Consider the following 67,687-nt stretch of genomic DNA (forward strand, 5'->3'; position numbering starts at 1 on the left):
TATAAATGCAGGAACAGAGCAATTTACCTGTCTGCCCCAGGTTGCAGCAGGAGCTGCAGCAAAAGATGTGATAGCTGCAAGTGGTGTATTCCTATGTTCTTACATTTGGGGCTTGGAGAAATTGGCCTTATTTGGACACTTGGGAGCTCTTGGGTGTCTGTCCCCTCCTCCCCTCCTGGATCAGGCAGGCGGCAAGATTTGTCAACATGGCACTTCAAACCTCTTGTGGGTCATGTTGCCTGCAAAGGGGGAGCTGTGGCGGAGGGGTGTGTGAAGGCAAATAGTAGAGTTTGTTCAGGAATTAGCTGGCATTTGTTGAATAGAGAAGGGAGCAGGCGAGTGGAGTGGAGGGGAAGAGGAGTGTTTGTGTGTCAAACAAGATGACGAGGGAAAACAACTCTTGGAGTGACACAGATCTCAGGCTAAGTGCCCTGGCACTTCCCAGGAGCTGGATTTATGCCCTGGATTGGTGGCAAGGAGCATAGCCTTTTTGCTGTCACAAATCACCTGCCTCTCCCACATATTTTTTCCTCATTGGCCATTTTTTCACACCTCTGGAAATAGTGTTGCTTTTCCACACTCCTTGCGCTCTCTGTTTGTATTCTGGCCTGGTTTCTGCTTTCTTTTGGAATGTACTGGTCCCAAGTGACAGCAGTTTCCTGACTGCTATAAAACTTTTCAAGTTTCTTTCTAGGGTTTCATTTCATTCAGCTTGTTATCCTATTCTTGTTGGAATCTTTGGCTATATTTGCCCCGTTTTTAACCATTTCAACAGCCCTCAAATGGCTTCCCACTCAACCCCTAGACATCTTTATAAGCTGTTCTTAAAAAAATATTACTATAAACTGATATGAATTTGTTTGGATTTTTTGGCCTTTAAGCAAGCAAGCAAGCATGCATACAAGCCAGCAAAATATCTGTGTGTCTAATTATCTAGCAAAATTCTACATTTGGAAAAACTGAATTCTGCAACTGCTTTGACTTACTGTTATGAGAAAGCTGGGAAACCAATTTCAGCAAACAGCAGTAGCAGAATTTGGATGATAACAGAAAGGCCATTACATGTAGGTATATTGTGCAGATGGTTTCATCTTTTAAAGCTTACAGCAGAAATATAAAATCTACCACACAGACACATAGGATATGTGGATTATATAGAGACACTGAAACTACACAGATGCACACAAACGTACACAATCTCTGTGTGATACATATTTATGTTAATTTTAGTGTTGTAATAATTATGATTAATTAATAAATTAATATGTATTAATTATTACTTCCAAGAAATAAGAAGACATTTGTGACACTGTAGTGTCTACGGTAATGAGGACCCAGTCTTTTTTACTTTGTTATGTTAACATACACCAGTATCAGCAAGAAAGACCTGATTCTGACTGAACACAAAACAAATGGTTCCAAATCGTAGTTCAGCAATAGACTTTTTTTTTTTTGCTTGAATAATGGAAGCTCCTGGGGTTTTCTGAGAACTGATAAATATTCTTCCAATTTTTGAATGTAGCCATTTCTAATACCAGGAACAATGCTCATTCATTCCTTTAAATCTCTTTAATGGAGCTTTTAGGGCTTTTTTTCTCATAGAACGTTTTGGATGGAACCTTGTAGGGTAGGCAAGGCAGGTTATATGACATGTGTGAGTTCCGGCACCTTTTTCTTTTACAAAAAAAGCACTGTAAAACTATTGGTTTTATTGTAAGACCTTGGCTGATCTTGAACAGCTCAGGAGTGTATGACCTGGTTAGACCTGGGGCCTTCAAAAAATACCAAAAAATACCAAATCAATGTGCTTAGCAATAGCCTTCATTCTATGTATATGCCTGCTTATTAGGGCTTTCGCCCCCCCCCCCAAGCAGCATTATTACAAAGTCAGCTTATTGCCCCCAACAATCTGGGTCCTCATTTTACCTAACTCGGAAGGATGGAAGGCTGAGTCAACCTTGAGCCTGGTGGGACTCGAACCTGCACTAATTGCAGGCAGCTGGTGTTACTTAAGGAGGCATTAGCCCACTGCTCCACCAAGGCATGGCCAAGCACCAAGGCTTGGCCACCAATCATAACAGCAAACAAGTTGCCATTCATGCCCAATTATATAATAATCTAAGTCAAAGTGATTCCTCCAAATTTATCCAAGGCATCCAATTCATTAAGTTTTTTTCTTCCTATTTCAGCAAGTTCAAGTTCTTTCTGAGAACTTCTTTTATTCCATTCAACTCTATGTCTCTTTGCACTTTTAATACTAGCATTATCTGTGAGCAGACTTTGGTGTGTCTTATAGGTAGCCATGGATGTCCTTCCAGTTCTATTTGTGGAAATTAAATCCTCTTCCTTAATAACCAGAGTCATGTTTTCCAGTGTTTGTCTAAATCTTCCATTCACCTCCCTAAAAGGTTTTGAGAACAATTTGGTGAATGAAGATATTTTGCAAGTGGTTAGATTCTCTTAATATCAAGGAGCACTGAGATGAAACAGAATCCCAAAATAGATCTTTCCTTTCTTCCTTCCTTCCTTCCTTCCTTCCTTCCTTCCTTCCTTCCTTCCTTCCTTCCTCCGTCCCTCCCTCCGTCCGTTCCTTCCCCCTCCTTCAGCCCAATCCAACTTTAAGCTATAAAATTCAAGTCAGGTAGAAGAACCCATGCTATTAATAGGAAAAAAAATCAGGGTACACAAAAATAGTGTAGTTTATAAAACTGTTGGTTAAAGCAAATCATCTTAGCCTGTGGCAGCCTTTGACTGATCTTGGCTGGGCTTGCAAGCTAAGCAGGATCAGGCCAGTTTTATACTCAGATGGGGACCACCAGGAAATAGCAGGGTTGTAAACTACAGCAGGAAATTTTTAAAAATCCCAAAAGGGGGGCAGTGGCAAAGCATTTCCATAGTACCACCAAGAAGTCTACACAGCCACAGCCACAAAGTTGTAAGTTTTTGCACTCAGCTCGAAGGAGAGTTTTAGTTTCAAAGACCAATGGGAAAGGAGCATCAGTCTGGAAGGGTGTGGAGATTAGAAGAAATGACAGAATTGATAAAGCAGGGGTCCGGCTGCATCATGTGGAGTCCGCACCCACCCCAGCTCCGACAATGCAAAAAAAGTTGAGATACATTGCGACACGTCACATGACATGGCGAGTTTGACACTTGTGCCATAAAGGATAGTTAGAAAAATTGGTAGATATGATTTGTGTATGAGGCCAAACATCCAGAAATGACAGTGACTGAAAATGTTCACATATTAAACTGAAATATCAGTCATGTCTGCGAATGCAAGCCTCTATTATTCATTTTTCAAGTGTCTCTTCTTTTAATTTCCTATGTGCTTGATTAGACCATATACACTAAACAATGTTTTCTTTAAATCAAACTTTAAATATAATAGTTATGGCTTTGGGGGGCTTTTTGTAAGTAATAACCATTGCCTTGAGGGTCTCTTAACAAATGTTTTTTGTTGTAACACTCTTAGTTTTCCAAATTTCATTCATCTCAGGGAATATACAAAAAGTTTTAAGGTCGAGAAAAAGGTGAAATATTTGGGGGTTATGTTGACATACAGAAATACAAAACTTTTTCAAAATAATTATGTGCCTCTCTGGAATGATATTAAAAAGGGATTTACAAAGATGGGATAAATTACCGTACATTTATCACTACTGGGTAGAATTTCTGTAATTAAGATGAATGCTTTACCAAAGATGATCTTTATATTTCAGACATTACCAATATTTGCAACTGATATTTCATTTTTAAACAATGGCAGAGGGATATTTCCAAGTTTATATGGCAAGGGAAGAAACCAAAACTTAGATGCAAGATGCTAAGGAAAGAGGGGGTTTGGGTTTACCAGATTTGAAATTGTATTTTGATGCATATTGTTTGGTCTAGCTAAAAGAATGGATGAACCTCCAGAATAAGAGGCTACTCGATTTAGAAGGTCATGAACTAAGGTTTGGATGGCACGGATATTTATGTATGATAAAGTTAAAGTAAATGTTGATTTCAACAATCATTTTATGAGACATGCCATACTAAGAGTTTGGAACAAATGCAAAACACCTCTATGGGTGTCTCCCCAAGAAGCTTTTTTCAGGAAAGAAATGGTGGTGAAGCAGGACTGATGGACTTATGATAAAATAGTATCTTTTAATTTTGGTGACCCTACCCTCAAGTCTAAGGAAGAGTTAGAATCAGAAGGTCATGCCTGCCATTGGTTTACATACTTACAAATGAAAGAAAGATTTAAACTGGATAAAAAAGATTTATGGGTTTGATTTTGCTAAAAACAAATTGGAAAAGTTCTATGAATATATTATGAATATATGAATATATTATTACTGAATATATTATTATATATATTGTTATATATTATTATTATTATATATTATTATTATAATAATATATTATTAATGAATATATTATTACTAAGGTTTATAAAACATTATTGAAATTAAATTTGGAAAGTCAACATATAAAACATTGTATGATTCAGTGAGCAAGGAACTTTGGGTATAATGTGATGCTTGACAAATGGGAGACCATGTGGATGAAAGGCTTAAAATTCACACTAAGTTATAATTTAAAAGAAAACTTTTATAAGATGCATCATTGGTATTTAACACCACACCAGATAGGTTATCTAGAATGTATAAAGGTATCTCAAATGAATGTTGGAAATGTAAATGTAAAGAAGGGACTTTTCATTGGAGTAGGGTTCATATTTTAATACAGAAATTCTTAAAGTGAATATAAAGATAAAACCAGAAACTTTTTTTCTGGGCCTAATGGAAAAAGACTTGGGGAAAAAATTTGGAACTCAGATTTTATATATGTTGACAGCAGCAAGACTACTTTACGCACAAAAATGGAAAGATGTTTTGATTCCCACCATGGATGAATGGCTACAAAAGTTGATGGAGTTAGCAGAGATGGTTAAATAGACTGTTCTGATAAAAGTCAAGAATATAAGTACTTTTGTTTTTATTTGGAAACTGCTTCTGGACTTTGTGCTTGAGATGGGGAAAAATGATACTTTGATTTTGGGTTTTAGTTTTATTGATCAGACTGATTTGTTGTTACAGAAATAGCTACTTTATACTACTACAGAAATGTAAAAAGTTGAGATTCGATGTTAATGCCTTATTTTACTGCAACAGAGGGAGTTGGAAGTCTTTGTTCCCTACTATTTGCTTTTGTATTTTCGTATTTTATATTATAAGCTAATAAAAGCACTGTGATTGTGTGTGTGTGTGTACACCTTTACACACACACACACACACACACACACACACACATATATATATTTTACATTTTACATTACAATTCTACAATCAATAGCCTTTGAGATAAGGCTGAAAACAGGAAATAAAGATTTGCCCCATGTTTGGGGCCTAGCAAGGTAATCTAAATAGTTAACATTTGACTCATATCTCCCATTGCAGAAAACTAACAGAGAGCGAGAGAGAACCTGTGGCTCAAGAGGTAAAAAACTCTATATATTAAATGCTTGTTAACTATTTAGATTACCTTGCTAGGCCCCAAACATGGGACAAATCTTTATTTGCTGTTTCGGCCTAACCGAAGGCCATCGACAGGCAGTAGTCACACCAGTGACAGCTCATATTTGTGTAAATTTTAGATTGCTAACAAAGAATTAACTTTTAATTAACTCCCTTTAACTCTTTGTTAGCAATCTAAAATTTACACACACACACACACACACACACACACACACACACACATATATATATATATATATATATATATATATATATATATATATATGCAAAATCTTTATATATGTGTGTGTGTATGCGTGTGTGTATACACACACACATACATATACATATACATATATACAGAGAGAGACGGAGACAAAAGATGGAAAAAGGATGCTAAATTTTCCAATCCTAATATACTTAGCTACTTAGCTGCTGTAATGGAAGGCCTTATTCATTGTGTGGCCAAACAAATATGCAAAGTCAAAGCAAATACACATTTTCAGTGTTGCTTCTCTGTTGAACTAATCTTGTCAATTGTTCCTCTCACTAACAGATTGTGAGACAATAAGAGCATGCACAGAGGGTTTTTTTGAACAGTGAAAATAATCCTGTTGAACAGCTGTTTTGTAGAAAAGGAGGAATCGGGCAGGGAATATAGTCCCACAAATTTCTTTCTGATTATTTGTCTCTTTTTAAACACAAATAAGTTGTGTCACAGCTGCTGAATTAGAGGGGAAAAAACTTCATGCATTTTTAATTCAACTACACCAGAAAACCTTTCATATTCATATCCCTAACAGAAGTACAGTAGTTAATTCTGTTTGCAGGATGTTACATGTACTGATGAGAGATAAATGGAAAATTGATGCATAAAAGCAAAAGTAATCTATAGCTAAATTTAACAACAGCCTTCTCCTGCTTTGTTATACCATCCAGATGTACTAGAATGAAATTCCTGTCTTGCCTAGTCAGTCTAGCCAAAGGCTACATTGTCTGGCAATTATGGAGGGCACCAGAGTAGGGAATTAGGTGGTAAAGTTACAATTTTATTAACAAGCAGTAGTACAAATAATCTCATAATATTTTCTCCTTGTCTTGCAAAAGTTACATTTTTGCTTATCAGCAGCACAGCAGAAAGCGGACCAGATCACATGAAGCTCATTCCCAACCTGCAAAAAATGTTCGGCCTTCTGTGATTTTCACCAGACATTCCTTACTCGTAAATACTTTTACTTTACACACTAGTAATCCACATTTGACATTTGGCTGTTTGAAAGTAATTAAAAAGAACTGAGATTTTCAGATGCACTTGAAAGTCAGTTCCTGCATTTATTCAATGTTTTCACAGCATCATGTCTGGGAGTTGCCTTTCTTACTGCCTTCTAGATACTTTTACAGCAAAGGATTAAAATGGTAGCTTTATTGTTTGGAACAACCTGCAGTAGTAAGTCTGACAGTGTGTTCTTTTGGGGAATGTTAGTGGCAAGCACTGTGGGTTAGGAGGGAGGTTGAAATGCACCAGAAGGTTTTGGACAGGTGTTTTATGCAGTTTCTCTACTACTTGTGATGATAAAGTGGCACATGTTACTGCAAATTACAAAATTTATACGTAGAGCTAATCCTTGAGCTGAAAATGATTGATCAGGAAAGAGGTTTGGAAGTCATAATGGAAATGTTGGTGTGCAGTTGACGGTGCCCCCTCTGCCCATACAAGTAGTCCTTGATTTATGCCCACAATTGGGATACAAATTTCTATGGCTAAGCAGGACCATTGTTAAGTGAATGGGGGCCCGGTTTTACAATCTTTTCTGCCACAATTTGTAAGCAAATCACTGCAGTTGTTAAGTAGTCATTAAGTGAATCTGGCTTTCTCCACTGAGTTTGTTGGAAATTGGCTGAGAAGGTTGCAGATGGTGAGCCTGGGATGCAGCAGCTGTTGTAAATACATTGCCAGTGTCCAAGCACTCGAATTTTAAACACATGACTGTAGGATGTTGAGACAGTTGTAAGGGCGAAGACCAATTGTAAGTCAATTTTTCTAGTGCAATTGTAATTTCAAAGAGTCAGTAAATGGATGGTTGTAAATTGAAAACTAACTGTACTTGTAAATGCATCTTCTTGGGCAGTGTAAAGAAGGAGGCAAGGGCAAGATCCAGGTAATTTTTTTCCCTCCATCTCTTAAGTCAAGCTCCACTCCTGGTGACAGAATTTATGCAATTTTCTTGACAGAACTACTGTAATGGTTTGCCGCTGTTTCTCTTGAGAGGTGTTTTGACTTTCCAGTCTAGCCAAAAGTTCTGGAATCCCCAGGTGGTCTCTCCTCCAAGTATTAAGTAAGTAGCAGTTTCTGAAATCAGCCAAGGAAATAGATATGTTTAATCCCACACTCTTGGCTATATTGTGTTTCACTGGAAATCATTCCCAATTCGGTGCCAGTAGGAACATTTTTACTGGCTATAATTGCTTCACCCAGGGAGTAATTTTTGAGTAATTGTGGCTATGGAAAAAAGATGAACACCACCACCACCACCACCCTAACAGACAGACAAAGAGAAAGAGGGAGGGAGAGGGAGAGGGAGAGAGGGGGGGGGTGTTGCAGCTCCAATCTGGGTTTCCTCCTCTCTACACTTACTTTCAAGTGAAACGAAATACCCAGAGAGCTGCACACTACAGATTGAATGTAATCTGTAATTTGTCAACAGGTGTCAGCCACCAGACTTAAATGGTTTCCACATTAAACCAAACCTCCATGTTATATGGCTGTCTAGCTCAGGGGTAGACAGCCTGAGGGAAAAGGGAGAGGTTTCCAAGCTGAGCCATGCTGGCTCAGGAATTCTGGGAGTTGAAGTCCACAAGTCATAAAAGAGCCAAGGTTGCCTACCCCTGGGAAGGTAATTGCTTTCTTGCCTGAACTTATCAACTCCTTAGAAGCATTTAGTTTGCTGGATTTGGCAACAGGATGTTGGATTGCCCTTGATTTAATCCGGCTGGACTCTGATCATTATGCTATTTCATAAAGTGTGTGTGTGTGTGTGTGTGCATGTGTGCTTTTTTAAAACTCTGTGTGTGTGTGTGTGTGTGTGTATTCTGTAAACCCCCTCAAGAATGTTCTGCCCAGCCCTCAGCTCGGCCCGCCTTTTTGGGGCAGGAGCAAGGACAGCGTCCCTTCCTTTGCCCTTCTTCCTGTATCTGCTTCGCTGCCTTGTGCTCCCGACCCTTCCCAGCACCCTCTGAGCCCCCTCTTGCCCCCCCCCAGGCCCCCTCCATGTATTCTTCCTTAGTGACATCCCAACAATGGGAAAGAGATGAGCTCTGAAAGGAGGAACTCAAGCGGAAGGTCCCGGCCCTTCGTACCGGCAATGAATCCCATTTCTCCCAGCGGGGCAAAGGGTTCTGTCTATTCGCCCCCCCTCTTCCCTCCCTTCAAGGAGTATGTGGTGGTGGGGGGGGTTCCTCTCTGTCTCATTCCCCTTTGGAAGAAGTGACGGGAAGGAGGGAGGGAGGGAAGGAGACACTCCCAAATGCCACACACAGGCAAGCCTCCCCCCTCGCTTCATCCTTCTTAGTCAGCCGGTTCTCATTTCCCCATCTCACCTTTCTTCCCCTCTAGTTTTCTACCCCCCCCCCTTTTTTAACCACCAGACAAGGGAGCTCTCATTCCAGCCACAGCCCCTCTCATTACCCTTCCCTGCTGCAGCTAGGCTGGCCTGCATCATGGCACCCTTTGGATATCCATAGTGACTCCAGCAAGACCCTCTCCTATTGCGGCCCATACGAACAGCACGTTTTGTTTTCAGCTTGCCTAGCCCAAGACTGGAACTAACAGCCTTTGGGTTGGGGGCTAATGGCCTTCTGGGTGGCATTTCACCTATTCAGGGATCCTCTGGCCTGATGATGATCGGTGACACAAATCTCCTCAGAGATTTCTCAGATCCCGAGAGGAGCTTAACTTGCTTGGAGAGTGCTGTGGTGCAGCTCCCCAGGGTGAGGTCTTTTGGCATTTAGTGCTAAGCGAAATGAAATCCCTGCATAAGACCATGGTGGGCTTGAAATCGGAAGGGACACGAAAGCAACATGTGTCTATGGGCACATGGTTGGCTAGGTCTGTTGGGGAATATTGGCTTGTGAGTAACTTCACAATGTTTCCAGCATGCATGCGTGAGGGAGACTGGAAGGCACATGTGTACAATCTATCACCATTTAAAGAGGAATGGAGGACAAACACAGGAATTTTGCATTCTGAGTGTGCATGCATCTTTGCAATCTGGTCACAATTGTGTAGGTGAGTGTTCTTCCCCAACAAGCATTTTCTACAGTAAAATTAGCAGTGTATACTTGGCTGTGTGTACCTGTACTTGCTAACTCTTGCTCATAAACATTTTTACTCTTTAACAGTGCACGTGGCCACATCAATCCATTTAGGGAAGCAAGACCAGCACTCTGCAGTTCTGTTAAAGGCAGCAACTGCCATTCAGTGTTCAGATATATGGGATTAGGCCCATTAAAATGTGAAAGAATCTTGGGCTTGGAATACAAAATGAAATTGGCTGGTGTCCTCAAATCCACTTGGCATGTTGCCAGAAGCCAACACTCAGCTGTTTTCAACAAGGATAGCCAACAGGTATAGTTCCCTGGATCAGGAAATCTTATTCTGACAATACTAAAATGCTAAAAATAGCAGGGGTGCCTTTTGCTTTTTATAAAATGAGAGCCAGTTTGGTCTAGTACAGGGGTCCTCAACCTTGGCAACTTTTAAGACTTGTGGACTTCAACTCCCAGAATTCCTCAGCCAGCTCTGGGAGTTGAAATCCACAAGTCTTAAAGTTGCCAAGGTTGAGGACCCCTGGTCTAGTGGTTAAGGCACTAAGCTAGAAAGCAGGAGTCTGAGAGTTCTAGTCCTGACTTAGGCATAAAAGCCAGCTGGGTGACTGGGCCAGTCACTGTCTCAGCCCAAGCCATCTCACAGGGTTGTTGTTGTGTGAAAAATAGGAGGAGTATTAAGTACATTCCCTGCCCTTGAGTTATTTATAAAAAGAAGGAAGGAAGGAAATCTCCTTTTGAATCAAGCTTGACTCCTAGTGGCATCATGGATCCATCCAGACAATTTCCTTGGCCATGTTATAGAAGTGGTTTGCATTGCCTGCTGGGATCTTTCTTCAACTTTTCCATCCAGCCCATAGCTCTAGTGATTTCCTATTCAAGTACTAATCAATGCAACCCTGCTTAGCTTTCTGAGATGGACTAAAGTCCACTTTGTGCCCCCACTTACTGCAAGTGAGAGAACAATTCCAAGTGTGATGCTTGCTTCAAGTTCAGTAAACCTCCAGATATAAGTGACCAAGTGAGAACGCTCATAGTAGAATGAGGTAGTGCCAGCAATAATAATAATAATAATAATAATAATAATAATAATAATAATAATAATAATAATAATAATAATAATAATAATAATGTTGGAAGGGACCTTGGAGGTCATCTAGTCCAACCCCCTGCTCAGGCAGGAAACCTTATACCATTTCAGGCAAATGGCTGTCCAGTCTCTTCTTAAAAACCTCCAGTGTTGGAGCATTCACCACTTCTGCAGGCAGGTTGTTCCACTGGTTAGTTGTTCCAACTGTCAGGAAGTTTCTCCTTAGTTCTAGGTTGCTTCTCTCCTTGACTAGTTTCCATCTGTTGCTTCTTGTCCTGCCTTCAGGTGCTTTGGAGAATAGCTTGACTCCCTCTTCTTTGTGGCGGCCCCTGAGATATTGGAACACTGCTATCATGTCACCCCTCACCCTTCTCTTCATTAAACTACACATACCCAATTCCAGCAACCGTTCCCTATATGTTTTAGCCTCCAGCCCCCTAATCATCTTTGTAGCTCTTCTCTGTACCCTTTCTAGAGTCTCAACATCTTTTTTACATCGTGGTGACCAAAACTGGATGCAGTATTCCAGGTGTGGCCTTACCAAAGCATTGTAAAGTGGTATTAGTACTTCACTTGATCTTGATTCTATCCCTCTGTTAGGACAGATGCACTCATTTGTTACCTGAGATGGAGGGGAAAATCTAGCTAGAAAGCCACACCATCATCTGCAGTCCCCACGATCTAGCTATGGATATAGGCAGTGTGTAGAGAGCGCTGCACGACAACTTTGGAAACAGAGGGATTTGCAGCCATTATATGTTCATCACAGCTCTCCCACATTCCTTTTTTTACGCCTCCTACAGATGAATAGCTGAAAACAAGAGATGGGGTTGTCAACGCTTTTTTCTAGCAGAGCTCTGATGCTTTCAGCTGCTTTCAGATGAGCGGAAAGTCTTGTCACGCAGCTGCAAAGCGTTACAGGAACCTTGCCAGCAAAATTGTAGGCAACCAGCAGGGCTTGCCCAAGGCCACCCAGTAAGTCTAAGCAATGAGAACTCAAGAGAATGAGATCATCATATGTTTCCTATCTACTGTTGGTAAACTCTCTTGATGGAATGGGAAATCTGAACCCAGATCTCCAGTCGCACTTTGCACACTGGCTTGGCCATTAAAGAAGAACGCAGGAAAGGTGTCATTGGATCGCATTTTTCCTCCAGTGGTGGCTAAAGTTCTTTACTGATTGTGCTGCAGTGAAACATCTTCTCTTAATCAGACAGCTGCTTTTACCCCAGTCTCAGTCGCTATTTCTCGATTCCCTCAAAAGAGAATATTTATATATTCACTTCCAGATTCAGCCTCCCCCCCCAATTATTGTTTGCAGTTTCCATCTTGATGCATATATGAGTACAATAATATAGGTTTCATTGCAGGTCAGGCTCTAATTTTGGGAAAGGGACAATTGGAAGTAAGGGCGAAGGTTGATGGTAAACACTTTAAATCTGAAACCTGTAGCAGTTTGGTCTGTGAATTTTTTTGTGATTGTGTTGGAAAATGGGCTAGGGCCAGATTTGGCCCAGAGGACTGCAATTGCTAAAAATTGCTGAAAATATTATGCACATCTTAAACTTGTTTTACAATGATGCTGAGTTCCTTTAAAAAAAATTCATTATACACTATCATGGAAATGTGGTCCACTGTCATGACCACTTATACTGCACATACAGGCCACTGTTTTGATGCAATGACTATATGGCAGGCTGAAATTCAAAAAATGTAACTTCCTCATACTCCAGATACTTTCTTGAAAATCTGCCCTAAAGATTTGGAGCTCCTGACATGGAAAAGGATAGCAGTGGTGTGCTAATTTCCAATTTACTATCTTCCATCACTGTAACCTTGGTTTATAGTATTGTAGTTTTGTGTAGTAGTCCCCTACTACTCCCATTTTACAGCTGGAAAATTAAAATGACTTTCATTAAGATCATATAGCAGGTCCTTAGTTGAAGTGAAACATGATCCCAAATGTCACAGATCTCATTCCCTTATTCACTAGCCTTCATCCTTGGATGGGCCACCTCACACAAATATGTCCGTGTGGTTAGTGGATTTTCCTTCCTGAGATCTAGCTCTATTAAGTGAGATCAGATCACCTTCTGTAATCGGTTATCACAAAAAGAATCTACAATTTGGACTGCCAAGGCTTGTCAAGGCATGCAAGTTTGTTGGAGAAGAGGCCATCACTTCAAAGTCTCAATACTTTGTTTCTGTTTCACTCACTGGCACTTTTTGACTCAATGGTTGTCAAAATTCCAGATTAAACCTGTCTTGGACAGAACAGATATTAGTGTGAACTGGATAAACCAATAGACTATTACTATATTTTTTAATAGATTGATGTTCTATATCCAGATAAGTTATGAACCTATTTAGGTATAGGAAAGAGAAATGCTGCTAAACGTAGCAGTTAAAAGAAGTGAATTTCAACAGTAAGGCACATTCTTTCTATGCAAGAACAAATCACTATCTTTATTCATTCAGAAAAACACAAATACAATAAATAAACCAGCATACCAGAATGGTTGATTGGAGGTGAGAGGTTGTTTTTTTTAATAGACTATTTAAGCCTATCTCACTCTGCTGCTCTGTGACTATGATAAAGATTTGATCTGAGTCTACATCATGACTATTTAAAAATATCTAGTTAGGATTTTGAGATCCAGTTGATGCAAATGAGCCCTTGTTGCTTGAAGTCATAGGAACCCATTGCTTGTCAGAACAAACTAGGCTACCTAATTAGGTCTATTTTAGACATTTTAAAATGTCTTGAACAAACCCTGAACTCAGATGCATCTTCTTTCTCAGCTGGTTGAAAGTAAGCAGAGTTTCTTGTGACATTTAAATTCTGAAAGGGAGTATATCTTCAGGGCATGGTGACTCCTCCTAACTTCAGTATTATTACTAATAGTGGTAATATTCAGTAGGTATGTTTTTATACATATAAAACGGTGGGATAAAAGAATAACATTTAAAACTGTTTTATCATCTTATTTACTCACAGGTCTATCTCTCTTTGTTGATGCGTGGCTATAATAAAGATTTGATTTGATCTACCTCATGAGTTGCAATAAAAACTAATAGAGACAATCATAATCGGTTACATTCAGGGAGGAGAGTCTGATTATAGAAGTACACATTGCCAAGATTAAGAAGACTTAATGTTAGGGTTAAAAAGCTTTGTCTTTCATGTCTGCTCAAATCTTGTCTGCTGTTCAGTTGCACACATAAATTAATTTGGGGTGTCAAAGGCTAAAGTGAGGCAATCACATCTGTATGGCCATTAAAGGACAACAAAGAATTTTTTTAAATCTCTTTGCTGCCATGAAGAAGATTTTTGCAGCTCGGATCCGGACGTTCTATGGCAAATCAGACTGACCTATCAGAAGTACAGAACTGCAGTTCTAAATCCTGGCTACAAAGTGTAATCTGGGGTTAAAGACCACATTATTTTGTGGCTTACCTGTCACCTCAGTCTGAATGGACTCTTAACCTATTCACCACCATTGCCCTGACTGTTTGTGTTTCGAGATTTGAAAGGTAAAGTAAGGACGTGCTCTCTTAAGGTCATACTACGCCATTCCAACATGACCTTCACAGTACCCTAGATGGCCCTCTCACAGAAAATTCTCTAGGTTTCTTTGGGTTTCAGTTTCACCTTACTGCCTTCTGGATAACACATGCAGGAAAGCACAAATATGCCCTCCTTCATTATTTGAGTTTAGATCAATGCTGGGCAAGATACTTTCCAGATGTTTTGTTCTTCAGCTTATTTAATTCTCAGTCTCTCACGATTTAGTCCCAAACACCTGTAATCCATGAATCTGCTGAAATCCATCTTAAACCCAGGTCTTTAAGAAGTGCCATTTAGATTAGAAATAGGAAAATGCTTTGGAGCATTTCTAATTTTTTTCACATTGGGAGAAGTGGAGAGCAAGATTAAGGCCTTCTGTCTATTGAGCTTAGAATGGCCAGTTCCTTCTCCCTGGATGACCTCAACTTCAAGCTGGCCTAAGGCTGTCCTTAACCAGCCTGTCTCTGTCCCAGCTATTTCAGAAACAGAGAGGTTAACAAAGGCCAAAAAAAGAGGATATTTGCATTCTATTCTATTCTATTCTAGCTATGCTATGCTATGCTATGCTATACTATGCTATGCTATTCTTCTATTAATTTCAGTCAGGAACAGCCCTGCTTTTCTTGCATCCTATCTTACTGCAAGCATGGAAAGAGGGATAGGGAAAGATTTGGAGTCAGTATTACTTATCTGTTACTTGTTTTGGTGAGCTTTCCCTTTTAAAAAAAAGATATTCAAAAGAATGTGGTTATTCTTCATTTTCCCAAAATAAAAAAATCTGGCTGATCCTATGGACTTTGAAGCTCAATAAATGAAATAAACTTTTTTTAAAAGCATACCCATTTAATATCAGCGTCTTGCATCTTTGCTACACTTTTGCTTCTTTACCCAAAGCAACATTTCTATACCATCAATGAACACGTAGCGTTTACTCTTCCCTGCAGGGCAACTGCCCTCCATATTAAAGGAACAAGACTTCCCTTTCAAACAGACGGCAGGCCGGAACCTGCCGGATCATTTAAATATCAATCCCAAACCTGGCCTACTCACTCCAGCAACCTCTCTAGGCCCCATTTGGAAAATTCTGTCCAACTTTTTTTTTTTAAAAAAAAGGGAAAAAGAAAAGGAAGAGTGTGGATGCTTGTGATGCTATATTTTCTGTACCCGTTCAATCTGACCATAGGCCTGGCTGCATAAGCAAGGGCTTGGCATTCTTTAACTGGAGAGGGATGGTGGAGATATGCTCTTCTGAAGTCACACCACAACATTCCTTTGCACCTTTCAAAGGATCCTGGGATGCCCTCCTGAGTGAAGACTGGTGAATTGAAAAACAGGAACGTGTGGAAAAACAGGAGTGTGCCAAGTCGGTCTATTTGGATACCTTAACCCAGCAGTCTCCGCTCTGGCTGGGATTGTCAGCTGCAGTGTCTCAAGAAGAGAGAAAGTCTATTCCATCACCTGCTGCCTGATCTTTTGAATTGAAAACGCCGGAGTTTGCCCCACAGAGCCAAGGTTCCTCCCCGAAGCTACGCCGCGATGGGGGACGAGCCTGAATTACAGCAATCAAGAAGCTCTGCTTAGGTCTAGTTTGTCTTTTCCAACATGGGAGTGATCCTAATGATCTGTCTTCCAGCCTGGTGAAGAGTCCTAAAGCAGCATTTGTTTTTTAAAGTGTTGCCATTGCTACACAATTATTATGTTTGGAGTGTCTTCCATGACCGCACTTCCTTTTCTGACAGGCGTCTCTCAACTTCCCTCTTTAGGTATCCAAGCTGGCTGTGCGGTGGTTTGCTTACTGCCCCAAACTGAACGTCTTCTGCCTAGGGAAGGGGTCTTCAAACTCAGCCCTTTTATGACTTGTGGACTTCAACTCCCAGAGCCTGGCTGAGGAATTCTGGGAGTTGAAGTCCACAAGTCATAAAAGGGTCAAGTTTGAAGACTCCTGGCCTAGGGGCTCAGAAACCCTGCTACATTCCCCGAGGCAGTCTCTTTTGTGCAGGGGCTCAGGGGTGGGAAGAAATCTCGTTTCTTGAAAAAGCACTTCGATGCACCTCGATTCAAATTCAGCAGGGTGGGTGGGTGGGTAGGCGCGCCCTGCTTGCATCCCTCCTAAAAGTCTTCACCACTTCGCCGTCTGGGAACTTTAGTAGCTAGGGGGTGTGGGCGTACAGTAGTATCCTCCTTAACTTCTCTCCCATTTTGGGGTTTGCACATTGCAACAGCCAGCAGCAGCGCTTTCCAGGATTCATGGTCCCCGACCACCGGCCGAGCATTCACGCTCCGGCGCTGAGTCCAAGCTTCCGGCTTCTCGTCGTCCCAGGTGCCAAGTTAGCTTTGTCGGGTTTGATAGCGGCGGGGGGGGGGGAGAGAGAGAGTCAAAGCCCCCCCCCGCCCCTCGAGTCCGAGGCGGGCGGGCGCGCGCAACTCCTCTCCGACGAAGCCGCGCGGCGGGAGGAACGGAGCTGTCTGTAAGATCTGCCATTATCGGCTTCCAAGTCATAACAAACGCGCGGAGAACACCCACCTCGCTGGGAAGGGCTTCGGCTGACGGGAAAAAACGGAGCCCGGATTTGGCGGAACGGCAGGCAAAATTTCCGAGCCGCGCTTTCAAGCGAAGCAAGAAAGGAAAGGGGGGGAGGGGGTGGGGGTGGGGTGTTCCTGCCGATTCGTAGACGTGTTGGTTCTTAGACTTTTTACACGTTTGTCCTTCCCTCTATTTTTCTCTGCTTCTCCTTCAAAAGATCACGAAACAGGCGCCGTGGAGGGAGAAAGGAGCTACGTGTGGAATCATTAGCGTGTGAAGTATTAGCGCCACTTTATAAAGCCCTTAGTAAGACCACACTTGGAATACCGCGTCCAGTTGTGGTCACCACAAAAAAGAGGTCGAAACTCTGGAAAACAGCAACAAAGTTGTTTAGAGGGCTGCAGGCTAAAACCTGAAGAACGGCTGCAGGAATTGGCTACGTCTAGTCTAGTGAAAAGGGACGCGGTGGCTCAGTGGGTTAGGACGCTCAGTGGGTTGTCGATCAGAAGGTCGGCAGTTTGGCGGGTCGAATCCCGAGTGCCGCGTAGCAGAGTGAGCGCCTGTTACTCGTCCCAGCTTCTGCCAACCTAGCAGTTTGAAAGCACGTAAAAATGCAAGTAGAAAAATAGGGACCACTGCGGTGGGAAGGTAACAGTGTTCTGTGCGCCTTTGGTGTCTAGTCATGCCAGCCACATGACCACGGAGACGTCCTCGGACAAGCGCTGGCTCTTTGGCTTTGAAACGGAGATGAGCACGGTCCCCTAGAGTCGGAAATGACTAGCATGCATGTGCGGGGGAACCTTTACCTTTACTTTAGTCTAGTGAAAAGAAGGACTAGGGGTGACATGATAGCAATGTTCCAATATTTGAGAGGCTGCCACAAAGAAGAGGGAGTCAACCTATTTTCTAGAGCACTAGAAAGAAACAAGACAAGAAACAACGGATGGAAAGTAATCAAGGAGAGAAGCAACCTAGAACTAAGGAGAAATTTTCTAATGGTGAGAACAATCAACTAGTGGAACCGCTTGCCTCCAGGTGTTGCAGGTGCCTCATCATTGGAGGCTTTCAAGAAGAGATTGGACAGTCATTCCTCTGAAATTGTATAGAGTCTCCTGCTCGAACACGGGGTTGGACTAGGTGACCTCCAAGGACCCTTCCAACTGTTGTTCTATGTTCAACTTAACACAATAATCCATCTGGTTTCAACTTTCCAGTTTCTTCCTTAGAAATCCAGCTCAGTCAGAGGACAGATCTGAAATGTAAAAACAGGACTGCTCTGTACTGTGTAGGCTTATGATGTAGATGCTTCAACATCCACATAATAAACATTATTGTAAACTGTTAGCAACCACATAAATAAGCCCCCAACCTTGTCTTTCAATCTTCCAATGGTGCCTCCATTGCCAATGGAACTGAGTCCATCCACATTGCTACTAGTTGCCTCTTTTCTTTCCTTCCACCATTCCCAGCATCGGAGCCCTATCCAAAGAACTGGCTCTTCACATAATGGGCCTGAAGTAAGATAATTTGTGCCTTGGGTGAGAACACTGGGCTGATTCTCATAAAGATCCTGTTTGTGCAAAGGAAACTAATGCATTGTAGTCACATAGGACAAGTAGGGGTTACTCCAAACCGTTCAAAAGCTAAGAGAGCTCCATTAGCCCTAGGAGGTAAACCTTTTACAGACCAAGTACCCAAACTGCAACCCAAAACCCACTTATGTATCATCGGGTGCTGGGTGGGCGTGGCCCTTTGGGTGGGTGTGACCAATTGGGTGGGTGTGGCTGCAGTGGTAACGGCAGACTGGGTGGGACTAAAAAGTTCAACCAATCAATTCCAACTTTGCGAGAACTGTTTTTTTTTTCCTGCGAGAAGTTGAAATTGATTGATTTAACCTTTTTTTTTTACACGGCGGTGGAGGCCTAAAGTGAAAAGGTTTTATAAAGCCCAGCTGCAGGCCTAGGACTGGGGCGATGGCGCACGTGCCCACAGAGAGGGCTTGACATGCCACCTGTGGCACCCGTGCCATAGGTTTGCCACCAAAATCCAAAATCCACTTCTAATTTTATTGGGACAAAATCAGATGGCACAAAATGACATTCAAGGTTTTGAGTTGTCTGCAGTTCTTAATTAGCAAAGCCATTAAGAGTATGAGATGGGCGAAGAAGGAAAAGCATTCCTTAAAAGTGTCCAAAGAATAAGGGTAAACGGCTGAGCTATGTTCAAAACCAAAATGGGGTTCTAGACAGAATGCAGGAGTGGTGTTAGATGATGACATTGGGTTTTACCAGGGAGACGTAGCTGTAGCTCTCCACAATTCTGAGTATGTAAATGTTGTTAGTTCTGTCTTATGCAGGTTTGGATTTGTTTTTCCCAGTGACATGGCACCAAAACATGTTTGGCCTAAAAATTTCTGGTACTTAGAGTACATGATAATTGTGTAAGACCCATCATAGGCAAAACCTGGAGAAGTCGGTTCTTTGCATCTGCATTCCTCAATAAGCTGTGTTGTGCATGCTCATCTGGGTTGCTTTTGAGTGTGTAATACCCGAGAAAGTGAAAAGGCTCCTCTGACTTGTGCTGTATATGCAGCCAGATATAAACATAGACTGGGTCTTAGAAGTGCTAAATGTGTCCACGAGGAAGAGGATGATGAGGCTTTCCTTGAAGTAGTAATGCACCTCCTTCTCAAGAAGACAGAGCAACTGTTGAGGGATCTGGGTGAAGCAGAGTATGTGGATTCCTTTCAGTTGGGAGTTCTGATCTAGGCACAGGATAGAAATCTCGTTAATTCTTCATAGAAGCAACTTAGAGATGGGAATGGGCACCTCTCCTGATCCTATTGGATCTCAGTGGCATTATAAACTTAACAGAATAACAGAGTTGGAAGGGATCTTGGAGGTCCAGCCCCCTGCTCAGGCAGGAAACCCTACACCATTTCAGACAAATGGTGGTCCTATCCTTTCTTAAAAACCTCCAGCATTGGAGCACCCACAACTTCTGGATTTACTTTGGGATTGTCTGCAAGGGTTGGGTATCTGGAAGCACAGTTCTGGGCTGGTTCTGATCATACCAGACTGGGTGGTTCAAATAGTGACTGGTGTAGTTGCCCTTCAGTAGGTGTATCTTGGTATATCTGTGCCAAACATCTGTAATCTATGTCTGGCAGGTTGAATATGACCTTTTGTGGAGGATTCTCACTTGTGCTGCCTTACAAAGTTGTCCCCCCCTAACGTGGCTCTTTGTTCCAGGGTTTTACTTTTTCTGAGGCCTTAAATTTTCCCCAGTGAAAATATTAAAGCTCTTTTCCCAATGTTCCTCACCATTGCAAGGCCTGAAAATAGCTTCCAAGGTAATCAGGCTTTTTTAAAAAAAACCTGCTTGCAATGCAGATGTGTAGAATGGTGTTATATGGGTGAAAATATCAGGGGTAGGGCTTGCTGGCATGGCCCTGCCTGCTAGGACCTGTGGCCAAACATAGTAAGTAGCACACAGCTTCTAATGGCTTGTTGTAAGTCAATTTAACCTTTGGGATAAAATAACCCCCCAGCTTCTTATTCTATATCAGAGAAATACAAAGTAGGATTTTTGGTTTCGAGCTGCGTCTCCCAGAATGCCTAGTGATTGGTTATGCAGGAGTGCATCAGCTTCCCTCCTTTTTTGTAGGGAACTCTTCCATTTGAACCTGTTTTTGTTTTGTTTTTTTGCTACAGAGAGAATTATTTATTATTATTATATATTTATTATTATATTTTATACCGCCCTTCTCCCGAAGGACTCAGGGCGGTGTACAGGGCAATAAATATAAAAACAGAATACAAAAGTTATTGAAGACGTCATCTTTGCAAGGTTTTCAGTTGATTGTCTTTTCTGTTTTGATTATGATTTGGGATTTGGTCTTCTCTTTGTAGCAGAAATATATGAGACAGTTTTAATAAATAACTAAAGACATCAGGCAAAAGCAGGGGTAGGCAATCTTGGCTATGCTATGCTGGCTCAGGAATTCTGGGAGTTGAAGTCCATGAGTCATAAAAGAGCCAAGGTTGCCTACCCTTGAGTAAATGTAATATTGAAACAAAGATCATTGCACAAAATACTTCATCTTTAACTCTGGACAGGGTGACACTTCCCCTGAGCGCCTGACTCACAAGTCCTGCTCACGGAGCAGGTGGCTGTTGTGGCTGGTGTGTGTGTGTGTGTGTGTGTGTGTGTGTGCACTGATCGACCTAATATGCCACTTGTGCCCTTTCCTGCACCAAGAGGTCTTGCTCACAATGATTCATACCTTGGTCATCTTCCATGTGGATTATTGCAATGCACTCCCCATCGCTCTTGAAGACCTAAACTTCAACTGGTCCCCCAGTCTGTTGTGCAGACTGGCTTCTAATTACATTCTGCTGCTCATTACCTAAATGGCACAGGATAAGTTATCTGCAGGATTGACTTTCCCTAGGAGAGTTAGCCATCTCACCACTGTTGGTCCCTTTCCCTGGTCTGTGGACCAGTACCGGGCCGCAGCATGCCAGCAACCGGTCCACACAAACAAGCAAAGCCCCATCCGCGGGATGCAGGCAGCACACAAAACCACGCCCCCTCCGGTCCACGGAAAAACCTCTCTCCACGGAACCGGTCTCTGGTGCCCAAAAGATTGGGGACCTCTGCCCTAGATATTGCCCTCTGATGGGAGCTCGGAAGCATGCCTTTTCTATGGCAATACTTCTATGACTTATGGAACACTCTTCTCTCTGATGTTTGGCAGGCCTCTACCCTCCTAGCCTTCCATAAAGCTTTTAATTTAATTTAATTTAATTTAATAATTTGATTTCTATACCGCCCTTCTCCCGAAGGACTCAGGGCAATACACAATAAAAATCAAATACAAAAATTAAAAACCATTAAAAAACCATTAAACATCATGCCCATAAAATCAATACATATTAAGTTAAAAACTAATTTTAAAAACCCAACCCCATCCCGTCAGACCAGGCCAGCTTGTTCGAAAAAGAATGTTTTAAGATCGCGCCGGAAGGAGCGAAGGTCGGGGGCCGTCCGGAGCTCAACCGGTAAGCGGTTCCAGAGGTCTGGCGCGCCCACAGAGAACGCGCTCCCCCTGGGGGTCACCAATTGGCATTCTTTGATCGGCGGCACCCTGAGGAGGCCCTCTCTGTGGGAGCGCACTGGACGGAGGGAAGTTGATGCCGGTCACAGGTGTTGCCGTAGGTAATCCGGACCCATGCCATGAAGGGCTTTGTACGTCATAACTAACACCTTGAACCTCACCCGGAGAGCAACCGGTAGCCAATGCAGCTTGCGGAGCAGAGGTGTAACATGGGAGTATCGGGAAACTCCCAAGACGACTCGCACGGCTGCATTCTGCACCAGCTGGAGTCTCCGGGTGGACCTCAAGGGCAGCCCCATGTAGAGAGCATTACAGTAGTCTAGACGAGAGGTCACGAGCGCATGAGTGACTGTGCGCAAGGCATCCCGGTCTAGATAGGGCCGCAACTGGCGCACCAGGCGAACCTGGGCAAAGGCCCCCCTAGTCACAGCTCCAATATGCTCTTCCAAAGAGAGCTGTGAGTCTAGAAGGACCCCCAAGTTGCGGGCCCTATCTACGGGGGGTAATAGCTCACCCCCCATGGCCAATGATGGAATAATCGGAATTTCCCGGGATGCCGGCACGAACAGCCACTCAGTCTTGTCAGGGTTGAGTCGAAGCCTGTTCCTCCCCATCCAGACCCGGACCGCCTCCAGGCAACGGGACATCACGTCGAGGGCATCACTGGGGTGGTTTGGGGTCGAAATAAAAAGCTGGGTATCATCAGCATATTTATTTATTTATTTATTTATTTAGTTACATTTATATACCGCCCTATTCCCTGAGGACTCAGGGCGGTTTACAGGGAATTAAAAAATCCACCATACAAAAGTTAAAAAACCAAATTAAAAAATATTAAATTGACCCTGTATACTTAAAACCCCAGTTAAAAATTTCTCCTCAGCCTGGGCCTGAGAGCTCAAAGAGCCAGGTCTTCAGGCCCCGGCGGAATGATCGGAGGTCGGGGGCAGTCCTCAGCTCCACCGGCAGCTGGTTCCAGAGGGCAGGCGCTCCCACTGAGAAGGCCCTATCCCTGGGTGTCACCCGCCGGCAATCTCTCACCGGCGGCACCCTGAGCAGACCCTCCCTGTGGGAGCGCACTGGGCGAAGGGCGTTTGATGCCGGCAGCAGGTGTTCCCTCAAATAGCCCGGACCCAGGCCATGTAGGGCTTTATAGGTAATAACCAGCACCTTGAATTTCACCCGGAGGGCAACCGGAAGCCAATGCAGCTCGTGGAGTAGAGGTGTTACATGGGAGTATCGGGAGACCCCCATTACAACTCGCGCGGCCGCATTCTGCACCAGTTGAAGCCTCCGAGTGGTCTTCAAGGGCAGCCCCATGTAGAGAGCGTTACAGTAGTCCAAACGGGAGGTAACAAGCGCATGAGTAACTGTGCGTAGGGCGTCTCGGTCCAGATAGGGACGCAACTGGCGCACCAGGCGAACCTGTGCAAAAGCCCCCCTGGTCACGGCTCCTATGTGGTCTTCAAAATTGAGCCGTGAGTCCAGGAGGACGCCCAGGTTGCAAGCCCTATCAATGGGGGGTAACACCTCACCCCCCATCGTTAGAGGTGGAATAAGTTGGTTAACCCGAGATGCCGATATGCACAGCCACTCAGTCTTGGCGGGATTGAGACGAAGCCTGTTTCTCCCCATCCAGACCTGAACCGCCTCCAGGCACCGGGACATCACGGAGAGGGCATCGCTGGGTTGGTTCGGGGTGGAAAGAAAAAGTTGGGTATCATCAGCGTACTGGTGATACCCCACCCCGAAACCACGAATGATCTCGCCCAGCGGCTTCATATAGATGTTGAACAGGAGAGGCGAGAGGACCGACCCCTGAGGAACTCCACAAATGAGAGACCTCGGGGCGGATCTCTGCCCTCCTGTCAACACCGACTGCGAGCGGCCCTGGAGGTAGGAGGAGAACCACCGTAGAATGGTGCCTCCCACTCCAAACCCCCTGAGACGCCGCAGCAGGATACCATGGTCGATGGTATCGAAAGCCGCTGAGAGATCTAATAGGACCAGGACAGAGGAGCAACCCCTGTCCCTAGCCCTCCAGAGATCATTCACCAGCGCGACCAATGCCGTCTCCGTGCTGTGTCCGGGCCTGAAGCCCGATTGGTACGGGTCCAGATAATCAGTTTCCTCCAGGAACAGAGGGAGCTGATGCGCCACCACACTCTCAACAACCTTCGCCAGAAAGCGAAGGTTGGAGACTGGACGATAGTTGTTTGAAACAGCCGGGTCCAAAGCAGGCTTCTTGAGAAGGGGCCTCACCACCGCCTCCTTCAAGGCGGCAGGGAAGACACCCTCCTTCAAAGAAGCAGTTATTACTCCATGGAACCAGCCTCGTGTTCCCTCCCGAGCCGCATAAGCTAGCCAGGAGGGGCACGGATCCAACAAACAGGTGGTGGTGCTCAGTCTCCCCATGATCCTGTCCACATCATCAGGGGAAACAGGGTCGAACTCAGTCCAGATAACGTGCTCAAGACCGCCTGATTCCTCCACGTCAGACTCTGCCCAGTCAGAGTCCAGACCGGTCCGGATCCGAGCGATTTTGTCCGCCAGTTGGTGATACCCAGTTGATGATACCCAACTCCAAAACCACGAATGATCTCACCCAGCGGCTTCATATAGATGTTGAACAGGAGAGGCGAGAGAACCGATCCCTGAGGAACTCCACAAATGAGAGGTCTCAGGGTCGATCTCTGCCCCCCTGCTACCACCGACTGCGAACGTCCCAGGAGGTAAGAGGAGTACCACTGGAGAACTGTGCCTCCCACTCCTAACCCCCTGAGACGTCGCAGCAGGATACCATGGTCGATGGTATCAAAAGCCGCTGAGAGGTCTAAAAGGACTAGGAAAGAGGAACAACCCCTGTCCCAAGCCCGCCAGAGATCATTCACCAGCGCGACCAATGCCGTCTCCGTGCTGTACCCGGGCCTGAAACCCGATTGGTACGGGTCTAGGTAGTCAGCTTCCTCCAAGTACAAAGGGAGCTGATGCGCCACCACGCTCTCAACAACCTTTGCCAAAAAGCGAAGGTTGGAGACCGGACGATAATTGTTTAAAATTGCTGGGTCCAAGGCAGGCTTCTTGAGGAGGGGTCTCCTACCCTGACTCAAAGAAGCAGTAATCACTGCCTGGAGCCAGCCTCGTGTCCCATCCTGGGCTGCATAAGTCAGCCAGGAGGGGCATGGGTCCAACAAACACGTGGTGGAGCTCAGCTTCCCCATGATCTTGTCCACTTCTTCAGGGGTCACAGGATCGAACTCTTCCCAGATTAAATTGACAAGACCGCCCGTATCCTCTTCGTCAGACTCTGCCCAGTCGGAGTCCAAACCGGTCCGGATCCGAGCGATTTTGTCCAACAGAAATCGACTAAACTCCTCGGCTCGACCCTGCAAGGGTTCCTCCCTCACCTCCTGATTAAGGAGAGAGCGAGTCACCCTAAACAGGGCGGCCAGGCGATTATCTGCGGACGCAATGAGGGTGGCAAAGTGGTTAGACCTAGCCACCCTCAATGCTGCGAGATAAGTTCTCGTAAACGACCTTAGTCGTAACCGGTTGGATTCGGATCGGCTGGACCTCCAACAGCTCTCTAGGCCCCGTCTCCGACGCTTCATCTCGCGGAGCTCCATGGAGAACCATGGGGCCCGTTGGGTTCTGCTTCGGGTCAAGGGCTGCATGGGTACAACTTGGTCGAGTGCCTCTGTGGCTGCCCTAAGACCTAGCTTTTCCCCTAAGTGTGGGGATAGGAGACTGTGTGATTTGGTGCCAGGTTTTTGTTTTAATTTTTTAAATGTACTTAGTTTTATTGTGCTTTTTTGTTGTTTTTACTTTGAGTTGGGAGCCTCCCAGAGTTGGTTATAAGATGGGAGGCTATGTAAATGTTTCAAATAAATATGCAAATTGGTTTAATGACAAGTAACTTTCTAGACAGCAAAACCGAAACAGATTCCACCCAAAACAGCGGGGCAGATTTCAGATTGGCTCAATTTTGTCAATAAAAAAAAGTTATTTGTCTTAATTGATTTGATTCATCATTTGTAACTATGCTTTCTTTGTATATCCCAGCCTCTCAAAGAAACCAGCAACTGAACACCAGTGTAGCATACTTCATTGGATAATTTCTTCCCCACCTTTTGACCCTGGATTATCTCTAAAATAGTTTATATAAAAATAAATACCGTAAATGGTCTAAACGACTAATGCAGATAATTTTTTTTTAAAAAACTACATATTTTCTCCCTCTTTAGAAAAGTATTTTTCTTTCCAAGAGAGCTTAATTTCAGGTTAACTGCTGCAATTGGAGCTTACCGTCTCTCCTGCTAATATGAACTAGAGAACATGCATAAAAAATGGATAATTATGCATGTTTACCAGACAGAATGAATAATATGGCCAACGGGAATGAACAGAGCATTGTGAAGATTCCTTCCCAATAAATCTTCTGTACAGCTTCTCTAATCTCAGATCTAATTTTACTTTACATGAGTTTACATAACTTCAGATGAAAAGAAATCGACACATCTTAAAGTCAGCAAGGTTAAAAATGACTGTTCTATTCCACTATCCCTCTTCATGGATTACTGCCTTGTCGTGGCGAAGGGGCTTGCATAATTCGATGAAGCTATGAGCTATGCCGTGCAGGGCCACCCAAGACGGAAAGGTCATAGCAGAGAGTTCTGACAAAACGTGATCCACTGGAGAAGGATATGGCAACCCACTCCAGTATCTTTGCCATGTAAACCCTATGGACAGTACCAAAAGCCAAAAAGATATGACGTTGGAAGATGAGCCCCTCAGGTCGGAAGGCATCCAATATGCTACTGGGGAAGAGCAGAGGGCTAGTACTAGTAGTGCCAGAAAGAATGAAGCGACTGGGCCAAAGCCGAAAGGACGCTCAGCTGTGGATGTGTCTGGTGGTGAAAGGAAAGTCCAATGCTGTAAAGATGTTTTCTCCATAGGAACCTGGAATGTAAGATCCATGAATCAAGGAAAGCTGGACGTGGTCAAACAAGAGATGACAAGACTGAACATCGACATCTTAGGAATCAGCGAACTAAAATGGACAGGAATGGGTGAATTTAATTCAGATGACCATCAGGTATACTACTGCGGGCAAGAATCCCTCAGAAGAAATGGAGTAGCCTTCATAGTCAATAAAAGAGTAAGAAAAGCAATACTGGGATACAATCCTCAAAATGACAGAATGATCTCAGTTTGAATCCAAGGCAAACCATTCAATATCACAGTAGTCCATGTCTATGCCCCAACCACCGGTGCTGAAGAGGATGAAACTGACCGGTTCTATGAAGCCCTACAGCACCTTATAGAACTAACACCAAAAAATGATGTCCTTATTATCATGGGGGATTGGAATGCTAAAGTAGGAAGCCAAAAGATAACCGGAATAACAGGCAAGTTTGGCCTTGGAGTACAAAATGAAGCAGGGCACAGGCTGATAGAATTTTGTCAAGAGAATAAAATGGTCATAGCAAACACTCTTTTCCAACAACCCAAGAGACAGCTCTACACATGGACATCACCAGACGGTCAACAAAGGAATCAGATTGACTATATGCTCTGCAGCCAAAGATGGAGATGCTCTATACAGTCAGTAAAAACAAGACCAGTGGCTCAGACCATGAGCTTCTCATTGCAAAGTTTAGGCTTAAACTGAAGAAAGTAGGGAAAAGCACTAGGCCACTCAGGTATGAATTAAATCATATCCCTGTTGAATATACAGTAGAGGTGACAAATAGATTTAAGGAATTAGATCTGATAGACAGAGTGCCTGAAGAACTATGGACAGAGGTTCGCGACATTGTACAACAGGTAGCAACCAAAACCATCCCAAAGAAAAAGAAATGCAAGAAAGCAAACTGGCTGTCTGAGGAAGCTTTGCAAATAGCTGAGGAAAGGAGGGAAGCGAAAGGCAAGGGAGAAAAACATAGATATGCCCAATTGAATGCAGAATTCCCGAGAATAGCTAGAAGAGATAAGAATGCCTTCTTAAATGAACAGTGCAAAGAAATAGAAGAGAATAGGGAGGACCAGAGATCTTTTCAAGAAAATTGGAGAGATGAAGGGAACGTTTAATGCAAAAATGGGCATGATAAAGGACCAAAATGGCAGGGACCTAACAGAGGCAGAAGAGATTAAGAAGAGGTGGCAAAATTACACAGAAGAACTATACAAGAATGAGCTTAACGTCCCAGATAATCACAATGAGGTGGTCACTGAACTCGAGCCAGACATCCTAGAATGTGAAGTGAAGTGGGCCTTAGAAAAGCTGAGCAACAACAAAGCTAGTGGAGGTGACAGTATTCCAACTGAGCTATTCAAAATCTTAAAAGACAGTGCAGTAAAAGTGCTACACTCAATTTGCCAGCAAATTTGGAAAACTCAACAGTGGCCACAGGATTGGAAAAGATCAGTTTACATTCCAATTCCAAAGAAAGGCAGTGCCAAAGAATGTTCAAACTATCGCACCATTGCACTCATTTCTCATGCTAGTAAAGTCATGCTTAAAATCCTACAAGCTAGACTTCAGCAGTATGTGGATCGAGAACTACCAGAAGTACAGGCAGGATTTCGAAGAGGCAGAGGAACTAGAGATCAAATTGCCAACATACGCTGGATCATGGAGAAAGCTAGGGAGTTCCAGAAAAACATCTACTTCTGCTTCATTGACTATGCTAAAGCCTTTGATTGTGTGGATCATAACAAACTGTGGCAAGTTCTTAAAGAGATGGGAGTACCAGACCATCTTATTTGTCTCTTGAGAAACCTATATGCGGGTCAAGAAGCAACAGTGAGAACTGGACACGGAACCACTGATTGGTTTAAAATTGGGAAAGGAGTTCGGCAAGGCTGTATACTGTCGCCCTGCCTATTTAACTTATATGCAGAGCACATCATGAGAAAGGCAGGGCTAGATGAATCAAAAGTTGGAATTAAGTTTGCCGGAAGAAATATCAACAATCTAAGATACGCAGATGATACCACTCTAATGGCAGAAAGTGAAGAAGAACTAAAGAGCTTCTTGTTGCGGGTGAAGAAGGAGAGTGCAAAACTTGGGTTGAAACTTAACATTAAGAAAACCAAGATCATGGCATCCGGCCCTCTCAATTCCTGGCAAATAGATGGGGAAGAAATGGAGGTAGTGACAGATTTTATTTTCCTGGGTTCCAAGATCACTGCAGATGGGGACTGTAGCCAAGAAATTAAAAGACGCTTGCTCCTGGGGAGGAAAGCCATGGCAAATCTAGACAGCACACTAAAAAGCAGAGACATCACCCTGTCAACAAAAGTGCGTATAGTCAAGGCTATGGTCTTCCCAGTTGCAATGTATGGCAGTGAAAGTTGGACCATAAGAAAGGCTGAGCGCCAAAGAATTGAGGCCTTTGAACTATGGTGCTGGAGAAGACTCCTGCGAGTCCCTTGGACTGCAAGGCGATCAAACTGGTCAGTCCTAGAGGAGATCAATCCTGACTGCTCTTTAGAAGGCCAGATCCTGCAGCTAAAACTCAAATACTTTGGCCACCTAATGAGAAGGAAGGACTCACTGGAGAAGAGCCTAATGCTGGGAAAGATCGAGGGCAATAGAAGAAGGGGACGACAGAGAATGAGGTGGCTGGATGGAGTCACTGAAGCTGTAGGCGTGAGCTTAAATGGACTCCAGAAGATGGTAGAGGACAGGAAGGCCTGGAGGAATGTTGTCCATAGGGTCGCGATGGGTCGGACACGACTTCGCAGCTAACAACAACATACATACATACATAGAATGAAGGCTACTGCTAAGCTTGTAAGCCGCCCTGAGTCTTCGGAGAAGGGCGGGATATAAATGGAATTAAAATAAAATAATAATAATAATACGTGTACATATGTGTAATAAGCTATTCAAATAATATATACAATATAATTACAAACACACCAACCTATGGATTGAAACATACAGAACGTAATATAGGTTTAAAAAATCGAAGCCATCTTTAAACCAACTACAAAGTTGATTTGAGAGCTGGCGTGTGTGCGCCTGGATTGATGATGGCTTAAATGCTAACCAATGAGAATTTTAATTGAATTAATGCTGAAAGTTACAAGAACAATATCTGAAAGATGACGCAGGGCAAGCAAAAAGGGTATTCTTCGTACAGATCATATAATTATTTAAGATTCCCCAGCTCCTCTAGCAACATTACATTCTCTGCATTCAATGATCTATTATGTTCCCGAAGCAAAAAATGAAGATACCTGTAGATAATCTGAAGTATATCTCAGATTGGAGAATTAGGAAAGCCTGAGATGTCTTCTCCCACCCCCACTTCCTCCGGTGAAAACCAAGACAGAAAATTTCATTTTATACAACACCTTTTCTAAAAATGAATTGCAATATTACAGAAAAGTCACAGGTTTTTAATGCTGGCTCAGAATTAACCTCTGCTGGACTCATATATTTGTGTTTGTCAATGCTGAGGGGCAAGCAGACTTACTGACAGAAGCTATAAATTCATCAATGTGGCTGTAGGGCACTAGGGATTCAGGTAACTCTCGGAAGAAAAGCTTCAAGGCCCCTGTTATCACATGCACATCATCCCACTGTGGGCTGGCCAGGTTCAACTTCTCCTCTAGGAAACAAGGAAGAAAAAGACTGATTCACCAAAAAGGGCAGAGTGATATCAAAGGGGACTTTTTTTTCAATGTGACATCTTTCTGCTTTGTTGGCAGAGAGAGTCAACAAATACCTGTTACAGGACTGAAATATAACCCCTAATCAACCGGAATGGGAGAACTTGCCACAGTCAACTCGCCTCAGCCAACTCGTCGCAGGACAACTCGCCGTGGGAAAAACTTGCTACGGGGCAATTTAACAATTCAGTTTAATTATTTAAAATAAGTAAAAAATATATTTTATTTTTTGTCATTCAGATTTCGTTTTGTGCCTCTTTTTTGCATCCCTTCTTTATTGATTCTATTCCATCATTTCTTTGATATTAGGGTAACTTGTCTGCGGTGAGTTGGCCGTGGCAAGTTGGCTGTGGCAAGTTGGCAATGGCAAGTTGACCCTGGCTAGTTGGCCATGCTGGGCTGGCCATGGCAAGTTGGCTGCAGTGAACTCTCATAGAACCCTAACTGGTGAAGAATGTTGGGAGATGCATTTCAGCAAAAGCTGAGGTGTTATTAAGTTGCCCAGCACTTTTTTTTAAAGGGATGAATAAATGGGGACAATGTTAATGCAGCTTCTCCTCTTTCCATGCTCTTTTCACCTGTGGCTCTTTCACTTAAGGGGCATAGCAAACCTGGGGGAAAAAAGATGCAGTATTTTGGCAAGCCTGGAAAATAATTGGAACAGAATAGAAAGGTCCAACCACTTCATCATCTGTTTTACTGGAAATGTTCGAGGCTATCGCTTGCCAATTCCTGCTGATTTTATAGGGAACGTTGATGCTAAATCCAAACTGTAAGAACAGGAAGGTTATTTGCAATATATATATATATATATATATATATATATATATATATACATATTGCCTTGACATCTTCATACTTGTGCTAGATTAGAAGAAAAAAGTGAATGAGTGCAAGTAGTCTGAAATACTCTTGACTCCAGGTACTCATTTGCATCTGGCTGCCTTAAACTCTTACACATTTGTGAGCCCATTGGTTTCTCTGGTGCAGTGGTCTTCAAACTTGGCCCTTTTATGATTTGTGGACTTCAACTCCCAGAATTGCTCAGCCAGGCATGCTGGCTGGGGAATTCTGGGAGTTGAAGTCCACAAGTCATAAAAGGGCCAAGTTTGAAGACCCCTGCACTAGTGGGACATAGTCAAGGCTATGGTCTTCCCAGTTGCAATGTATGGCAGTGAAAGCTGGACCATGAAAAAGGCTGAGAGCCAAAGCATTGAGGCCTTTGAACTATGGTGCTGGAGAAGACTCCTGCGAGTCCCTTGGACTACAAGGCAATCAAACCGGTCAGTCCTAGAGGAGATCAACCCTGACTGCTCTTTAGAAGGCCAGATCCTGCAGCTAAAACTCAAATACTTTGGCCACCTAATGAGAACGAAGGACTCACTGGAGAAGAGCCTAATGCTGGGAAAGATCGAGGGCAATAGAAGAAGGGGACAACAGAGAATGAGGTGGCTGGATGGAGTCACTGAAGCAGTAGGCGTGAGCTTAAATGGACTCCAGAAGATGGTAGAGGACAGGAAGGCCTGGAGGAACATTGTCCATAGGGTCACGATGGGTCGGACACAACTTCACAGCTAACAACAACAAATTCCACTATCACTTCTAATGAAGGTTCTACTCTCCAGAGCAGTTTGAAGATGGCCTAGGATTGTCTTCACTGTACCAGACTGTACCAGAACAAAAAGCAAAAAAAGTCACTACTCTGCCTCAAGCTGCTGCAAGTCTTGAAGAAGTAACATTCCACGCAAAGGGAGATAAAATACATTACTTGCACACACTTGCATGCATCCATATTCTTACTTCCTAATGAATACATTTGTTGGGGCATTGTACAAAATCTGAGCAATTCCTACAATGGGTAGCTTCAACGCTGTTAAGCCATCTTTGCTCTTGAAAGACCTTACTAGCTCAGGGGTCTTAAAACTTGGCCCTTTTATGACTTGTGGACTTCAACTCCCAGAATTCCTCAGACAGCGTGCCTGGCTGAGGAGTTCTGGGAGTTGAAGTCCACAAGTCATAAAAGGGCCAAGTATGAAGACCCCTGTACTACTGCTCCAGCCATGCAGGGTGGGGCAGAATTCTTGTCAATGGAGAAATGAACTTTCCACAAATTCACAAAGGTCTCAGAATTCAGAGATCAGAAGAAGCATCTTTTCCAAATAACACATTGTATGAGATTTCATTAGACGTACCTCACTTTGTCAGATGCATAAGCTCACAATATCTTTTCATATTGTATCATGTAACATGTAATAGGGTATTTCATTTGCCATGTTATAGTTGAATATTCTGTATATGTATTATGCATTATTTTTCAAGAAGGGGGAAATAACTACCTACAAATGATGAAATAATTATTTCAAACAAATTCAAGTCAAAGTATTAGTCCTTATTTTTAACATATACAGTATCCGGCTCTAGTATATTGGCAGTGTATCTCAAAATCTCTCCAAAAACCTCTGGAGTGTCCCCATAATCTTCTCAGGGGTCTGCAAAATCAAAATTATTTACCAGCCTATGTTGAAAAATAATACAATATTAAAATCCCATCAAACAATCATGAGAAGCAGTAGTGGCAGCGAATGCATCACATTTAGTTTTTAACTAGACAATCCATGACCTGCTGGGTCATTGTTTCAAAGATATTTCTTCACCAGATTCCTCAATGCCTTCTATAATGGCAGAGCTTCTAATTACTGGGAAAGTTCTTAAAAATTCAGAGACATTCAGAGATGTATCTGCCTTGAAAGTAGCCCACATTGAACTGGATAGCACAGTGAAACATCATGAGCTGAACCACAAGAAACGTTTTATGGCTTTTGAATTATGTCATAAAATGCTTTATGATAATTTATGTTATAAAATGTTTTATAAAAATTGCCTACTTTCAATTCCATGGGAGTTGCGGGCCCTGGACTTTGGACATGTTCTGCAAGTGGGCCGATTAGTTGCATCTTGGTTGAAAAAAAGTTTGCCCTATGATGCATTTTTTTTGTCCCGTTAAAGTTTACAGTCATTAGAGTTTTAGTAGTCTGTAGGTATTTATTATGTATTTATTTATTAAATTTCTGTGCTACCCATTTGATTGTTGAAGCAATTCTGGGTGATTTACAAAGTGATGAAAAGACAATATAAAATGATTAAAATTAAGAGTATTTAATCTCTCTTAACATTTTAAGCTTATTTAAAGACTTAAAACCGTTATAAATAAAGATAGATTAAATAGAGATTAAACTATTGAAATAGAAATATGGTAAATATTGATAAATAAAAAACCCATACATACAAAAGCTGTTTTGGGATCCTCCATAATTTTTTAAAGTGGGAAGTGGTACCTAGAGAAAAAAATTTAAGAAACACTGTCTGTTGGTATAAGGTATAAAATTTAACTACAAATAGAATTCTAAACCAGAGAGCTGCCCAAAGAAAGGCAATATTTTTTGGGAGATGGGAGGGCGGGGGGGAAGAACAGAAAGCATTACAAAGATTATAGCAATACAGTATTCAGATCCTGAAAATGCTATCTGTCTATTTGCAGTACAGTATCAAGCCATTCCAAATCCAGATGATTCAATTACTAGGTAAATTAAACAAAACTGAAAATTTGCCATTCAAACTGGGTTATTAGTTATTTTGAATAAAGATCTGTAACAAGTATCTGAAATTTTCACAAGCTTTCTCACATCTTTTTGACTCTCCAACGTTCTCAATGTCATCCATTCCGTTTCTTCATATCTAACACTTTGATACACAATGTGATTTCCCCTCTCCTAATTTTAACATCTCTACTCCCCTCAACTGCATCCAAACAAATGCCATCTTCAATTAATGGAGCCTTATATTTGTACCTATTGGTGTATACAATGTATAAATGGAGATTCCATTTAATAGGTAGGTGCTCCTTCAAATGGTGATTGCCACTTCTGCCCCGCCTTCTGACTTGGAATGTTGGTGACATTCTGTCCAATCATGATTCTTAAAATTTAGAACTGATGAACAATGATCTAAAACAGGGGTCTTCAAACTTGGCCCTTTTATGACTTGTGGACTTCAACTTCCAGAATTCCTCAGCTAGTGTGCCTGGCTGAGGAATTCTGGGAGTTGAAGTCCACAAGTCATAAAAGGGCCAAGTTTGAAGACCCTGATCTAAACAGTGCTTGCAAATGACTGGGAAGCCAATTCTTGGAGAGCCTTGTTCATTCTCACACAACAAACACAGATGCTGAATAGTATGAACTTGCATGTCTATATAAATATACTGCAAATATGTTTGTGACAGATTTGTCATGAGAATGAATCTCTCTTTCCATCCCTTCTTTATGTACGAATATCTAAACTGGAGCATGAGGAAGTTTTGCCAGACCTGAGGATGATCAGACATATTAGTGACAAAAGGATTCTTATAGTACAAAGCTATATATGTTGTGATTCAGGGTCCGCCTGTGGGTTCGGCAGTTGGGTCGGACGATTCAGAGGAGGAGGAGGAGGGGGTTGTTGGAGAGGTTGCTGAGGGGGTTGGAGAGCTTGCTGATGAGAGCCCTCAGCCAGGCCCCTCCCACCTGGTCACGACGCAGACCCAGCTGTGTGAGCCTGACAGCGTGGATGAAGATGACCCACAGCTGGCCCTGTTCAAGGACGCCCAACGCAGGAGGCAGTCAATCAGGAGTAAACAGAGGAAGGCAATGGGGCACCTCGGAAGGAGGCAGAGAGAAGCCATGCCCTGAACTGTATAAAAGGGGAATGCGTGGGAGGGCTGGTTTGCTGAAGGCAACCGTTTGAATAGCTCCTGTTTCATGGTTTGTGTCTTGTTCTGTTTGCTTTTGTGTCCATAAATTTGGCAGGCTTAGTTCCAGCCTGTTGCCTTCTTGTAAAAGGGGTTGTCCCTGCCTTTTCTGCAGGGCCGGTAGCAGGCTGGTACAGAACAATATAAAACCGAGAGAATTTGACCCAACCTGGATTAAGGTTCCCTTTTAGGATGTGGTGGCATGGAATTTCTTCCTGTGAACTATGAACTATAAAAAGTAAATGAAAGTGGGCAATCTGAATCTTGAGATACCTGTTGCCAGAGCAGGATATACGTCAGGGCCATATTTCATTTATGAGACATTGAGTTCCTATTGTAGGTTTTTATTTATCAACCCAACACAGCCCCCACTCTCTTGGGCAAGATGCAGATGTACAGTAGCTTAAAACCTCACATGCTATTTCTGTTTTCAGTCTACATATGTGCAGTAGGCCGCCATTAGCACCACAATGCCAAGAGAAGTGGGTGTGGGGATGGAGAATCATTCTGCTGTCTTGGATTAAAACATGATACCAGCTAGACACAACTATACTTAAGTTCCGAAGCTCTTTAGAGCTGCATTCTTGTGTGTGTGTGTGTGTGTGTGTGTGTGTGTGTGTGTGTGTTGTAAACAAAATTAAACCACTCAAAACAAATTCCTTCCCCCCAAATCCATGATGCAAAACATATCCTCCATCTTCAAAGTCACTTCTCTTCATCGGAGTTTTAAAACTAAGATGGGAATACACATGTTCAGTAATCCCTGGAAAGCAGCATCCCTGACAAAGCAATTTGGGTGGGAAAAACAGACTAGAGAGAAGGAGAAATAGTATCAGGAGAATGGGCTGAGGAATGTATCAAATGATGGGCAAGTGAGCCACATGTTACAGTCCTAAGGGAAACATTGGTATACTGTAATAGATCATCTCTAACAGCATTTCTATACGGCCAGGGTTTTTTGCCCAATTCTAGAAGGATTCACAGCTGCGATCAAGAAGTTAACCAATGTTCTTCCAGGCAGCCAATGAGGTGCCTTACTTAGACTTACACTCTAGCCAACATTCCCTCCTATCCTTAATGGTTTTTGCAGCAAGGAAAAGATCAAAGGTCACCATGCCATGCAGCAGCTGCACTTCTGTTCATTGCCCAGGCTGATGAAAGGGACAGTGATGCCTTGCCTTTAGGATGGAAAGGGGTCATCTAACAAACCAGGGCAATCAGTCTCCAAGGAGACTCATGGAGGAAAACCTTCACCCTAAAATTCCAGAAGAAGGAATGCAAATTTCCCCAAAGCCATCAACTCGACTGCCCTAGACCTCTCTTAAACCATGGCGTGTGTTTCAAAAACCCAGGGCTTCTGAACCAGGATCATCCCAGCCCATAAGTGCAGAAGGAAATCCAAGGGTTACTATAATTATATTCCAAAATAGGATCTCCAAACTAGGCAACTTTAAGACTTGTGGACTTCAGTTCCCAGAGTTCCTCAGCCAGCAAGGCACATGCACATACCCTATTTGGGTAGCTGCCCATCCCACATGAAAGGGAAGGGCGGCGTATAGCATTTCAGATACAGCATTTGGTATCATTCTCTTGAGTTGTATTGCAATTACTGCTTGGGAAAATGAAAGCAAAAAATGGGACAAAAACATGAGCGTGTGGTGGGGGAGGGAATATTCCAAACAGAACTGGTGATACAGTTTACAGTTAAGAGCAGAGGAATTTTGATTCCGATCTCAACTCAGCCAAAAAGCCTCCCTGGTTAATCTTGATCTAATTAATTATGATCTCTGAGCCAAACTTACTTCAGGGTTGGTTTCGAAGATAAAATGAGGTGGGAGAGAATGCTAGCTCTAAGGCATAAGATGAAAAGGTGATAAATATTATTTCAAATATTAAGCACTCAGTTATAGTGTAGATTATAATAGGCTAATTGTCGTATTGTAGAGAATATCTCCTGTGGCATCTGCCTTTTTTATTTTTAATGATGTGTATCCCTGAATGGTTGCCAATTTCTATGGAAGTAGGATCAGAGGAGCTGTAAACCTAACAGGGAGTAGGGAAGCATATTCCGATTTGTCATGCATGATCTTTGGCTTTAAAGAGTTAATCTTTTCCAACACATATCCTGCAAATGCCTTGGACTACAACTCTGGCTGTCTTTAGATGGCACAACTAGCTATGCAGATTAGATGCAGCTATGCAGCAACAGGCTAGGGCCGCTAGGCAATTATTTCAGTAAATCTAATTCTGTTAAGAGTGTTAAGAACGAGCTCCCTCTGCTGGTATCCAGAAGCAGTGCTGGTTATTGACATAGATCAAATGAGATGCAGATGGTTGTCTTAGGCCAAGGGTCATCAAACTTGGCCCTTTTTATGACTTGTGGATTTCAACTCCCAGAATTCCTCAGCCAGCATGCCTGGCTGAGGAATTCTGGGAGTTGAAATCCACAAGTCATAAAAGGGCCATGTTTGAAGACCCCTGTCTTAGGCAATGGAAAGGTGGTTCTACTTGGAGATTAATAAAGTACATAAATCTTTACAGAAGCCCAGCAATGCCAGCAAAGGCAAACTGGGCCATATGTTATTGTGCCAGCATGCGGCACAAGGTTGCCACCCATGTTTTGCTGAAGATACAAAACTTAAATTTGTGACTCTTTCGAGGCTGGACTGGGCAAAAAGCAAACTTAAATGCGTACAGGTGGCATTCAACTTACAGCAGTTTGTTTAGTATCCATTTAAAGTTACAATGACACTAAAATTTTTTTGACATGGCCATTTTTCACACAACCATGGTGGCATCGCCATGGTCACGTGAGCAAAATTCAGACACCAGGCAACTAACTCATATTTATGACGTTTGCTGTGTCCCCAGAGGTCATGTGATCACCTTTTGCAACCTTCTGACAAGCAAAGTCAATGGAGAAACCAGATTCACTTAACAACCACGTTACTAATTTAACAAGTGCAGTGATTCACTTAACAACTGTGGCAAGAAAGATCGTAAAATGGGGCAAAATTCACTTAACAAATATCTCACTTAGCAACAGAAATTTTGGGCATTGTGGTTGTAAGTTGAGGACTGCCTGTATTAATAGCAAAACAGATTTCTGTGTCATCAGAAGCCTCCTCAAACGATTGCTGTAGTCCTTCTTCAATCCTTACTTCCCTAAGAATAAGGATCCTTCTAAATGAGGATTTTACAGTGAAACCATCTTGATTCCCTCACAGAATGTTGCAAGGGCAAAATCTGGACTGTGTTGTCTTCCGTTTGGAATGCTTCTGTATTTATCCCCTACCTCTTCCTTTTAAACCTTACTATGGAGCTGCCCATGCGGTAATTATCTTAAGTTAGCTTCAAGCCTGAATAAGGGTTTGAATCTAAGGCCTCAGTCTGACTTCCTAACCACTACATCACAATGCCTTTCTCTCCCTGACACTGCCACAAACTAAGTATCCTTTCAGACAGATGCTTAGGTGGACTGATCTTGAGCTGATTGCAGAATCAATCAGAAATAAGGTTACGAATACTTCATCACATAAATCAGGGGTGTCAAACTCAATTTCATTGAGGGCCGCATCAGCATTGCGGTTGCCCTCAAGGGGCCGGGTGGGTATGGCCAGGGTGGGCGTGGCCTACTGGGTGGGCATGGCCAGCTCTACATTGTTCGCATCAAGGGTGCCTATGGGGGCCCGGGCAGGAGTGGGACAGATCTGAGGGTCTCTGGCAGAGGGAGGGTCTCTGGGCCAGGGCCAAGGCAGTTTGGGCCATTCCCTCACTGTTTCCAGGATGGCTTCGCGGGCCACATGAAACCACTTTGCGGGCCGGATCCGACCCCTGGGCCTTGTGTTTGACATGTCTGACATAAATGCTTTCGCCCTACATACGTATAATAACAAACTGTCTCTCTTGCAGATCTGGATCCTTCAAAAGAAGCAGTGCTAATTTTCGGCCTACCTTGCCAGATGTTCCTTTGACTGTGTTCAGCCTCTGACAAACTATGTTCAATCCTATGAACCCACCAGTTAACAACTACATGGAACACTGCTACCTTCGGCCTCTCCATGGGCAAGGCCAACCTAATGCCATGGTAGAAGGTCAGTTGACTGAAAGAGCCTGACTTCGGAGAGTGCCCATAACATCCTATTTCAGAAGGATTTCCAGATTTCTTAAGGGCTTTTTCCACGTCAGTTTGCCTTAAGAGTCTTTGCAAGCTTGCTGTGGAAACCTATTTACAGAGTTTTTGTGGTGAGGTTCACTTCAAATTGGATGCTAACCAAATCTATAGTCTTCCTTAATGCTTTATAAGCCTAAAGTAGTGCTATGTGTCCCAGCATATGCCAGATATACTGTACCTCGCTGAGGGTAGCCTGGCAAGAAATAACTTATATTAGAGGTAATTTAGATCTTGCTGATGGTAATGTTATGGCTGTGGAAAGAGATTGCAAAGTTTGTTTGTGCCATAGTTAGAAGCAGGTGCAAAAGACCGCGTCATAATTTTTGCCTTTAGCAGGTGAATGTTACTGTTCGTGCAAGACAAAATGTCATCCTACACACAAGGAAGAGGGTATCAGAAGTAGGGGAAAAAACTTTTAGGGAAATAAGCCTCGGAGATAATTCCTCTTTCCTCAACTCCATACCAAAAACAGCCCAGTGAGGATTAAGACAACTCAATTGCCCCTTCTGGATTATAAACGAAGATAGAGCTGTGGAGTAGGGAAAAATAGAACTGGCGAAGTAAAATGAAATGGAACAAAATTACATTCTATATTGCAGCAGTTTGTGGTGCATCTGGCTTGCTAATTGTAATAGCTAAATGGGATTGCTGTGTTCAGAAGTAGAGGAAAAAGCCAATTTTATGCCCCATTTGTAAATTCCTAAATCCATTTATCCTGATGGAAATAGATTTGCAAACTAAATGGTCTTTGGTTTTAACTAGCAGGCCATTTCTGTGATGTCTCAGTTTTCATGCTTTTATTTGCTTGTCTCACTCTTGTGTCTCTTTTCCTCCATATCTATGGCTTGCTTTGTTTTTCCTCCCCTTCACAGGCATCAGTGATTTACCATACTACCACCAAACCAACTCAGTGGGGAATCACCAAACCTACGGATTGGTACCTGGAGGTGAACATCCTTCTCATATTGGTGGTAAGTATTTTTTAGGGGACTGTGGAAAATGGGAATCTTTTGTGGACATAGATTATGAAACCATAATAATGATTTTATCTAAGGCACCCCTTTCAGTTCAGTCCATTTAATTTCCATATTGATGTGGGAGGTGATTTTCCTAGCAGATGCCTCTAAAATGCCCCCTTGACACCCTGCATAAAGAAGGAGGTCTCTCCAATATAACTCCTCTTTGAAAAAATTTCTGCAGGCACTTTGGAAAAGTGTCTACCTGCCCAGGAAGTCATTTGGGTAGCAAGGATGTGAAATTAGACAATTAATGGTCTTTTTTTATCCCCCCCCCCCGCCCTGCTTTTTCTTTTTCTTTATGAATTATTTTGATGGCAAAATTGTGTAGTACTGTAATTTCTTTAAAAATATCACTACAAATATGACCCAGTGTAATAAACAACCATATTAGCGATCTAAAATAAAGCTTTGAATCATAATAATTGTGAAAAAATAGACAGACAAAACAGACACATTTATTTTATTTTTTATTTTAATTCCATTTATATCCCGCCCTTCTCCGAAGACTCAGGGCGGCTTACAAGCTTAGCAGTACCCTTCATTCTATGTATATGCCTGCTTATTAGGGCTTTCACACACACCCCCAAGCGGCAATATTACAAAGTCAGCTTATTGCCCCCAACAATCTGGGTCCTCATTTTACCTACCTCGGAAGGATGGAAGGCTGAGTCAACCTTGAGCCTGGTGGGATGCGAACCTGCACTAATTGCAGGCAGCTGGTGTTACTTAAGGAGGCATTAGCCCACTGCTCCACCAAGGCTCTTGATAGAGATAGATAGATAGATAGATAGATAGATAGATAGATAGATAGATAGATGGATGGATGGATGGATGGATGGATGGATGGATGGATGGATGGACGGACGGACGGACGGACGGACGGACAGACAGACAGACAGACAGACACATTTTAATATCCAAAACTTTACTGAAGAATTCTTGGAAACATCTTGGCAGATCTTATACACTTATGTTAAATAAGTTACACATTTATTTCCTTGTGAGAAATCCCTCAATTAGCAGCTCAAGGCCCATAATAAGTAAAATCTTTGTGCTATAAATGATATTACTATATCTTTATATTTTATTATTTAAAGCAATAATTTAAAAGTAAATAGTAGAATCAGTACAAAAGATACATCCTGTGGAGGTTTCTAAATTTAGGAATGTCAGCCTTTCAAGATGAATTTTAAAAGTGAATGGAAAAAGGACCTTCTCTTTATTTTGAAAACCTGACATATAGATACTGTAGTGAGAGAATTCCAGTCTGGTTATGGCTTAATAAAAACTCCGTCTAAGCCATGTACTTTATGCTGCTCCCTAAATAAAGACAGATTTTAGACTTTCATTTATCCAAACTTGAAGAAATGTCCAGACAGGGAGTGTGATTTCTACTTACTATTATTTTTTTTGTACAAGGATTCCCAGGTTGCTCAGTTTTGTGCTACAATCTATACTATACGTTGCACTATCAATTAAGCTTGGGCATTCATTTAATCATCATTCTTTATAATACTATTTTTATTATTGTTTTATTATATATGTTCTTATTTGCGTTTAGATCCTATGATACTCACTGTTTTTCTGCTGTATGTGTAGGTGTATGTAACAATTCTACTATTAGTTACGGTATTTTACCATACCTGATCCTACGACTGTAATAAATTGATCTGATTGAACTCAGTCAGTAATCCTTCAGATTTTGGGCCAAGGATTCAAAAGTTCTTTCTCAGAAGGCTTCACAAGGCTTTGGAGACTGACATCAAGAACAGAGGCCTTCTAAACGATACAGCTTCCATCAGCTACTGCCAAAGATGGGAGCTATAATCCTGGCACACATCCAAAGGTTTTAGGTTTCCCATCCCATCTCAGGAAACGAGACATACAGAGAAATGCGTTTTCATATTTATCCATGTTTTTTTATTACTTGTTTGTCAGCTTTAAATCCTACCTTTCTTTCAGGAGCTCAAGGAAACATACAGGTAGCTCTCAACTTACCATCATTTGTTCAGTAACCGTTCAGAGTTACAACAGCACTGAAAAAGTGACGTGTAACCGGTTTTCTCACTTATGTCCATTTCCTCGGTCCAACAGTCATGTGATCAAAATTCAGATGCTTGACCATAGGCATGGATTTATGACAGTTGCCCTGTCCCAGGATCATGTGATCATCGCTTGTAATCTTCCCAGCTGGCTTCTGACAAGCAAACTCAACAGGGGAAGCCCGATTTGTTTGACTGCATGATTCATTTAGCAACTGAAGCGATTCTCTTAACCACTGTGGCAAAAACGGTCATAAAATGGGGTATAACTCACCTAATGGCTGCCTTCCTTAGCAACGGAAATGTTGGGCTCCTTTATGGTCATAAGCCAAGGACTATTTATACGTCCTTCTGCCTCTTTTCATTTTCCCCTGCAAGGGCATTCTTGTTGCTAGATTGGGCTGAGAGAGAGAGAGAAACCCAAAGTTCCTTAAGGAGCTTCCATGGCTGAAGATAAGCTTGAACCTAGATCTCTTTAGTCCTACACCAGCCCTTTAACCACTACACCACATTGGTGCAATCACGATTTAAGTCTTGGGATCACATATCCGAATCTCTCTTCCGAAATAGAATCAGTTATTCTTTCTCGGCAAAATTATATCCCTGGGATCTAGCTCATGCTTAGCGGGCTGAAGGGCGGAGGGCCAATTCTTGGCCTTTCCAATAAAGATTAGGAGAGGAACCTGCTTGAAACTAGGGATGACCATCATCAATTCATACCAACAGTCCTGGGGTAGACGGTCTCATTGGCATTTCCTTTGTCCTTCCTCTCTTTCCTCAGGTAGCCGTTTTTCTACACCCCGGAGCACAGCAAAGCTGACCAAAAAGCGGGCGCTGTCCATCTCGCCACTCTCAGATGCCAGCATTGATCTGCAAACTGTCATTCGCACCTCTCCCAATTCTCTGGTGGCTTACATCAACTCTCGCTGTGCTTCAGTTGGGGGTTCCTATGGGCACCTCTCCATTGGTGCAGTCAGGTAGGCATGTTGTTCAGGTAGACAGCCTTCAGAGACTGCAACACCAGTTGCTGACTTGTATAGGAAGTCAAAGCCCTCTTAGTTTAATATAGAACTTACACTTATTATGCAGAAAGATTCACGTCTTCCCAAAGTGACACCAACTAGGTGCCCTACTGGAGCCACTCTGAAGCAGAATCAAGCCAAGATGGATCATCTGACCTTTGTTGAAAACCCCATCCCAGACCCAAAACTCATTAAATGGAGAAAGTTTCCACAGAAATGGGCAAACAGCTAGGACTGACCAAGGTCAATTTCCCAACCCTTCAGACTGGACTGAATTTCTAATCCATGTTTTCAAAATGATGGCTGTGGGGGGGAGGGGGGGAACTGTCATGGCTGTCTGGTAGGCAGAACAGGCATAGAAAATGAGAGACAAGGAAAGAAAGAAGAAGAAGACAGAGTATATGTAAATTACAGTGAATGTATCATAAGATTGCTTCTTTAAGAAGACTAAAAACACTGAAAAGACAAAACCATAAATAATATAAACCAGAAGAGCAGCAAAAAAACAAGAGCCTTGGTGGAGCAGTGGGCTAATGCCTCCTTAAGTAACACCAGCTGCCTGCAATTAGTGCAGGTTCGAGTCCCACCAGGCTCAAGGTTGACTCAGCCTTCCATCCTTCCGAGGTAGGTAAAATGAGGACCCAGATTGTTGGGGGCAATTAAGCTGACTGTAATAATGCCACTTGGGGTGTGTGTGAAAGCCCTAATAAGCAGGCATATACATAGAATGAAGGCTACTGCTAAGCTTGTAAGCCGCCCTGAGTCTTCGGAGAAGGGCGGGATATAAATGGAATTTAAAAAAAAGATAATCAGAGGATAAGTCTGCTGAATGTGAGATACATTAGATGGAAAGAAAAATGCTTTGGAAAAAATAAGGTAGACACACGAAAAATTTGTTGTCACACACTAACAGAAATTTTAGTAGCTCTAAGGCTTATGATGAGAAGAACTGGAAATTTATCTTGCTTTAAGAAAGAAAAAGGCCCATAATAATAGCAATACTAGTTAGACTGAAGGACCGCTTCATAGCGCTTTACTAGCCCAACAATCTGGATGTTCATGTTACCAAACTGAAAAGGATGGATGGCTGAGTCAACCTTGAGCATTCTAACCACTGCACCACCCCAGCGCAGAGTCCCAGGAAGTTACTTTCACACACACACACACACACACACACGCACACACACGACATTCATCCTTTTAGTTGCACCACTGTGAAAGACGCAGCCCTTGTTACAAGCTTCTAAAATTTGGCAAGTGCATTCTTGTGAGGCAAGTGCTTATGCTTTTTCTCATCCCTACAGCCCTTCACTTGGGTTCCAGAAACCTCAAGGCATGTCCTTTGGCCACAACCCCACAACAGTCCCCTGTGGGCCTCATGAACACGTGACAGGCCGGCCGGGGGTGATGCACCATATGCCACCCCCTCGTGGCATGCTGAAGCACTGCCAGGTAAGAGGGTGCCCATCCAGCCCTTTGCAACCTGTCACCCTAAAACAGGCAGATATCTTATGCCCCGAAGACAGTAACATCTAACTTGTTTTGTGGAACACCGAGGCCTTCAGAGAAGAGACAGAGGACAGAGAAACCTGATGTTACCAATACTTAAATTCCTAGGGATGCCCTATGACCCTTGGTAGGCTTAGAAAGATCTGTTGTGTGAGTTTGGGAGAGGAAGATGGGGGGGCTGCGGAGACTAGGGGGACAGTGTTCGGGGCTGGGGATATAGTTGGAGGGGGTGCCATCACCTGGAGCTCTCGCCGTCTCTCTCCCACAGCTGAAGTCAGAGTCCAGCCTGGGCAGCCCGCTGGATGCCCTGAGCACCAAGTGCCTGGAGGAGTGCTCGGAGGGTGACATTTCCAGCCCTGCCTCTACGGGGACACAGGTAACAGCAGGCCTCAGCAACGTGTGCTCACAGGCCCACAGATGCACCCCCTTTCCCTGCCCATAGCTCATGGATTTGAAATGGAGGAAGAGAATGACCGGAGACAGATCTCTCTCTCTCTCTCTCTCTCTCTCTCTCTCTCTCTCTCTCTCTCTCTCTCTCTCTCTCTCTCTCTCTCTCTCTCTCTGTGTGTGTGTGTGTGTGTCTTTCTCTCTCTCTCTCAGAGACAGTGTTACAACTGTGTTGGTTTGATTTTTTTCCCCCCTGAACATCCATAGCTCACAGATGGCTAGATTAATCACAGTAGCATTATTGTACATCAGCGCTGTTTTTTACTTGTTTGATAGTGGGGAGGTGAGCCACTCTGCACACGAGAAAAGGCTACACATGCACCAAAATTACAAAGCACAGCTTCCTTATAGCACTTAGCATTTAGCAATAGCACTTAGACTTATATACCGCTTCACAGTGCTTTATAGTCCTCTCTGAGCAGTTTACAGAGTCAGCCTATTGTCCCCAACAATCTGGGTTCTTATTTTACCGACCTTGGAAGGATGGAAAGGCTGAGTTAACCTTCAGCCTGTCAGGATCAAACTGCTGAACTGCTGGCAGCCAACGGTCAGCAGAATTAGCCTGCAGTACTGCATCCTAACCACTGTACCACCATAGGAGTTTGGAGAAATTTCTAATGTTTGGGATTCTTTCATGTGTCAATAAGAAAATCAAAAACATTACAGATAAAAACGTAATGTGTGAAGGGGAGCAACAGTTCTACATGTGCAGATCATCCAGAGGAAGTGCCCCGTAGGAAAAAAAACAACCCCACCAGAAGTATCCATAAGGGCTTCAGTAGTTGGTCAACTTTTGCTCTGGTTGGGACATCTGTATCAGTGGTGCAGTTGCCCTCAGAGACAGCCAGCAGAAGACATTCTGCAGTGATTGTTGCTATACTGTTATTTAGGACTGCAGGTAAATCAGCAGTGGCATGACGAGAGATCAGTTCCTTAATCCTGCTGTAAAAGAAACCCCATCCATGCAAGTGAGTTAAGTTTTCACCCCCTTTATTCATTCATTGCACTCACTGGCACCTCCTTAAATCAAACACATCTTTTCCTGGGATTACCTGGTGCCCAGACACAAGGTGCCAAGATTCGGCTTCCCGAAGAGCTTGCTGTCATGTGCAACAGGCATGCCCACACAGGTTCCTGGTTGCCTTCTTCCCTTGAAATCCAGGTCTCTGCGCAGCCCCATGAAATGCCTTAGAAGCACTCTGATTCTGCAATTCAGCAGGCAACCATCATCTAGCCTTAGTACCCTGAGATGATCTGGACTGAATCAGAACCTTTTTACAGACTAAACATGTGCTGAACTAGTAAACAATGGCTCCTCATTCTGCCCCCAAATCCAAGCATTGTGTTCATATCAGCCATATGGTGGGTAAGAAGAGACCAAGATGATACTCAAGACCATGGAACCTTTGTTAAGGTGGGGACTATCTGTCCTCTTTTGGTGAATTGCTGTGAAAGAAAATTTCTAGTGGATTTTCCCAGAGTACCTTTGAATGTGTATCTTACTTCCACCCCAGGACCCCTTACTAAGTGTGCTTGATCCACGAGATGAATTGGAAAAGGAAGATGGGAAGGTGGAAGCTGAAGCAGTATATGAGACCAATTGCCACTGGGAAGGATGCACCAAAGAGTTTGACACTCAGGAACAGCTGGTGCATGTGAGTTGACACAGTAACAAGTTTAAGTAAACTGGAAAACCCTGTCTTGATATTCTACTCAAAATACATCTCAGAAAGAGGCCTGTTTTACCATTACATAGTTTTCTGGCAAGAAGAGTACAGTGGTACCTTGGTATTCAACTACTTTGAAACTCATCAAACTTGGTACTCAATGCCTTTTGGTGCGAAAATTTTGTCCTGGTGCTCATTGTTTGTTTGGTACTCAATGCACAAACTAGAACTTATTGTTATTGGATGCCTTATGATTCACTGCATTATTCCTCATGGGAAACATTTGTTTGGTACTCATCATTTTGGGTACTTTTTGCGCCTCCTGGAACCAATTAACAATGAGTACTGAGGTACCACTGTATTAACAATCAATAATAATAGGGAATTCTGTTGGCAGTCCCGGCCTTCATATGGTTGTGTGACTACTGCAACATTTGTTTGCCTAAGAAAGTGACACCAAAGTGGGTCTTCTGGATCTGCAGCATAGGGCTAAATGGTTTTAGCTGGGGAATTATGATGAAGGCATTAAGGATATTCACAAAATTATAGTACACTGAGTACACCAATTTATGTTTGCAGTGTAAGTTGGCCTTGTGTCATGTTCTTCATCTCTGAATAGAGATTAAGTTAATTTAAGTTAAGAGATAGTTAGAGATCCTAAAGATCTTTCATCTGATACAGTACGTGTGAAAAATTGTCACTTCTTTCTAGCTGCTAAGAATGCTATTTTTATTAATACATAAGATCATACACATTTGTCACATCTGTGCTCTTTATTTCCATTAAGACTTGCATGCAATGATGCCATTTTTCCCTCACAACAGTCCTATAAAATAGGCTAGATTAAGAAATATTTTACTTTCCCAAGGAGCTTCGTGGCTGAGCAGACCAACCTTATGAGCCAGAAAGATGTCATGTCTAATATAATTTAAAAGCCAGACTTTTATCACTTTTTATTAATTACCTTTCCTATAGTTCTGTAAGCAACATACCACAATGCAGCCAACAAGCCAAAAAAGACAAAACAAAGAAATATTGTAAAATATCAAAACAAACATCCAGTACATTAACCCAGAAAGGGTGAATATATTACAGTAAAAGAACCATAAGAATCATAGTGATATGTGTAACAAACACTACTGAAATATTGTCTTAAAAGGTAAAGGTAAAGGTTCCCCCGCGCATGCGTGCTAGTCGTTTCCAACTCTAGGGGCTGGTGTTCATCTCCGTTTCAAAGCCGAAGAGCCAGCGCTTGTCCGAGGATGCCTCCGTGGTCATGTGACCGGCATAACTAGACGCCAAATGCATAAAATAAGGTTTTTTTTTGTCATCTTATTAATTTGGTGGAGTGTCTCTCACCAAAATCCTATTTTCAGTAGCTGCTGTGCAGGCACGAAAGACTACTCGAAGGAGCCTAGAAAATAAACCAAATGATGTAAGAAGAATATGGAAGGTAAACTTGGTTTATCATTGCCTCTGTTAATATGAGGCATTTATTTTTGCAGCTGAATATTAAAGGTAAAGGTAAAGGTTCCCCCGCACATGCGTGCTAGTCGTTTCCAACTCTAGGGGCCGGTGCTCATCTCCGTTTCAAAGCCGAAGAGCCAGCGCTTGTCCAAGGACGTCTCCGTGGTCATGTGGCCGGCATGACTAGACGCCAAAGATGCACGGAACGCCGTTACCTTCCCACCATAGTGGACCCTATTTTTCTACTTGCATTTTTTTTACGTGCTTTCGAACTGCTAGGTTAGCAGAAGCTGGGACGAGTAACAGGTGCTCACTCTGTTACGCGGCCCTCGGGATTCAACCCGCCAAACTGCCGACCTTCTGATCGACAAGGTCAGCGTCCTAACCCACCGAGCCACCACATCCCTTTAAATATTGTCTTATATGTGTGCAAAGCATGTTTTTTTAACAATTTGATTTCATCTCCCCAATTTGCAGTCCTATCTACAGTGGATGGAATCCGAAACAACTGTTCCTGTTTCTGCTGAGTTTGGGTGAATCCTGAAGTAGTTGCTGCCTTTTAATTCTGGTCTCTGAGCTTCTTTTTCTCTCTGACCTTGCAGCATATTAACAATGAGCATATCCATGGAGAGAAGAAGGAATTTGTGTGCCACTGGCACGACTGCTCACGGGAACAACGACCCTTCAAAGCTCAGTACATGCTGGTCGTCCACATGAGGCGCCACACAGGAGAAAAGCCTCATAAATGCACAGTAAGTAGGGCACAAACAGCTGGCATTTCAGCTACCTAAAAAGAGAGTCGGGGTTGTCTAGAGCCGTGGGCATTGCAGCAAGGGCAAGGCAGGCAGGCAACCAATGTGCCTCCTGCTGTCATGACACAAATGCCACAATCTTTTGTACTTGCATCAGGCATCAGGATAGGAATAGGAATAATAATAAAGTTGGAAGGGACCTTGGAGGTCTTCTAGTCCAACCCCCTGCTCAGGCAGGAAACCCTATACCATTTCAGACAAACGGCTGTCCAGTCTCTTCTTGAAAGCTTTCCGTGTTGGAGCACTCACAGCCTCCAGAGGGAGGATGTAAATACATAACTGATAGGATTTCCATCATGACATCACTGAGCACGGGTTGGCATTCTTACAGCCCTGTGGTTGGCTGCAGATCTGCTGATTAACAGAATAACAGAGCTGCAAAGGACCTTGGAGGTCTTCTAGTCCAAACCCCCTGCTCAGGCAGGAAAACTTATAACATTTCAGATGAATGGTTGTCCAATCTCTTCTTAAAAACCTCCAGTGTTGGAGCACCCAAAACTTCTGGAGGCAAGTTGTTCTACTGGCTAATAGTTTCAAGTGTCAGAAAATTTCTCCTAGGTTGCTTCTCTCCTTGATTAGTTTCCATCCATTGCTTCTTGTCCTGCCTTCAGGTGCTTTGGAGAATAGCCTGCCTATCATCATCAAAAAAAATTGGAAGGGACCTTGGAGGTCTTCTAGTCCAAACCCCCTCCTCAGGCAGGAAATCCTATACCATTTCAGACAAATGGTTGTCCAGTGTCTTCTTAAAAATTCCCAGTGTTGGAGCATTCACAGCTTCTAGAAGCAGGTTGTTCCACTGATTAATTGTTCTAACTGTCAGAAAATTTCTCCTTACTTCTAGGTTGCTTCTCTCCTTGATTAGTTTCCATCTGTTTCTTCTTGTCCTGCCTTTAGTTGCTTTGGAGAATAGCTTGATTCCCTCTTCTTTGTGGCAGCCCCTGAGATATTGGAACGCTGCTATCATGTCACCCCTTCTCTTCATTAGACACACCCAATTCCAGCAACTGTTCCTTATATGTTTTAGCCTCCAGCCCCGTGATCATCTTTGTTGCTCTTCTCTGTACTCTTTCTAGAGACTCAACATCTTTTTTACATCGTGGTGACCAAAACTGGATGCAGTATTCCAAATGTGACCTTACCAAGGCATTGTAAAGCAGTATTAACACTTCATGTGATCTTGATTCTATCCCTCACTGTGTTGGCTGTTTTGGCAGCTGCAGCACACTGCTGGCTCATATTTAAGTGATTGTCCACTAGGACTCTGAGATCCCTCTCACAGTAACTACTATTGAGCAAGGTACCACCTATACCAGTGATGGTGAACCTTTTAGAGACCGAGTGCCCAAACTGCAAACCAAAACCCATTTATGTATTGTTGGGTGCCGAGTGGATGTGGCCCATTGGGTAGGTGTGGCCAATTGGGTGGGCGTGGGCCATTGGGTAGGCATTGCTGTGGTGGTAACAGCAGACTAGGTGAAACTAAAAAGTTCAATCAATCAATTCCAACTTTGCGAGATTTTTTTTCCCCGCAAGAAGTTGAAATTGATTGATTGAACTTTTTTTTTGCACACGGTGGCGGAGGCCTAAAGTGAAAAGGTTTTATAAAACCCAGCTTGAAAGCCTAGGACTGGGATGATGGCACCTGTGGCACGCGTGCCATAGGTTCGCTACCACGGACCTATACTATACCTGTGCATTTGTTTTTTCTTGCCTAAATGTAGAACCTTACTTTTTTCACCACTGAATTTCATTTTGTTAGATAGCACCCAATGATCAAGTCTGTCCAGATCCTTCTGTATCTTAAGCCTATCTTCTGGACTGTTGGCTATTCCTGCCAGCTTAGTGTCATCTTCAAATTTGATGAGTTCCCCTCTATCCTGTCATCCAGATCATTGATGAAGATGTTGAAGAGCACTGGGCCCAGAACAGAGCCCTGGGGCATCCCACTGCACACTTCCCTCCATGTAGATGCAGTTCCATTAAGTACAGCCAGTCACCCAGCTACGAATCCATCTGGTGGTGATGCTGTCTAACCCACATTTTTCTATCTTATCAAGTAGTAGGTTGTGGTCTACTTTATCAAATGCCTTACTGAAGACCAAGTAAATTATATCCACAGCATTCCTCTGGTCCACTAATTTTGTCACCTGGTCAAAGAATGCTCTGATCTGTTTTTGATAAACCCATGTTGGCTTTTGGTAATGACTTTGTTTGCCTCTAGGTGTTCGCTGATTTGTTGCTTAATTATCTTTTCCAACATCTTCCCAGGTATTGCGGTCAGGCTGATAGGTCTGTAGTTTCCTGGATCCATTTTTTCCCTTTTTTGAAGATGGAAACTACATCAGCTCTTTTCCAGTCCTCCAGTAGTTCCCCAGTGCTCCAGGATCTTTGAAAAATATAGTTCAGTGGTTCTGAGATCACGTCTGCCAGTTCCTTGAGAACCTTGGGGTGTAGTCCATCTGGTCCTGATGATTTGAACTCATCTAGGGTGGACAGGTGCTCACTTACCATTTTCTTGCCGATCTTAACTTGTGCTTCTAATCTGATTTTTACAATACTGTTTTTGATAGGTTCTTTGTGGCAACCCTTGAGATATTGGAACACTGCTATCATGTCACCCCTAGTCCTTCTTTTCTCTAGACTAGCCATACCCAATTGCATTATATTAGATTAGAACATTTCTGCATTATATTGTTTCTCCACCACAATCCCTCAATTCATGAACCTCTTTATTTTTTGCCAGCCTCAGAATACAAGCATGAGCCATGGTGGCGCAGTGGTTAGACTGCAGTACTGCAGGCTACTTCTGCTGACTGCCGATTGCCAACAGTTTGGCAGTTCGAGTCTCACTGGCTCAAGGTTGACTCAGCCTTCCATCCTTCCAAGGTTGGTAAAATGAGGACCCAGATTGTTGGGGGCCAATAGGCTGATACTGTAAACTAGGTTACTTTTCAACCAGTGGTATGGGTACCAGCTGTGGTACATTGGCACCTGGCAGGTGGTATGTGACCATCCTAGAAAAGTGGTAGCGGGGAGGGGAATGAGCTGAACCGGTGGCAGCACCGCACAAGCCTGAGTGAGAGATGGCTGGAGCTGCAGGGCTGTCAGGGCTCAGTGGAAGCGCCAGGATCAGCGCCAGGCTCCAGCTGGAGCTCGGCGCTGATCCTGGTGCTTCTGCTGAACCCAGAAGAAACGCTGATCAGCTGGAACGTTGCAGCATCTCCAGGGTCTTGTGATTTACATTCAGATGCTTGGCAACTGATTCATATTTATGACGGTCACAGTGTCCCAGGATCATGTGAGGTGACCAAAACCTGCTGCACCCACCCAGCAGAGGGAGGGGGAATAAAAACCAAACACCCCCCACCCCCACTGCCAATCCTCAACAGAAATGCTCACATGTTATCTGGACTGAGTTCGACCCTGTTTCCCCTGATGATGTGGACAGGATCATGGGGAGGCTGAGCACCACCACCTGTTTGTTGGATCCGTGCCCCTCCTGGCTAGCTTATGCGGCCCGGGAGGGGACATGAGGCTGGTTCCACGCAGTAATAACTGCTTCTTTGAAGGAGGGTGTCTTCCCTGCCGCCTTGAAGGAGGTGGTGGTGAGACCCCTCCTCAAGAAGCCTGCCCTGGACCCGGCTGTTTTAAATAACTATCGTCCAGTCTCCAACCTTCGCTTTTTGGCGAAGGTTGTTGAGAGTGTGGTGGCGCATCAGCTTCCTCTGTTCCTGGAGGAAACTGATTATCTGGACCCGTACCAATCGGGTTTCAGGCCCGGATACAGCATGGAGACGGCATTGGTCGTGCTGGTGAATGATCTCTGGAGGGCTCGGGACAGGGGTTGCTCCTCTGTCCTGGTCTTATTAGATCTCTCAGCGGCTTTTGATACCATCGACCATGGTATCCTACTGCGGCGTCTCAGGGGGTTGGGAGTGGGAGGCACTGTTTTACGGTGGTTCTCCTCCTATCTCCTGGGCCGTTCTCAGTCAGTGTTGATGGGAGGGCAGAGATCCGCCCCGAGGCCTCTCATTTGTGGAGTTCCTCAGGGGTCGGTTCTCTCACCCCTCCTGTTCAACATCTATATGAAGCCGCTGGGTGAGATCATTCGTGGTTTCGGGGTGGGGTATCATCAGTACGCTGATGATACCCAACTTTTTCTTTCCACCCCGAACCAACCCAGCGATGCCCTCGCCGTGATGTCCCGGTGCCTGGAGGTGGTCCAGGTCTGGATGGGGAGAAACAGGCTTTGTCTCAATCCCGCCAAGACTGAGTGGCTGTGCATATCGGCATCTCGGGTCAACCAGACTATTCCATCTCTAACGAGGGGGGGTGAGGTGTTACCCCCCGTTGATAGGGCTCGCAACTTGGGCGTCCTCCTGGATTTACGACTCAATTTTGAAGACCATATAGGAGCCGTGACCAGGGGGGCTTTTGCCCAGGTTCGCCTGGTGTGCCAGTTGCGACCCTATCTGGACCGAGATGCCCTACGCACAGTCACTCATGCGCTTGTGACCTCCCGTTTAGACTACTGCAACGCTCTCTACATGGGGCTGCCCTTGAGGACCACTCGGAGGCTTCAGCTGGTGCAGAATGCGGCCGCGCAAGTTGTGATGGGGGTCTCCCGATACTCCCATGTAACACCTCTACTCCGCGAGCTGCATTGGCTTCCGGTTGCCCTCCGGGTGAGATTCAAGGTGCTGGTGATGACCTATAAAGCCCTACATGGCTTGGGTCTGGGATATCTGAGGGAACACCTGCTGCCGGCATCAAATTCCCTTCGTCCAGTGCGCTCCCACAGGGAGGGTCTTCTCAGGGTGCCACCGGTAAGAGATTGCCGGCGGACGACACCCAGGGATAGGGCCTTCTCAGTGGGGGCACCTGCCCTTTGGAACCAGCTGCCAGTGGAGCTGAGGACTGCCCCCGACCTCTGTTCATCTGGCTCTTCGAGCTCTCTGGCCCAGGCTGAGGATTAATCTTATTTTAACTGGGGTTTTATTTATACAGGGACAAATATAATTTTTTTTTAAACTTGTTTTAACTTTTGTATCTTGGTTTTTAATTACCCTGTAAACTGCCCTGAGTCCTTCGGGAAAGGGCGGTATATAAATGTAATAAAATAAATAAATAAATAAACAATTAAAACCTCGGACAGGAGAAAGATTGCCGCCGGGCAGGCAGGCAGGTGTCTTGCTCGGCTGTGGCTTGGGGGGCACTTTTTTCAGTGCCATTGTAACTTCAAACGGTCACTAAGTGAACTGTTGTAAGTCGAGGACTACCTGTACTTCATCCCTTTTTTCCTTTTTTGGTCATCAAGTTTTTGACACCTTGCTAGGCGACTGGTGGTACTTGGATGTTGCCATATCCTAAAAGTGGTACAATGGGTGAACAGGTTGAAAAGCCCTGCTGTAAACCGCTTAGAGAGGGCTGTAAAGCACTGTGAAGTGGTATATAGGTCTAAGTGCTATGAGCCAAACAGTGCTTCCACCATCCAGCCAAAGCAGAGTCCTACAATGATAAGTCAATCAGTGCCACAATCGCTAATCTATTGCAATTCCTGAAGAAACAAAAATCCCCTGGAAAAAATAAAATTCAGACCCCAAGCCCACTGCTCTCCAGTGTTTTCAGTGCATGAAATATATGTTTATTTATTTATTTATTTTTGGGACTTATATGCCGCCCTATCTCCCGAAGGACTCAGGGCGGCTAACAACAATAAAATACAACGATACAAAAGTTTAAAAAAAAATAAATTAACAGCGCCCCAAAATTGAAATTAAAAAATTAAAAAATTAAAAAACATTATATATGTTTGGTTCTTTTGCAAAAAAACAAAAACACCTCTCAGCTGTTAGGAAGGGCTGCCTTCTTATCAAGACACGATTCTTCCTGAGGAAGAGTTCTCCTTGCAAGTTGTGGTGTTAACATAACACCGTCATTTTGCAGCCAGGTGCTTTTTCCACCCACTGGAACTGGAACTGGAGGTGGCCTTGTAGAACCTTTACCTGTAGGATGTGTGCAGGATTATAATTGACTTCAACGATAAAGTTGACCATGAAATCTACCAGACAGTTAAAATCGAGAGGCAGATTTAAGACAAGAATTTCAGCTCAGGAGGAAATGTTTTAACCCGACTAAACCACATAGTGGGATTTGAGGGAAATTCTTCTTGTTTTTGTTACAGTTTGAAGGCTGCAATAAGGCCTACTCACGGCTGGAGAACCTCAAGACTCACTTGCGCTCCCATACTGGTGAGAAGCCTTATGTCTGCGAGCACGAAGGCTGCAATAAAGCTTTCTCTAATGCTTCTGACAGGGCCAAGCACCAGAACCGGACACATTCCAATGAGGTATGGACAACTGCTTGAGGTAAGCCTCGACTTTAGGGCTTGACATAGGCGGGCTGCAAAAAAAAAAAAGAAGGCTCACACCTTGGTATTGGGTGTATATTACCTTGCCATACCCAAACAAACAAACAAACAAAAGGTAAAGAAGTCTTCTGTGTTCTGAAGACATCTGTACCCTAATGGCCTGTCTGTCTTCTGGCAGAAACCCTATGTCTGTAAGATCCCCGGCTGTACCAAACGCTACACTGATCCCAGCTCCCTGCGGAAACACGTCAAGACAGTGCATGGGCCAGATGCTCATGTCACCAAGAAGCACCGTGGAGACACAGTAGCCACCAGCCGGACTCTCCCTCTCCATGGTGACATGAAGCAAGAGAAAGATAGTGAGGTCAGGAAGGAAGAGGGCAAACTCATTGTACCTGATTCTAATTTGGTGAGCAGCATGGGGCGGAAACAGAGAGAAGGGTGGGAGAGGAGGACATTGGACCGCAAGGGGTGTTTGGTGGGCAGGTTGGGCAGACTTTCTTGAATTCAGGGAACATACTAAAGGACAATTCCCACATCACTGACTCTTCGTATGTATCTTGCAAGCAAAAGCGAAGATGTGAGAAATGTTCTTTAATAAACATCTGCACATATGGAAAACAGATCTGGAGACAAGAAAGCGAAATCTAAGAGCTTTGTTTTCCACTTCTGAACTATGTATTCGCAGAAATTGGTACTGTATGTTTGCGTCATCCCAAGAATCTTTTTTGATTTGCGTTAAATAAAAACACAGGTCAGTCTCCGTGGCTATAAAGGGGAAAGGGGCTTAAAAGCAGACCTTATGCCACTTCAACAGTCAGAGAAATTTAAATCAGATTTTTTTTTTAAATTGGGGTGTAACAACTGAGACTTGTTGCAATGTGGCTTTCACCTACAGTTAATGGAAGCAGAAATCCACTGTGTGCAACATTCCCACGCACACCCCAAAGTTGCACAGTTCACCAAGTTTAATTTTTCTACCTGCAGAAGTCAAAATCATTTCGCCATGGAATTTTTAGTTACATTTGTGGCAGTTTTAGTGCAAATATAAATCCTTGGGCATAAGTGTGTCCGTGTGGCTCTTGTCACACGTGCACTTATCTTCAAAGAGAGGAGAGAGAAAATTGGTTTTAAACTGCAGAATAAGATCATTTTAAAGCTTAGCTTCAAGATCAAACAACAAGCAATGCTGAAACTGGTAGCCCGTCTTATGTATTCAGTAGTAGCTGTCCATCAGGATTGACGCTGAGCCTCTTTCTTCACAAAACTTTGGCTTACTGCTCAAGCCACACCTTAAGAAGGAATGTGAAATGGTTAGCACAGAAAGCAAACCTGAGCTGAAAGCATCACATCAATATGATGCTTCTGTATTTCTACCTCCACCCAGAAGCCGCAGCCCAGCCCTGGGGGTCAATCATCCTGCAGCAGCGAACACTCCCCCTTGGGCAGCGCTAATAATAATGACAGCGGCGTGGAGATGAACGCAAACGCAGGGGGCAGCTTAGAGGACCTGTCAGCACTGGAGGAACCGTCTGAGCCCATGGGAACCTCTGGCCTCTCAGCACTGCACAAGTTGGAGAACCTGCGCATTGACAAACTCAAGCAGCTGCGTAAGCCCCTCTTAATGAAAGGGGTCAAGCTTCCTTCCATCCCTGGGGCAGGTAAGCAGGGAAAGCTTCTACAGCCCTATTTTCAGACACTGGAAGGCAACGAAACGAACTTGCATCATCACCAACATGGCTGTTCAAGAAGGCCGCCGGGGGAGCTGGAGTTACTTTTTTTCCCCCAGGCGTTTTTAGGAGGGAAGCGAAAACTCTCTTCCAACCGCTGTCTTGAAGCACAGTCTTCCTTCCTTTCATGGGGCTCCAACTATCGTCCCTACATTTCCTGCCTCCTTCTCCCCCTCCTTTTTGTTAGTCAAAATCACTGGGAATGAGTAAAGCTTACAGGAGAGGCTGAATCTGTTAATTTGCGTCAATTTATTTCATTGCCTCCCAACTAGAGAAGGGATCCTTTGCGTGGTCCAATCCCCTAAAACGGTTGAGCGGGTGTTCGGAGCCAAGAACTGAGGTTGAGCAGGCTTTGGATGAGTTTGAAGCTGGCGAAGTCTTGATGCAGTGGGGAGGAGAGAGAGGGAGAGAGAGGGAGGTGATCCAATCGGCTTATTGATAATAGCTTTTGAGTTTAATTTACAAACCGCAAAATATGGTAGGGGCTCTGCATTCTCTGTCCTTTTAATGGTCTGCTTTGACTTCTTACAGGTCCAGGAAGAGAGATGCCTGGCATGTGTGGGGCCCCCTCTGCAGCGGCTTCTCACCGGCGCGTTATGGAGCTTTCAGCCAGTGACCTGCCTTCTCTAACGGTGGCAGGAGACCGGCGAGGTAGCACCACCAGCACTGTCAGTTCGGCCTACACCGTCAGCCGTCGCTCTTCCATGGTATCACCCTACCTGCCAGCCGGGAATGCCCCCAATGGATTAGGCCTCCCAGACATGTATGACCCCATATCCCCCGATGCCTCAAGACGCTCTAGTGAGGTCAGTCATTGCGGAGGACTTCCAGGGCTGGGTAACCTCACCCCAGCCCAGCAGTACCGCCTCAAGGCCAAATATGCTGCAGCAACTGGTGGGCCACCTCCTACTCCTCTCCCCCATATGGACAGAGCTGCTCAGTCCAATCTTGTAGGGGATTATTCTGGCTCATGCTTGCCTCCTTTTGTGCATGAGCATAGCACGAATGATTACCACGGTTACGGCAGCACTGGCCTTCTCCATCCTCACCTGAGCCACAGCAGCCGGCGAGCCAGCGACCCCACGCAGGCAGTGGCGGAAGCCCATCCTGTTCCACGAGTGCAAAGGTTTAAAAGCCTCAGCAACGTGAACCCAGCAAGTGCAGGTAGAGCCGGTGGACAAGTGACAGGGAGCGCTGAGGCCAACCTTCCCCACCATCTCTTCTCCCCACGCCCACCAAGCATCAGCGAGAATGTTTTTTTGGAAGCTGCCGCTATGGAGAGCGCCATCCCAGCTGGCGAGCCGGAAGTGCTGGAGATGGAACCTTATCTCACCTACCAGGAGCGGAACTATCCATACCAAGCGACGGCCATGGAGCTGCCGAGCAATCTTGCTCACCGAGGCACCTTGAAGCTGGTGGGTGACTTGCAGATGAGTCCAGTGAACCACGAGCAACTGGAAGGTGGTTTTGACCAGCCAGATTACATCCAGTCTCAGTGCCAGATGAATGTCGCTTTCCACACTGCACGGCAGTGGGACAGCAATAGCTCAGGGATAAATCCCACGTCGCTCCCTGGCATGGGGCAGTGCCACTCCACCCAGTATCCAGTCTCTGATGCTAAGCCTATGGCAGCAGAGCCTGCCAATCATGGCCAACAGGCGACATTCCAGTTTGGTCAGGCACACATTAAAGCCGAGCAACAGTTCCAACCAGCCACTGCTGCTCTTGCCTCCTGCCAAACCATGAAGCAGGTGTTATACAACCAGGCTCAACCCGTCTGTGGAGATGGTGGATACCAGCCCGAAAGCCAGCCGGGCTCTTGCTTTGGCATGGGGCAACCCCCAGGCAGGAGATCCCAGACCCCGATGTTGCAAGTCAAGGAGATGATGGTACGGAGTTATGTGCAATCACAGCAGGCGCTGATGTGGGGGGAGCAGCCGGTCAGCAATATAATGGGTGGCACAGAGAATGGGCCCGGCCAGCAACACCAGCCTTACCCTGATGTAAAGTATCCAAGCTACCCTGCCAGGCCGTCACAACCTATTGAAAACAAAGCACTTTCAAGCCCCAGCAGCCAGTGTTACAATCCAAGGATGGTCCCTCATCCACCTGGTGGACCAAAGCCACCAAATCGACAAAGCAACTTGAGCTATCAAGCTAGCCCTTCTTACGAAACCCCCAGTGATGGTGGCCCCCATCACATGATGCGCTTACCCCCTCTCCACGGTCCTGAAGAAACAGGCTTTCCCATCCCAATGCACGTGCCGCTGAGCAAACCATCTGGGCACAAGTTGATGAATACCCATCAAAGGCACCATCAGCCCCCCAGCTGTGTGGCTGAGGATCCAGGTGGGCCTTATGCTCCTGGGCTGGATGCCCCTAAATCTGACTCTTTCTCTTACCTGCCAGAGGAGCAGGTGTCTAATAGTTTGGACACTTTGGACTTAGAAAACACCCACTTGGACTTCACGGCTATCCTTGATGATGCAGAGGCCCTTAGCCCTACCCCGCCTGGTGGCCCAACCAACATGGCGGTGGGGGACATGAACTCCATGCTGAACTCATTGGCAGGGGAGAACCAGTTCCTTAATACCCTTTCCTAGTATGTTTAGACAAGGCTCTGATGACAAAGACTGCTATTTATCCAAATCAGGCTGATACAAGAGACAAGCATGCCTCTTATTGGGCTGAACTCACTGGGGAGAGAGCTGATTCTAACTAGTAGCCTTCAGGTTCCTTGGTACAAAATAGCATTTGCTTTTTATCCTTCTACACCCTAGACAAGCCGATCTGCTGATGGGATGGGCTGAAGGATGGGCATCTGTGGGAAAGGAGGTGCGTAAATTCCAGTCCCTTAGTGAGAAAAGCAGAGATCAGGACTGCCTAGATTTCATCCACGGTCATTCATCTCTTCTTCCCACTAAATCGCCTTTCTGAAAGGAAAGCAGTATTTTTGATAAGCTTCCCAAGTGCCTCTTTTCAAGTCTATTAACAAACTAGAATGTTACAAAGCATTTCTTGCACAGTGCCTCGGAGTTTGTTGATAGGGTACCTTAAGTCTGTTGCGTATATTTATAATAGATATATTTATAAAAGTAAGCTTAGCTCCATGCAGTACTGCAAAAAATGTGTGGAATTGTCACCTGTTGGTACATCTTTCCTATAAAATACACAGAGGAGGAAAGACATCTGGAGGAGCAGTATATTAAAACTGCCTCTCTTGCCACATGGAGTCTTTTAAACCTGGTTGTAGAATCCTCCCAGATGCTGGAATATATACATTGCACCCTCCTTGGCCATTGACCCATGTTGGTTTGGGCTAATGAGTCCAGCAACATCTGAAAGATGAGAATTGTCCGGTCCTTGGAAGTTGCTGAGTCTCAGATTATATCCAATACATAATATGCCACTTTCAGATCCTTTCCCACATTTCAGCTCCCAATTTGCAAAGCTAGCAAAAGTTAACTTGGCATCTCTAAGTACCAGCAATTGATCTTTTGCCATAAGCTCCCACCCTGTAATTATTACCATTATAAAACCCACCATATATAATAAAAGCACAATGCTAGGAAGGTGCTTTTTATTCTGTTGTCCTGCCAGAATTCATGCCTTAAATTAATTTTTGCCTGCCTAACAATTTTACACATGCCTCCCCCCTTCCTATTATGGCACCTGGCCACACTGCAACAAAGGTCCCCTCTGCACTATGTTGTAAATTTAAGGGCCCTTCCCCAGCTCTAGTCATGCGTATGATTTGTTCGGTTGGAATGTGGTTGAGGATGTATGGAAAATTTATGCTCATGATTGCATACAGAGAGGAGTTCCAGTCTGTGTATTTTCTGAGGGCTGGGATAAAGATGTTTTAGATGTACATTTGAAAAAACTAGACGATCATGTGGGAAGCATATGTTTGCAAATGCAGTGTTCATGCAGATACATTCCTCCGGGAGCTGGATGTTGCTGTGGTGCCGATTCAGTTTGAAAAGATTGGTAATGTCACATATTGGGGAACAATGGGAAACTGGGCAAAAAGAGAAACTACAAGCTGGACCACAACTTGCCACAAATACACTCATATCCATTGCAGAAGGCTAAATGCAAAGCTGGACGAGTTACACAGAAGAGTAAAATGCCAGCGGAACAAAAGGATCTTCTTGTAATTCAGGTTAAATTACCAGAGAAAATAAACACCCAGCACAGAGTTCACCCAGCATACAGGTAAATTCCTCTTGATCCCAAAAGAGCTAGGGCTGGTTGACACAAGCGTATGCACCACTGGATTTCATAATATTTTTATGATTTGAACTTTAAAGTGGTTCCACAGCAATTAATTGTGTTTGAAGCCGTTTCTGAGCTCTCGGTCTTGAAGCAATAATTGCCTGATCATGTATGCTTTATACATACTTGGAAAATCAATTTACCTGCCTTAGATTCTGTGAAAATATCCCACCCACTGGGTTGCCAAAAGAAGAAATTTATCTGGAAGGGCAACAGTATGTTGTCATGATTGGGCCCTTAAGTTGAAAACCGTGAAAGAGAAACCGAACAAATCATCACAATACGGGGAAGACGGGATAGTGTGTTAAAGATAGCATTTCCAGCTTTCTGCTGGAGAACAATCAGCCCTAAGCTTCTAAAGTCCCAATTCATCCCATCAGTCCTCTTCACATGCACCCGCCCAGTCTCAAAGAAACTTTGGAGAAAGGCAACTCATGCAATATTAATGGTGTTGTGAAAATGAAACTCTCCCTACTGCTCCTTTTGCAAAGATCTTTTAATTGCAGGTTGAGATCTTCATGTTCTGTACCAGCCTGCTACCGGCCCTGCAGAAAAGGCAGGGACAACCCCTTTACAAATGGCAAGAGGCTGGAATTACGCCTGCCAAATTTATAGCTACAAAAACAAACAAGACACGAACCAAGAAACAGGAGCTTTAAGAAACACGAACTATCCAAGCGGTTGCCTTCAGCAAACCAGCCCTCCCCACACATTCCCCTTATATAGAGTTCAGGGTGTGGCTTCTCTCTGCCTCCTTCCGAGAAGCCCCATTTCCTTCCTCTGTTTACTCCTAATTGACTGCCTCCTGCGTTGGGCGTCCTTGAACAGGGCCAGCTGTGGGTCATCTTCATCCACGCTGTCAGGCTCACACAGCTGGGTCTCCGTGGTGACCAAGTGGGAGGGGCCTGGCTGAGGGCTCTCATCAGCAAGATCTTCAACCCCCTCAGCAAGGTCTTCAACACTCCCCTCCTCCTCCTCTGAGTCATCCGACCCAACTGCCGAACCCACAGGCTGACCCTGAATCACAACACTTCAGATCTGGAGCACTTGAAAAACACTTGAAGCTCTTCACATATGAATTCATGTAAGATCAGATAAGACTTATCCAGCCTGTTCTCTTCTTGCAAATTGCCCAAGATACGTGAGCGCCAAGAACATAATTTTGAACTTTAGTGTGCTCTCTCAGGAAACTTATGTTCTTGCAGATTGGGCAAAATGAAGCGTATTGAGGCAGACAGTAAGGAAGCAGAATCATAACTTTAAAGTATAAGTATTAATGGGGAATATCGTTGTCTGGTGCTTATATGCTCACCCCACCCCTACCCACCCCTATCAACTCTGCTTAGTTAGCCTGGGAGGTTTTAGTAATATTCCAAAAATCTGTTGAACTAAAATGACAAGAGAACGACCACACACAAGCAATGGAGGAAAAAGTGAATATATAAACAACAGCTAATAATACATCTGTTTTTAAGCTATTTTCAGTTCTCGTAACTGCACTGGCTTCCTCTGTCTTTACATTTCTGGTGTCTATGGAGATTCTACATTTCTGGTATCTCTGGAGATTACATTTCTAGCGTTTTGATTGTTTCCAAGTCAATTAAGGGTTCCCCTTTAAAACATCCTCAGCAGAGCACAGCAAACTATTTTGTACCAAAGCTGAACCTTGGACCGCCTAGCTCAAAACTGCCCATGTGTTGATGGGGGCTCTTCAGGGTTTCAGACAGGAGACCTAGATCAGATGTCAGGAGCTGAATTCACTAACTTATGCCTCTCCTACTGAGGCAACATCTTATGTCATAGTTCTACCAATGAACTGTCCTCATGCCTTCCCCCCCACACACACCCTAGCGTCTTCCTCATAGCAAAAATATAAGCTCAGTCTTAAGAAACCAAAGAATATACCTTGCCTCTGTTTTAGCTTTCCTTTTGTATCTTTCTGTTATAATTTAGCCTAGAAGCCAAACCAGTGCCTGTCTCTCCCTGGTGATTATCATCTATGGGAAGGGATAAAGGGAAGTATTAAAGCAGGGGAACAAATTCTGGGCATATCACGATGACGTGTATTTTGATAGTTTGTATATAGTATATATGTGTGCGGATATTTTTTACCTATAAATCTTTTTTTCTCTCCCTCTCCTCTTTTTTAGAGAAAAAAAGCACCAATAAAAGGTTAATAAAACATATTTCCTCAGGAACAAAAAATGAAAGCAAAGCTGAATTGTTCATTTTTTTTAAAATATAGCAAGACAGTCAAGACATCAAGTACATCTTCCTTTGGGTAATCAATTTCCTTTGTCCCCACACTCTTTCCTAAGGCCATGGGAACCACCAGTCCATGTACAGTTATCACCATAATTTCAGTGGAAGTAAACAAGCCAAGAATACAATGGGAAGAAAAGGGATGGCCTATTGCTGGCACTTCTCAGACAAATTATTGCAATCTTTTCTGGGCCATGGTATAAGTGGGTTTGTCATTGTTTTCTTCCAGAATGGTCTTTTATTAATTTTCCAATCTAGCTTACAGCTGCAGTACTTTCTAATGGGTTTCCATCCAAATCTAACCAGATCTGCTTAGCTTCTGAGCCCAGACCACGGGTCGGCAACCCGCGGCTCCGGAGCCGCATGCGGCTCTTTGAGCCGTCCCCTGCGGCTCCCAGCCGCCCGGTGCGCGCGCACCTCTTCGAATGGGCAGTGGTGCGCGCGCACCTCTCCAAATGGAGAGTGGCACCGCCCGTTTGGAGAGGTGCGCGCGCACCTCTCTGAATGGGCGCAGGTGCGCGCGCACCTCCCCAAACCTTTGGAGAGGTGCGCGCGGACCTCCGCGCGAACAGGCAGCGGTGCCGCTCGTTGGGAAAGCTGCCGCGGCCCGTTTGCAGGCTGCCGAAAGCGGCAGCTCTGCAAACGGGCCGTGGCAGCTTTCCCAACGAGCGGCGCCGCTGCCCTTTCCAAGAGGTGCGTGCGCACCTCTCCGAACGAGCGGAAGTGCGCGCGCACCTCCCCAAACCTTTGGAGAGGTGCGCGCGGACCTCCGCGCGAACAGGCAGCGGTGCCGCTCGTTGGGAAAGCTGCCGCGGCCCGTTTGCAGGCTGCCGAAAGCAGCAGCTCTGCAAACGGGCCGTGGCAGCTTTCCCAACGAGCGGCGCCGCTGCCCTTTCCAAGAGGTGTGCGCGCACCTCTCCGAACGAGCGGAAGTGCGCGCGCACCTCCCCAAACCTTTGGAGAGGTGCGCGCGGACCTCCGCGCGAACGGGCAGCGGCGCCGCTGTTAAGCGGTGAGAGGGCAGACGAAAGAAAGCATGCTGTATTCTCATCTTCGCCGTTTCGAAATCCCTGAATCTCTCTTCTTCGACCGACCCCCCCTGCCCCTGGGCACGCCAAAGAAACCAAACAGAGCCAAATCAGAACCTCGTTAAAACAGGATAGAAAACCAAAAAAGTCCCAAAAAGTTGAAACGATTCACCTTTTAAAAAACACACGTTCCTCATGCCCAGCTTTAAAGCGGTCTCAGCCTCACCGAGTATATCGGGGGATGCTCTCTCCCCTCCCTCTTGCGTGAATCCTTTATCATCAGGACGCGATTACACGCGAGTCGTTCGAGGCGGGCAAAAAAAACCAAACCCGACGCGGCCTCGGGACGGTGAGGCCGGTCCAAAGCTGACAGGTCGGCTCCCTCAACCCCGTAACGCAATCAAGGGGAAGCAGGAGATCATAAAGGCTGCGGTCCTACATTGCTCAGTCGACCGAAAGCCCTATCAACCATTTTATGGCTGGCGACGAGCGGGAACGCAGCTGGAGCGTGGAAAGCAGCTTTGCAACTGACAAAAATATTCCCCAGTAACCGAAGCGCCGTGAACTGCAGTCCCCGACACTATTAACATGCAACCAGTGTGGGTGCAACTACTGCCCTTCCCCCTCTCCCCACCCCGTATCGTGGATCTCTTTTCCTTGGCGGAGTTATCTTGGGAGTAGCTGCAAGCAGCAAATCTTTTTAAGATGTTTCTGACAGAGGCTTGAGAGTGGGGATGGGGAGAGGAACTACACCTGGGGTGTTGGGAATTATTTTCTCCTTTATTCAGAATTACGGATCCATTTACTTCCAGATCAGTGGTGCCACCGCCGTTGCCATGACAGCAGGAGGGGCAGGGCCTCCGCGATTTACAACCCCCCCCTTCCCCACCCAAACGAGCAGCCCCGGGAAAGTGGCTTCGGGACTTCTTTTTCTTGCTTCTAAGCGTAGGCACCAATCTGGGAAAAGTAACGTGCGCGTCTTTCTCGTCTCCCGCCACGCCTCCCATTGGCGTCTGCTACGGCATACATAGGAAAAGCAAAGTTAGCTGGGGCGGTTCCCCGCGGCGGAGAGATTCTTGAACGGGATTCTTGAGGGGGAGGCGGCTGTGTAGCCGGCACCATGGACGAGGCCTACGACGTGATCGTGCTGGGCACCGGCTTGACCGTGAGTCCCTCGGAGCCACTCACCCTGCCTCTTCCTCTCCCCATCCCGGCATCTTCCACCCCTTGCGCCCCTCCGTGCAATTTTGCATTCCTTTCCCTCCGGCTCCTGCATCCATGTCCGTCATCAGCAAACCATCACACATTAAAAAAAAATGGCAACCGCGTGCATCCTCGCATGCACAAGAAAAACCCGTTTTGCACATGCGCAAAATGTTTTTTTGCGCATGCGCATGCATGGACGCACGCTTGCGGCTCCCACTTTCTTTTATGTGTCATGGAACCGGTTCCCAGTGGCTCTTTACCTTTTTTAGGTTGCCGACCCCTGGCCCAGACATTACCAGAGTGTAATCCTGTTCTCACTAGGCAATGCATTGTTGGCAATTGAGTTTTTTCATTACACTGATCAGATATGAATCTGATAGTTACACTGATCTGATTCATAACCCAGTATGAGTCCTTTTCATTAAATAATTCAAATAATTTCATCTGCTGGCAGCACAATCACCTGCATCTTACATTGCTGTACATATTAGCTTTCTCTTGACACAAAGACCAGCTAATCAGCACTCTACACATTTCTAGTGAAAGTCAGAACCAGATTTTCAGGGTGTTGACTGGTTGGGTCCTTCATCACCCAGCCAGTATGGATTTCCTAACCTTGTTTGGGGAGATCAATGGATCATATGCCTACTTTGAAAGCACTGAGTGAGCTGCCATAGTGGTTCGAGGCTAATGTAACACATTCATACATACACTGTTTTTGTTCTGAATATAGTGCAATGGTCAATAATAGCTTAAGGAAGCTGCTGGTGACAAACCTCTTTAGAGCATCTGAGAAAAACGTGAGAAAAACTGCACCAGAAGTCTCTGACCAATTTCCCCCTTGCCCCAACGGTGTAATTGTTAAGATGTAGGCAGCTGGTCGTGCTTCCTAATAAGCTTGTAAAACTGAATTATGATCAAGAAGATTTCCATGTAAAGCTGAAAATATAATAAGAGGTCAAATCAGGCTTTTCAGAGCTATATGTGAAACCATCAGTTAAAAAAAGAAAGAAACCTTTTTGCTTAAGGCCATCAATGTCTCATTTCATTAGTTTAGGTCA

General features: G+C 44.3%; 1 protein-coding gene across 1 annotated transcript; it reads left to right on the top strand.

Moving 5' to 3' along the window:
• Window positions 1–39,590: 39,590 nt before the first annotated feature.
• On the top strand, window positions 39,591–60,549 carry GLI1 (GLI family zinc finger 1; the record flags this gene model as incomplete). The annotated part of the gene is made up of 11 exons (XM_083356945.1): window positions 39,591–39,687; window positions 40,640–40,742; window positions 43,614–43,805; window positions 45,155–45,302; window positions 45,628–45,735; window positions 47,321–47,461; window positions 49,543–49,692; window positions 55,937–56,101; window positions 56,301–56,531; window positions 57,510–57,783; window positions 58,384–60,549. 11 exons carry the CDS (start codon window positions 39,591–39,593, stop codon window positions 60,453–60,455), a joined length of 3,681 nt encoding a protein of 1,226 aa, XP_083213071.1. The 3' UTR covers window positions 60,456–60,549.
• Window positions 60,550–67,687: the final 7,138 nt, after the last annotated feature.

Source organism: Vipera ursinii, assembly GCF_947247035.1.
Source record: "Vipera ursinii genome assembly, chromosome: 2".
Lineage (NCBI taxonomy): Eukaryota > Metazoa > Chordata > Lepidosauria > Squamata > Viperidae > Vipera > Vipera ursinii.